The sequence below is a fragment of the Camellia sinensis genome, chromosome 5 (genome assembly GCF_055761805.1).
Source record: "Camellia sinensis isolate YWXY chromosome 5, ASM5576180v1, whole genome shotgun sequence".
Taxonomy (NCBI): domain Eukaryota; kingdom Viridiplantae; phylum Streptophyta; class Magnoliopsida; order Ericales; family Theaceae; genus Camellia; species Camellia sinensis.
Window position 1 is genome coordinate 101,742,826 of NC_138965.1, and position 72,089 is coordinate 101,814,914.

The following is a 72,089-nucleotide window of genomic DNA, read 5'->3' on the forward strand; positions in this document are numbered from 1 at the left end:
GTTGTAATGTCATGGCTTGCAAGGCAAGGGATTTAGAATTTCTTCTTTTGACATTCCTAATGGTTCAGTACTTTGAAGTCATTGGATTTTTTTTCTAGAAAACATGATTATCTGTGGAATTCCATTTGACGCAATTATGTATACAGACGGCAAGAGAAAACGGTTACGAAGCTTGTTGTTGATTCTGAGACAGATAAAGTTATTGGAGCATCCATGTGTGGGCCAGATGCACCTGAGATTATGCAGGTATCATTGTCTTTATATTGGGTTTCATAAAGTTCTTAACCTTCAGCTACGTATAGGTTTGAATTCTTCATTCACTTGGAACTAGATAATTCATATTTTGTTATGATCCTGAATGGATCATTGTATTGGCACTTGAGCACTACAAAATGAAATCCATTAAAGTTCTACCATGATACCTTTGTGTAGAATCTGTGACAACATCACACTACAGCCTCCATTGCCAAAAATAAAAATAACAAAGGGAAAGTGGATTCCTTTGCTTCAGTCCTCTTGAAGTGAATAACATCCGTTAACAAGCATTAAAAAGTTTGCTTTTTAATTGCCACCTGTTCTGTTCACTGGTAATATCTAGAACCAGATGAAATTGGCTTCTTTGATATTTTATGTGCTACAATGGGGATTGCCTGAGCCTGAGTGCTGCTTAATTATATATGTTGATTGATGTCTATATATGCAGAGCTTCTGATATTGTCTGAATTATCCTTTACAGGGCATTGCAGTTGTACTCAAGTGTGGAGCAACCAAGGCACAATTTGATAGCACGGTAAGTTGGTCTTCACTCTTCAAGACTTACACTACTAACTGAAATCTGACGACATGACTCATTCTGACCAACGTTCCCGCGCTACCCTCGTGTTTTTTAATCTGGCATCTGAATTTATGTTTGTTGAACTGTTAGAGATTCTTGTAAGAATGTTTTGCTGGGATCATTTACTGTTAACCCTATGTGGATTGTTGCTTCATTAACCTTCTGATTATTTCAACTTTCATTGATAACTGTTATTAAAGGTGATTTTCTTTTTTTTTGGGTGACAGTTAGGAATACACCCTTCTGCTGCAGAGGAATTTTTCACTATGCGCACAGCAACGAGGCGTATTGCTAAACCGAAAAATCTTTAAATATGAATTGCTTATAGAAAAATTCAACTATAAGTTGTAAAAGGCATTCTTAGACAGGTAATTTGTTTCATATTAAACTGAAAATAGGAAATTGGAGACAAGAATTTGAGATGGGTCTCTGCAATAAAAGATTTGATACTTTCATGAAAAACATCAGTGTGAACTATTGATATTATTGATTAGAAAATGGTTAGCTATTCCCTAGACCCTCCTGCCATTATTGACATGGAAAATGAACTATTGTGATTTGTATCAGGAACGCTTTCCAGATCCAAAATCTTTAGTGAAAGATCTACATCTCACTAGATTCAAAGCAATCTGGATGCTTGACCCAGGGATCAAACATGAAGAAGGATACTTTGTTTACGATAGTGGTTCTGAAAAAGATGTATGGATTGAAACAGCTGATGGAAAGCCTTTTGTTGGTAGATCACTTTATGTCTTTACATTCATGCTTGACCTAGGGATCAAACATGAAGAAGGATACTCATTTTCAAGTTTTAACTTTGTTTTTTAGGGGAGGTTTGGCCTGGGCCTTGTGTTTTCCCTGACTTCACACTGTCTCATTAATGGTGGGCTAGTTTAGTGAAAGATTTCATTTCTAATGGTGTTGATGGGATTTGGAATGATATGAATGAACCAGCTATTTTTAAGGTGATGCTTAGAACTTTTCCTCCCTTGCTTGCATATTTTTTAATTTGTTCATGGTCTTAGCATGTTTCTTCACAGACTGTAACAAAGACGATGCCTGAGACTAACGTGGATCGTGGAGATATTGAACTTGGAGGTTGTCAAAATCACTCGCATTATCACAATGTATTATCCACAGCTCTATTCTTATGCTTTACATTTTACACTTTTATAAAGATCTTCACCCCTATCTTATGGTTGTGTACTAAAGTGAAATTAAACACCTGCAGGAATGAGACCTATATTTATCTAATTGTGTCTAGTACTTGTGTTTGGGAGGTTAATAAAATCTCTTATTGTTAATCTTCCTTTGCTTATCACTTGATTCGTTTGGTCTTCCATTAGTGTCTTTATTTTTTTTTAATTCAAGGAAGTTTTAAAACAAGACATTGAACCCCACAAGTGTCAAGAGATTTCTTTGTTGAGAAAGAATAATGCTCCACATACCCAGATTGCTTAAAGTTGTATGGGAGAGAATTAGGTTTCTATTTTAAGTTAAACATGCTATCATGTTGAGCTTTTTGAATATGAGACATTGCGCCAATGAAAATTAATTTTCATTCAGGGGCTCAGTGATCAGCCGCTTTCAGGACCAGATATTGGTGGGTTTGAAGGGAATGCAACACCTAAGCTGTTTGGAAGGTGGATGGGATTGGGTGCAATGTTTCCTTTTTGTCGTGGACATTCAGACGCTGGCACCATTGACCACAAGCCTTGGGTCTTTTGGGGAAGAGGTTTGTCCATACTTCACAGTGACAATTAACAATTTTACTGCTTTTGAACTTTGTGATTTGGGTTCAAATGTTTATTCAACTGATGTTTGTAATCAGTTCTACAGAAACACTAATAGCGATTGTGGATAACATAAGCTTTGGTAGGAGGCTAGGAGCTTCACTTGAATGAACTAAGATGCTAAAATATGCATGTTTATGGTTAAAAAGTTCATAGTGCTTCCTTCTCTTTCTATATAGGATTTACAAAGTATTTCAAAGAAATTGTTCACTTTCTGGTATTACGTGAATTTACTGTGAATAGCTTGGCGCATTTGAAATTGCCAAGGAAGGGTCTTTAGTATCCTTCTTGAGCCATTTGAAAGGGTCTTTCACAAAATGACCAAAATATCCCTTGGATAGGCCAAATTTTGTGCTAAAAGAAGAGTAGGTGATTTTGAAAGTTAGGACAGGTGGTATTCTTTTAAGAGCTTTAAAAGAAGTACAAATAAAACTATGTGCATGCAATGTATACATGAAAACAAAAACAAAAGGTGAACTATACAAAATTGTCATTTTCCTAGAAGGTTCTCCTAGGAAAACTTCTAATGGATAATTTCCATGCCTCTCACCACATTCACTCCTGGACAATTTTTCGTTTTTCTAGAAGGTTCTCCTAGGTTAATTTGGTTTTCTGTTATGCTACTCGATGTTGACAAGGGAATCAAACTGCAGATTTTTGGCTACAATGACTTGTGACATTAGAAGTGCAATTCGTACGACATCCCTCATGTTCTAAATGAAATTACTAGTTTGTATGACGTCCTTAAGTTTTGTTCCTTCCGACTGGAAAATGTAAGTTTGTTTGATGTTTCTAGATATCTATGTGCCTTTTGTACTTCTGTTTATTTATTTGACCGCCACCACAATTAACTGCAGCAAGAACAATCCTACTATTAAATGTATATTACCTTTTGAAAGCTAAAATCTTGTTAAAACAGGTGTGTAATTGTGTTTTTTGCTTATATGTTGTTGCATGTTGACATTGCTAATATTGGTGCCAAATTTAGTACAAGTCTTGGCAGATTGTTAGATTTTGGAATTGCTATCAACGGTTAGATGCATTTTCTATTGTTTATGATTACTGATATCAACTTCTCTCTCTCTCTCTCTCTCTCTCTCTCTCTCTCTCCCCACAATTGTATACATGTTTTTAAGTTCATGGAACAACAGAGATAAATGGAAAAAGTGCATTGGAGACAAAGATAGAGAGGTTGAATTACAAGTTAACAAAACTCAGATTCCTAATATAATTGCAGAGACGCATGACACTGCATAGAGAGGGGCATCCTATTTTGGTGAACTAGGTTGATATGGTAGGAAAAGGATTTGAATGTGAGAAAGTGGTTATTGTGAATGAGAATATGAATATCAAGTTTGGCTCAAACGTCCAGATTCATATTTTGGTGAACTCAGATTCCTATTTTGGCTCAAATAGAGGGGCATCCAATTTTGGTGACTCCTTAATGTAATTCAAATGATTTGTGTGTGAATGTTTTTTTTTTTTTTTGCACAATGATTGTGGACTATCATTTGATAAGATTTTACTATGTGAATGGGAGTTATTATTTCATATTAGTGTTATTTTTTAGTTTTATTATAGGGTTTTTTTTGGTTTAATAACCTAAAATTAGCACAATTAAAAAAGAAAAAAAAAAGAGGGCTATCACGGCATTTTTAAAAATGTCGTTAAATAGCATCAGAGATACGATGGCGTTTTAAAAACGTCGCTAAATAGCATGGTGACGTCATGTTACCGTTAGTAGAACTTTTAGCGGCGTTTGTCATATAACGACGTTTCTAAAGCGTCACAGAGTTATAGCGACGGCCACATCTTCGGCGTTTGGTGCTAAACATCACAAAAAGATTTAACGGTGTTTTTAAGACCTATTGTGGCGTTTTTTAAACGCCTCTAAAACCTGAATTTCCAGCAGTGTTATGTTTGTATATTTTAATTGTTTGTGCTAATTATATTGTGGACATACCTTTTAGGATGCTGCTACTCGGTTCTTTTGAAGAATAGCCATCCATGTGTTGAAGGAGCAATGCATAATGACGGCCCTGTTTGCTTTGAGGCATTTGACATTATCCATATTTGCTTTGGTTCTTCCTATACTATAATGATTTCAGTGTTTTATGTTTTAGTACATGTCCAGAAGCACATGCTAATCAAAAGCGGTTTCTGCAGTATCTATTTGAGTCGAGAAATGATGTAACCGTCACGCCCTGTGGGCATAATATTCACCAGAGCTGCTTAAAGGAGATGCATGAACATTATCGGTGAGTGTCTAAAGAATTAATTCTCGGGTAAATGGTTTTGAGGAATATATATATATATTTTTATATATATATTAATTTACTTGGTTATTGATTAGATATGCATGTTCTATCTGCTCCAAGTCAGTCTGTGATATGTCGAAGGTGTGGGAGAAATTTGACATGGAGATTGCGGCTACCCCCATGCCCAAACCTTACCAAAACAAGATGTCAATCTCTCTCTCTCTCTCTCTCTCTCTCTCTCTCTCTCTCTCAAAATTCATTGGATATTTTGTAGGAGGAGATTTACTAATGTGAATTTGGTGTTACAGGTCCGGATCCTCTGTAATGACTGTGGAACCTAATCAGAAGTGCAGTTTCACATAGAGCTAAAGTATTGTCTTTGGTCTATTTCTTTGGTCTCTCATGTGTCTGTCACCTACCCATATAATGGGGCTGCATGTGTGGAAAGTTTTAGAGGCTTGCCCTATTGGGCTTTCTGACTCACCTGTGTTCGATTCATATACCGGTATCACCATAATATTAAAAACACAACACGAGATATAACTAAAAAATTTATGAATCATAACTAAAATAATGTCATAATTAAAGAAGAAAATAACATAACTAAAAATATATATGATATATCATTTTAAAGGGGTGTATCTTAGAATTTCCCTAAATTTGTACTCCAATTTACGGTCAATTAATGATTTTAAATTGAATGCCTCCAAAATTTTAACATGCTATTTGTTATTTGCTTCCCTTTTATTTCTCATCTTTTAGTGTTATGTGCATTTTAAATGCACTCTGTTTTGTTTCTTGCATGTCATCGCAACTTTGCCCTAAATTGGTGGCTCTTTGTGCTTAATTAAGTGCAAGCTGCACTTTGCTCTGTATAATGTACATGCACTCTATGCCCTTGTTCATCCAACCATGACCATAAACTAGCTCCTCCTGACGGGACATTCTGTTTTAGGGTCCCCAAAAGTTTGTTAATTGTTTATTAATATAGTGTTCTCCTTCTTAACAACTCTATGTTTTTGAATTAAAAGGTGGACGAGAGAAAAATCTTGTATCAGATTGGCGGTAGCTCATGATGGGTAAATCAAAGAGAGCGAAAAAATTGCATAATATGTCCATTCAGGATCTTCATTGGAGGTAGTTCAACTAAATTATGTGTATGTTTGTATATATGAATTCATCAAAGTTCATTAAATATATGTTTGTATATATGTCTTTAGGTTAAAAAATTGATGAATATACTGATGAAGATCCTGAATGTTTATTTCAACCAATTCTCAAAATACCACTGTTTATTTCCACATGCTACTTTAAACGAAACATGACATTCACTGTGTTTTTTTAACATTGTGCTACTATGGTTAATCTTAATCAAGTAAATATGTAAAATAGAATTTCACTGGTAAGAAAACTCAATACCAAACTCTAGTAACTACACAAGAAACCAATTGCAGAAATAACATTTGGTAGTTCAGGAGATTTGATTTTTTTCTAAAAACTCAAAAATAAGCTTTAAACTTCTAGCTAGTAGAGAGTTTAATGAAAATTTGAACTTGGTTAGTAGAGTGTTCAATGAATTGTCAAGGCAACTTAAATGTCTCATAATTGTCAATTAACAGTGCTCTTCTTTACAACTTCTCATTTGAAGAATTCTTTTTGCTTGGTAACAGTTCAATGAATGAGGGTCTTGGGTGGTAATGATACAGTGTAACTCAAAGCCTTAAATTTGTATGAAAACGAACACCATATAAGATATATCTATTCTGACTTTTACGACGGTTGTCACGGTCGATAGTATGAAAACGGACACCATTACAAATATATCCTGAATATGTGTTCACTAAGCCACTAGGACCATTGGCTAATGACCACATCTCATTAGTTGCTTCGGGAGAAACTTGGCTCCGCAATTCATTCATCTACATGAAGAACATGTGTCATGTTACAAGCATGCACAATATTAACGTAATGTATGATTGATTGTAGGATATGAGAATACTAACTTACATGATCTTTGAACCATTTTGGGAATTCTTTCCGTTGTCTATTTTCGATGTCAAATGCACCGGATCTTTGTTGTAACAAGTTCTTGTGCTCCCTAGTTACAAGAAATGCAATTCAAAAATACTTACTAAGATAAAGACTAATCAATTTACAAAAAAAAGATTCTAAATACGTTTGAAGGATTCATACTCTACGTGTTTGTCCGCTTCAGTGCTATTGTGTAGGACAAACCAATGAGCCATCTCGCGTTCAACTATGGACACATCGGACGCCCTTGTCATTAGACCAAAGGGACGGACATTTTGAGTGAATACCGCCAATCCTGGGCCACGGTCACCCATGTCATAATTCCTTTCTGGGTGGTTAAACAATGTTTCAACTCCATCCAAATACATAGAACAAAATGTTGTACATTCTTTGGAAATGTAAGCCTCGGCAATAGAACCTTCGGGATGAGCTTTGTTGGCCACAAATCCTTTTAGACGACCAAGCAACCTAACGATCAAGCCGATGACAATGTTATACTGCAATCTTTATATCAGCAACAAAGCGTTAATTAAAATTTGACACTAACACGAGGGTTGAGTTAATACGTCTCAATTGGGTACATCCATCGATATTGCACCACGCCTCCAAGCATAGCCTCTCAAGGCAAGTGAATTGCCAAGTGGACCATGACATCAAAAAAAGCCGACAGGAAAATCATCTCAAGCTTACAAAGTATGAGTACGATTTGTTCATCCAATTTCTCCAAATCTAAACGCCTCAATGTCTTTGAACACAACTGTTGGAAGAAATTTCCCAACTCAAAAAGTGTCATCCCAATTTCCTTATTAAGGTAGCCACGCATCCCAATTGGAAGAAGTCGTTGTATAAGGACATAATTGTCATGACTTTTGAGGCTAGATAATTTTCCAGCTTGAGCGGTCACGCAATTGGAGATATTTGCTGCAGAGAACTAATAAATGTCAACTTCCTCCTTTACACCATCTCTCTCCTCCTGCGAATGAAAGGTTGAAGTCATTGCACCTCCAAAAGGGGCATCTTCTATCTTGTGGATTTCCAACCACATCATGTTTTCATCACAGTTCCTGGCAAAAATGAAAAACTGGGCTCATAAGCAAGTAAGAGAAGAAATAGGATAGAGTGAGAAGAACCTGGCTGCAAACCCACAAATCCAATACTACACATTCAACAATCTAGAAAGCAAGAAACACTTCAAAATGGGCGTGGTGTTCGTGTCCGACATGAATGAGACACCAACAGGCCATGGACACAGATGTCTACATGTCAGACATGTCACGTCACGTCAAGTTAAATTTTTTTTAAACCATTATTTTTTTAGGAACACTTCACGGATACGCGTATCCTATGTTTGAACAGACCTAGAACACTTTTGTAGAGACAAACTAATTCCGATATGAAGACACAACCTGCAGTTTTTTTGCAACTAAACAGTACGATAACTTTAATAATTTGTTGTTAACAAAAGTGATACCCAGAGTCTTAATATAGAAACCTCATTTTAACAAATAAAATGGTTAATTACACTTTTCCCCCTAGTTTGATAAAAAAAATTCACTTTAGTTCCTATAGTTTCAATTTGAACAATTTGTTCCATTCACTTTTAGTTTGGTTTCAATTTGATCCTTCCATCTAAATTTTTGTTAATTTTGTCTCTGTGTACAATTTAGAAAATTGACAAATGTCCCAAAATTCACTACTAAAAAAAATACTTTTTGCGACCGCTATAAACCGTCGCAAATAATAAAAAACAGTCGCAAAAGACTTTTTGCGACGGCCCATGCGACGGCAAATGGGGGTCGCGAATATGGGGGTGGCAAATACTTTTTGCAACGGCAAAGCAACGGTCGCAAATTATTTGCGACCACCTAAACTACTTATAGCGACCCCTATTTTGCCGTCGCAAAAAATAAAGAAAAATACTAACATGATCTTTGGCGACCATCTTGTTACCGTCGCAAAAAATTAAAAATAAAAATAAATAAATAAATAAACAAATTGTGAAACATTAAAGCCCTTTTACCTATCCAGCTGTTTATCAAACAAATTAGACAAATCAAACCCACAGCTAACCTCTCGATATTCTTCCTATTTTCTTCAAATATTAAAGCTTGAACAAAATAAAAACAAAAAATGTCACAATTAAACAATTACTTTTAATATGTGAAACTTTTTTTCATCATATTCCAGTTGGGGTAATATCTGTCAGAACACTTCCAGTATACAATACTACTAATAGAACTTATAAAAGGCGTGTCAATGAAGCACTAGCATTTCAAAGCCCAAATGATGAACTAAAGGTTTAAGATCTAACACGAGGCCTTTAAAGGACTGGGAACATCATTGTGAGAAGACATAAAAATGCAATCAAGTAAAGACAACCAAACATGCAGAACTAAGCTTCTTATGGAGCTCATCCAATTCCGATTGATAGCATGAGAAACCACATGTTTTAACAGCATTAAAATCCACAAGCAAAAATAAAGGTGAATAACCAGTAGCAACAATAATTCTTTGTTCTCACATGATAAAAAAATCTTATTCCAATCTCTAATCAGAGTAAGAGGGGAAGGGGAATGGAGGCAGGATAAGACAAATCATTGCTTACTTCTAATATCCATACTACCCTTGTTTTTTACCGGTCATACCTGCAACCACCTGCAAAGATGCAATCCGAATAATCAAATTAGTTAAAATTACCCGTGCACAAAATTCTTCCATTAGGTACATATATATTTGAAGTAGTACATAAAATGCCCGTAACGTAAAAAATCACTTTCGAAATGTTGAAATGCATAAAAAAAAACCTTAGGGGTAAAGTACATGGTTTTTATAGGGGAAGAATCCTAGTAATTTTTCTAGGCAAGACATCAAAAAGGAGCCCAAAACTCCAGTTATTAAGGTCTAGAGAAAGCAGCTGGGAAGCACTAGGGTCTACAAAAGGCAGCTATTGGAAGATGCCTAGTGATTTCAATAACATCCTAATCTCATCATACCAGCACCAAATATAATATAAGGCCCACCATTTGATAAGTCATACAGTTAATTAAATTACTAAGAAACATCAGATGGAAGGACTGGAATACTGGCATTGCAAAGTCAGTAATGCACTGGACATTCCTATATAGATTAGCTGTACTATGTCCTGACATGATGTAGGGTGAGTAGAAGACATAAGAAACATCAGATGGAAGGACTGGAATACTGGCATTGCAAAGTCAGTAGAAGACATAAGAAACTAATTGATGCACCTTCACTTTCTCATCTCGAATATGCTCAGGTGTAAGAGAAATAGGCTTCTCCATAGCAATGAGGCAAAGAATCTGCAGTTGGCAAGAATATATGTCTGTTACATCTTAAAAAAAAATGATAAACAAATTGGAGGGACTGTTGTGAATAAATTTATATATCTATCATTTTAATATTATCTACTCTAACTTGATTTCAAGTATTCATCCATAAATACATGCGAATTTTTACAAAAACTAGCTCCAAATCATACTGCATAACTCACTAGGACAGTCTAGCACTTCAATTGTTGCCATTCCAAAGTATATAGGCTTTTTCACACCACCATTTCCATGTTTAAAAGAAGAGATGACCACTTTTAAGTAGACAGAAGGGATAGACTAACATTTTGGCCCTAAATGGGTTATTTTTATATTTTTGTTTTTTCAAAAACAGTTTTTTGGAAGAAGTTCCCCAAACAAAGAGATGATGGTGTGGGCTACAAAGGGTACTTGCATAGCTTTCTCCTGTGATGAACAGATCCCTATGCATGTATTGGGGGAACTTGAGGAACCATCTTTGCAAGAACACAAGGTTATCCCTGGCTTCACAATTATTAAAATATGAACTTAGCTTTAGAAGAGAGAAAACTTAATTAATAACAACTCAGACAACAATAGAACTCAATTTTCTCTATCCACAAACATGTGTACTTTATAAATTAGCATGAATTCAAGTAATGTAACAGTTAACATTTTAGTGAAAGCTAAACTTGGATAGAATGTAGAAAACCCTTACTTATAAAGGAAAATGATTTGACTTATAAAACTAAGCATATAGTCTTTTTGCTGTTACTTCTAAACAAACACCTATGCTTATATCAGTAAATTGTGTCCTCTATATTAGATTAACAATGAAAATTTAAAGAATGGTGGCTTTGGCTATCTTGCTAAGAAAGAGGTTTTGGGTTCCATTCCCACTGTTTTTGAGACCACCCTAGGATTTATGTCGGGTAATTATTTAGCATGTGTGAGGTGAGGTTTACGAGCGTGTTTGGTGCAAATTTCAACAAGCTGAAACCTCTCCTCTTACTCCCAATAATAAGCTTGGCACATACTTCAAAAAAAATATAATATATATTATATAACCAACTCCATAAACTGCACCAAACAGCTCTTAAAATAAAATAAAATAAAATTAAAATTGAAAAAGAAAAAAAAAAAAAAGAAAACATACCATGATAAAACTCCGAACACGCCATGATAAAATAAAATTAAAAAAGAAAAAAGAAGAAGAAGTGAATTACAAGGATGAAACATACCAGTTTGTTGATCAGACACTGCCTCATAGGAGGAGGCATCAGTTGAATAAGAAAAACCCACTCCCACTGGGGTTTCCAAATACAACATGTTTGCTTCTGAAGAATCGCATATTAGAATAAAAACATCAATTTTTTATTTTTTTTTTCTACTTTTCCAAGCAGGATTACATAATTTTGATGTGAATCACACATACCTCTGTTCCAGCTATACTCATTTTTAACCAGAACCTGCCTATTTGGCCTAAAAGGTCCATTTTCAGAGAATGCCCCCACTCCCAATGAAGAACACCCAGGCCCTACAATAATACATATTTCAAAATTAAACACATTTAAAATTTAATTTTCTATGTTTATTATTTTATTTTTTAACCTGGTTGAGCTTTAAAATTCAAAGAAATATACAGAGAAATTGCAAACCTCCATTTAACCAGAGAACAAGAGGCTTTGAAAATGGATCAAATTCAGCCTCAACAAAATAGTAGAAGAGAGATTTTTGTTTCTTGTCATCCACAGTGACATAGCCTGAGAACTGTTGAAACCCCACAAAGGGTTGTCCAAGCAACCAAGCAATCTTGTCAGCCTCAGAGAATGGAAAGGACTCAACAACAACAACAACAACAACAAGACCACCCATCATTAAGAAACAAAGCTCAAGCACTAATAACACAGGCACTGCCATGGCTTTCCAAGTTACTGAATTCAAGACTTGGAGAGGAATGAAGAAGTGGCTTGTACAGAGAGCACTTTGAGTGAACAAAACTGTGGTGGAATGGAAGGGCTAATATTGCTGCTGCTAATATTGTACAGAGAGCACTTTGAGTGAACAAAACTGTGTTAGTTTATTCTTAGCCCTAAAAAAACTAAGGAAGGACAAACACCATATTGCACAAAAATTTTTAAGTTGAAGCACTCAGTTTGCTTTAAAAAATGAGCATCTTCTGCTCTGCCTTGCCCCCTTTGCCTTTCTGGTTAGCTAGGAATTCCAATATAGGAGGCTGTTTAAGAAGGATAGAGGTATATGTTGCTGGTTTCTTCTGAACATGGATGTGATCATACCTTTCTTTAGGATGATATTCTTTTATGACCTTATTCCTTTCTGGAGATTGAGTTCTAGATTTCTATCCAGGTTGAAATTCTAAATCTTCCTGTTGAACTTCTGAATCTTCCTACTTTGCCTTACCCTCTCCTTTGGCCATCCTTACTACTTGTCTTTTTTAGTATGCAAACTTAAATATTTATAGTTTTTCTACTTCATGAAGGCTATACAAATTGACCATAAGAAAAACACGGGAAGAAAAAAAAGAGTGCATCGAAAGAAAAAATTCATCCAGAATCATCCTCTATATAAGAAAACTCCTTTGACTAAGGAAGTATACAACCATATGACCCCCAAAATCTAGCAAAATAAAAGGCCTAACAATGCTTGCTCACAAAACTAATTTAATCACAATCAATCAATCCAATCATGCTAAAACTAATTTAAAATCCTACAACTCAGTTATAGATAGTGAGAAAACACGCATCGATTAGTTTGAAATGAAGGCATTGAGGTCGTTGTCTAACCTCAAATCAATGAAATAACTGTCAACATTAAGTCTCTCAGAAGTCCTTATACGCTAGCTGAGTTAGGTTTGGGCTTGACCTGTAATGACAGAAACGAGAGTTAAAAAAATATTAGATCTAGAATTTTTTCTTTCCTAAATAGAACATGTATGATTGATATTCAAAGCACATGTAGCAGCCATGAAATGAACAGCATATTCAACAATTTTGCAGAGAGAAGTAATTTGAACAATTCAAGCGATGAAGTGTTTCCAGTAAGGAGCTTCCAAATTACTCTCAACAAGTCCGGCAGAAGACCGTTAACTGAGTCAAAGAAAGGATGTGAAGACCTTTTTCCATCACAAATTTTCCACCAACTTTCTTACCCAAAAGTAAAAACCCCAATAACAGAGTGATCATTTTCAATAATTAAAGTAAAAAATCCCTAGTACAATACAATACAATACAAACAACAATAACACAACTCAAAATTCGAAATTCAACGAACGAATATTCCACCAAAATTCAGAGGCGGTCACCGAATAACCGCGGTCTCATACATGCATCAATGTCCCCTGTAAACACACCTCCTCAAGATCAACCAACACAAATCTCAAAAGAAACCCCTCAATTTCAAAATCTGCATAGTTTGATCACAAAAAAACAAAAAAATTACCACTAAAACTCACCTCTGTATGTCTAGGCTTCACCGGAAACCCCTGCTCCTGAATCTCTGCAGAAATGAGAGAGAAGGAAGAAATGAAGTCAGAAGGAAACGCAAACTTCTATGGGCGGAAACGAAAGAAAAGCTTACACAGCGATATAGCTAATGAAAGATTCAGCAGTGTTAGTTAACTCTCATCAAAGACCTCGTGCAAAACGAGTGAGAAAGAAAAATCCACGAAACATCAGTCAACAATCCCTCAGCTATTATTCCATCTTCTATTGATCTATAACACACTCAAAAATCCCCAAATTTGTCAAATTAAAATCAACAGTGACTCAATGCTTAACACAAAAATACACACGCACATACATATATATATATACACATTTCGAGAGTAGAGATTTGAAGCAAAATTGTAAACCAAAGAAATATGAGATTGTCGGAGTCGAAGAGTTCAAGATCTTGAGGAAGTTGAGGATGTCTACTTCGATTCTTGCTCGGACCTCAACAGAATAAATTCAATTTCAAACATTGATATTCACAACATATACATAATATATATAGAGGTACATATACATGTATAGTAGAGGTGCTAATTTGAGAAGATCAAAGGAGAGAGAGCACGAGATTGAGAGAAAGAGAGAAAGCGAGATTGAGGAAGAGAGAGAGAGAGAGGAGAGAGAGAGAGAGAGGAGAGAGATTTATACCAGTCGTATTACTGTGAGACCGATAGAGAGCGAGAGAAAGAGAACAATCGGTGTTTATGGAGGAGCTAGGGCAAGTATAAAGAAAAAGGGAAAATAAATAGAAGAAAATAAGGGGGTAAATTGATTATTTGCGACGGCTAATCAGATGGTCGCAAATTATATAGTAGCAAAAAGTCAGTTTTCTAGTAGTGATTGTTAATTTTTAATCTTCAATTTAGACAGAATGACCAAATTGAAACTAGACTTGAAGTGTATGGACCAAATTGTTCAAATTAAAATTATCGGGACTAATTAACCCCAAATAAAAACAGTATACTAATAACATAGAATAAAAATTTTAAAACCTAATTTTTTGCAGCTGCTTTGTACTTAAATAACTTAAAGGAGGGGAGATTAAATCACAAATGAAATGGACTGACTTGATCACTGAACTCTCTGGAGCAGTTTCTCCACCATAATCTTTTGCTAAACCCCACTCAACGACTCTGAATTCATAATTGCATTTGATATAAGGATGACTGTAGATGGAGCCTCAGCGTTCACCTACATTGATACAAAAATGCCGAGAAAATAAGAAAGCATCAGTACTAGAAAGTGATTTATTTTAAAAATAAGAATCCAAACTATATTTACAAATATTAAAATAGCAAGAATAAATTCTTCTCAAAGAGCTTTTGGCTCAGCCCGCATAGATGACATAAAGCCTAGAGAAAGTAAAGATCACAATACACAAAGGAAACGGGAGAAGAGAACATAATAATGATGATGATGATGATGATAGTCATTAAGGGATTGTTTTACTCATAAAATTTATGCAGTAACGTGGCACTCTCTCACTCGCTTTTTAAACTTGAAGTCAATCCAACTTTAAGCTTGACCAAACTAGATTGCAACAACCCTTTATCAACCATCCACTAAACCACCCATCATCAATCCTACCATGTACTTGACGACATAGGATCCGACCTTCTGCAACAGTCATTGGCCATATCAATAGTTGAAAAAATCAAGGGTTTCTCCCAATTAGATGGAGGGGTTCGTGAAGGGAAGGTGGTAGTGCGGAGCTGGTGAAGTAGAGGACTAGGGAGGGTGAGGGAGGCACTAGGGATGGCTCAGGCAGCTGGTGGTGGCAGGGTCGGCTGAGGGGTGGCTGGTAGTGAGGGAGTTTAATTTATTGATAGGGTTAAACCTGGGGTTATTTTTTAATTTCCACAAAAATAAAATAAAATAGTTTTGAAACAAGGAACCTCTTCAACCCAACTGCAATAAGGAAGCAACGCAAGTTTCATACCCAAACACGGCCATTTAAACCAACTGCTATCTCAAAGGAGAGCTTCTTCCCAAGACCTTCAAGAACCGGGCATGTTGGGGAGCTGAGCAGCCTAGAAGACAAAAAAACAGACATGTCAGCACAACTGAAAGAAAATCTCAATGCGTAGAATTCAAACAGAGTGGTTCTGTGTTAGAAATACTGAAATATCCATGTATTAAAGGAGAGGGAAAATCTCACATTCGGGCAAGGCCAGTTGATGATTCAAATGTGAAGCCATCTTTAAGGGGACCATACTCCGCTACTTTCCCAGTGGCTACAAAGCATGAATAGTTTTTCAGAAACTATAGGTCAATTGAGAATCTTAAATCGACCGAGAATTTTACAAGTAAAAAGAAGGCAACACATGGAAGCCATATATAGAATGGAGTTGGAAGTCCAGAATGAAAACCAGCCATCAGTGCATGACAACTCGGGATTCATGCCCGTGTTTGCCTTCACAACCCGAACATAGATCAAAGTACCTACCTGCAAGATAGAGGTTAAGCCAACTGAGATGCAATAATATTAAAAGAAAAAAATTACCGTTAAGTTCCAATTTTTAGGACAATTTTGCTGAACTACAATGGGTGCATATATTCAGCAGTTCCAAACCACATCCAATGGGAATCCCAGCCTGCCTTTGATTTACTCTTTTTCAGTTTTCACATTCTCAGTGTTGGTCTTAGCACTAAACAAACAATCTGTTGGTCAAATTCACTTTTCCTTAAGCAGGTTTTGCAATCCAATCATGGAACATGAACACAAGATTGAGATGGTCATAGTCATCGTAAGCATCTTCAGGTCATATAACCCAAGTTAACGAGAAAACAGCGGGGCATCAATCAATAATAAATAGAATAGCATAGTGCATTAGTCAAAACATTCTAAATGGTGAAACTTGCACCTCAAACTTGGGTATGTTTCTCCTTGTTCCTCCTTCAAATGAAAGTACATGAAGAAATGCCAATGCAGGCCCTTTTATATCCACAAGGAAGTTCTGAAATGAATAGAGCAAAGAATTGAGTCAAGAGTTCGCGTAGATTTTAAAGATACTAAAGTGAAAAATAAATTGGATACTAGTGATTTTTGTTTTTTAAAACAAACATGATAAGTGAAATATATTGCATCATCAAATATTCCTCTTCAAGGAGGTACATACAACCCAAAACAGGCAAATAGAGATACAAACATTACCAATATTTTAGAGCAATCATACATAAACTCAATAAGAGCACTAAGGATGTCAAAAAATAAACATGTGGTGCAAGAAACATGATGTCTAAACTCTATCATGTTTGGCAAGAACAGTGGCATGCATAACTCTGACACAAATACAAAAAGACCCTTTTTTACAAGTCCTTAAGAAAGGTCTTAAAAACGTAGCCATCCAAACACTATCCCCTCAAAAATCAAGTTTAACATTTTTGTTTTCAACAGAAAAGAAAATATGAAATTGATGCCAGAAGCAACTTCTACAGAGAGAAAAGAAGTTTCTAGCCATAAAAAATAGGAAAATATAACAGCAAGCATCAAGACTTATAGTATTCAGGTAAAATTTGAGGTTATATAGTGATTGAAGCTACACATGAGAACAAAATTAACTTTGATTTGACAAGAAAAAAAACCTTGTTCAATTAACTATATGACAAGGTTAATGCATTCTAACCAGAGATGTAGAAAGAATCCCCGATACTACCCCACTGTGAAGCACCCCACTGTGAAGCACGGACATGGACACCGACACGGGACACGACAATTTCCAAAAAATGGGGACACAGACTCAGCGGGAGACATGGCGACTTTATTTTTTTTAATATATTTTTATGTGTTATGTAGATTCATGTTACATTCATCCTAAATCAAAATTAACAAACACTAACATAGTAACATTAATTCAATAAATATAACCACTACATTTAAACAAATTAATAGATCATTCATTCACAAAAAAGTCATAATAAACGATAACAAGAACTGAGACGAAAAGGGAAAACATTCAACATCCAACAATATTCTTCACAAAAACACCAAATAAGAGAGGCAAAAAAAGAAGAAAAAAAAAAAGTCAACCCTGCTGCATCTCATGCCGTGTCCCGATATGGACACGCATATCCCCACCGTGTCCCCTACAAAGAAAATCATTAAATTAAAGGGACACGCCATCTGGCGTGTCCCGTACGTGTCCCCGGCGTGTCCTCGTGTCGAACACCCCCACGGCACCGATTTTGGAGTGTCCATGCTTCATAGCTACCCCATTAGATAAACTCTCAGACTTTGTGATCTACATAATTATTTGGATCACTCCCCACGACTACAATAGTTCTCATCAACAGTTTGCATGTTTTCAAGGATCCTCAACAAGTAAGATCTGTTCAAATGATCTCAAGTGATTTCTCAGTTTTTCTCCCTCTTGTAACAGAAAACACAAAATAATTGTTGCAGGGCTCGCAGGATAAGCCTCTTTCCGCTTCCATGGCAGCAGAGGTATAAACAGCCTATGTTTACTGACACCAGGTCTATTTGTTCATCTGATTAACTGAGAAAAGAACCCCTTGAGATGCTCAAGCTTTTAACAGTCACCCTAAAATGGGAATGACAAGTGAATAGAAAGGTAATCTAAATGCATCCTGCACCGAGTTATTAATAGTGAGAATATCCACACGCACATACACCCAAAAAAAAATGAGCTTTGTTGGCACACCAGACTTCCAAATAAATTCCCCTAGAAAAGAAGCCATATCCTCACCGATGATCAAAGAGTGCTCAGATTTAATCTTTTCCATTTCTTATACGTTCCCTTGCTCTCAATTTTCTATCCATCCCATTCAACTCGGTCAAAGAGGCCGAGGTCAGAGTCGGCCACAACCTCGGGGTCCATGAAATCAGATGCCCCCTGGGCCCCTCCCATCACTATAGAGGACAAGCCAGTCAGAGTTGGTGATAGCGCGACTGATCTTGAGGTCGGCGTTGCCCTCTCTACGGCTTTGCTCCTTCCAAATGATCTCAATCGTAACGCCGAGATAAGCGAGTATGAAAACTTCGCTTTGATGCTGCAGCATTCCGTTCAAGTAAGTTCCTTACACTTGGTATTTTTCTTTCTCTATTTTACTATACTTAAAGGACTTTTACTAACTTTTGTCCTGTCCATTTTCTTTCAGGCAATCTAGCACGCCCACTCCTTCTCAATGCAAGCTTTTGAAATGAGGAAGGAGTTGGCCGACAAGATCAGAGAGGTTGCTGGTTTGTAGAAAACCATCAAAAAGGCCGAGGCAAAAATGAAGACCTTGTCAGATTAGGCCGCCGCGGCCAAGAAGGATCAGGACAAGGCCGACGCTGTAGAGGCTATTGCCAAGGTCCTTACGGCCAAAAAGAAAGAGGCCGAGGCCAAGATGGTTGAGGCCCAAAAGGAGCTTCAACATGCCCTGGCCACAAAGGAGGCCGAGATCAAGGCCATTGATGAGAAGGCATATGCTGAGAGGGCGGTCGACGTCAAGGAGGACTACAAAAAGCAAATGAATCAGGCATGCAACAAGGGTTTTACCCTGGATTAGATGTCTACCCTCAAAAAGCTTGATGTCTCCAAGGACTCCCCCCTCAAGAATGCTAATGACCCTGCCATTCCCCCCTACTCCAAGCCAATCCGAAGACGATTTTGAGTCTGAGGAGGAAGCTTTGGTGAAAAAGAAAAAGGAAGCTGTTGGGGCCCAGTCCCCTACTCTAAATGAGCAAGTCGTGGACTTGTCTCAGGATGAGGAGGGTGGGGTCTCCAAAGATGCTACTCCTGATAAGGCAATATCGGACGCGCCTATTACCGACAAGAGCCTCGACCAAACTCTTCAAGAAATCAATACCGAGCTCGCGGCTGAGAAGGCCACCGAGATATCTTCTCAACTGTCTTCTGAACTCCAGACCCAACCAGCCAGAGACGCCGAAGAGCCTTAGCTTGATTTTTTTCTCCTTTTTTCTGCACCTTGTACTTTTTTCTTTCTTTTTAAAACAGTGTAAGCTTTAATTTGGCCGATATGCCACCTTTGCAATCTGAACAATTACTTTTTAATGTCAGGCCGAAGTGCCTTTTTGTATTTGAACTTCCTTATTTGAATGCAAGTATCAACATACACCTTAACTGTGCAATCTCCTCGAGGTATAACACCTCGGTTGCACCCACTAACGTTTCATCTCGGCTTTGGCCTAACGCTTTAAACCAACTTCTTTTAACATAACCTCGGTTTAACTTCAACTTGTAAATTTTTCGTAAAATTTCAACAAGTGTTAAACCAATCTTCCTTTAACTTCAACTTGTAAATTTTTCTTAAAATTTCAACAAGTGTTAAACCAATCTCCCTCTATCATAACCTCGGCTTAACTTCAACTTGTAAATTTTTTTTAAAATTTCAACAAGTGTTAAACCAATTTTTCAAGCATTATTTTCCAGCCCTCTGCCCCCTAATGTGAACCTAAGTTCCACTTAGGTTCTTATTAAGCCTAGGGCTTTGACCTTGTTGCAAAGGTCAGATTCAAACAAAGACCGAACGAGGTCAGCAACCTCAGCCTCTTTGTTAATCTGATTAACATGTACTTAGTTCCAATCTGAGTCTGATTCTGCCAATATGACAAGTCCAAGTTATCCCAACTTAGTTCAACTTTATTATATGCAAGTATAATTCTACTCTGCTATATAATAAGTCTAAGTCATTCGTCATGTTTCGCTTAGAAACATCGCCAATTTAGTTCAAGTCTATTATATGCAAGTAAAAGTTCTACTCTGCCATATAATAAGTCTAAGTTATTCATCATGTTTCGCTTAGAAACATCGTCCAGTATATGGTTAATCACATTACACAAGTTTAAAGATCAAGCTAAAACTTTATTACTTCTGCTTATAACAAAAGAAAAAGAAAACTTAGAAAACAAGAAAATCTAGTGATAGAAAAATTTCAGATTGCAAGTATTCCAGAGTCTTGGCAATTCTTTGCCTTCACAGTCCTCAAGCCAATATGCCCTATTGCCAAAGACCGAGATGATTCTATAGGGTCCCTCCCAATTCGGGCCAAGCTTGCCCTCTTTGGGATCCTTCTTGTTGTCGACGACCTTTCTCAGGACGAGGTCACCAACTTGGAACTCTCGCGAGTTCACCTTCTTATTATAAGCCCTGGCAAGTTGCTGCTGGTATGCCCCTAGTTGAATTGCTGCTTTCTCCCTTCTTTCTTCTAGCAGATCCAGATCTCGAGCCATAAATATATCATTTGTTCCATTCTCCACTCCCTGGGTTATGATCCCTGGGATGCCGACCTCCAGAGGAATGACTGCTTCTGTGCCATAAGCCATGGCAAATAGGGATTTCCTAGTCGATCTTCTCGGCGTAGTCCAATATGCCCAGAGTACACTGAGCAATTCATCCACCCACTTTCCCTTTGCTGCTTGTAGCCTCTTCTTAATCCCATCCAAGATAACTTTGTTGGATGCTTCTGCTTGTCCATTACTTTGAGGAAAACTTGGGGTGAAAAAATAATTCTTGATTTTGAACTTTGTACAGAAGCTCTTAAATAGCTTACTATCAAACTGTGTGCCATTATCAGCTATTATTACTCTTGGGATTCCAAATCTGGTGATAATGTTCTTCCATATGAAGTTCTTTACATCAACGTCCCGAATCTTGGCAAGAGGTTCAGCTTCTACCCACTTGGTGAAGTAACCTGTTGCTACCAGCAGGCACTTCATTTGTCTAGTTGTTTTAGGTAGTTTTTCAATAAGATCCATACCCCATTGGGCAAATGGCCAAGGGCTGGACACCGGGTTCAAGTTTGCTGCTGGTTGATGTATTAACGGTGCAAACCTCTGGCACTTCTCACACTTCTTGACATAGGCTTCGGCATCTTTCTGCATGTAGGGCCACCAGTACCCTTGAGTAATGGCCTTGTGAGCAAGTGACTTGTCCTCAGCGTGGCTTCCACATACTCCTTCATGTATTTCGTATAGAAAGTCTTCAACCTGTGCAAGATGCACACACTTTAGAAGGGGTCCAGTAAAAGATCTTCTGTAGTGATGTCCTTCTGCGGTCAAACTGAATCTTGCCGACTTCAATCTGATCTTGTGCGCTTCTTTCTGGTCATCTGGCAGCTTCTCATCTCTAAGGAATACTATTATTGCATCCATCCAACTTGGTCCCATCTCCACACACATTGCTTCACGCTCTGTGTTCAGTGGTTATACGCTTAGACCTGACAAGTAGTCAACCATTATCGTTCTTGCCTCTCCGGACTTCATTGCACTAGCCAGGTTGGCCAGAGCATTGACATGGCTGTTGTCATCTTGGCTTACCTGCTGTAGTCGGTAATTTTGAAATAAGGCTACCAGTCTGCCCACTTCCTTTACATAAACCAACATCCTTTCATCTCGGGCTGCATATTCGCCTGTTGTCTGGTTGACTATAAGTTGGGAGTCACAGAAGATTATTACCTTGTCGGTTTCCATGGCTGCTGCCAGCTTTAACCCTGTGATTAGTGCTTCATATTCTGCTTCATTGTTTGAGGCCTTAAACCCCAAACGAATAGATTGTTCCAGTATCTACCCATCTGGCGATACTAGTACTACTCCTGCCCCTGCTCCTTGTCGGTTTGAACTCCCATCAACATATAACCGGAAGGAGTCGTTGATGTAAATGCTGCAAGGCCTGAGTTTCTCTTTGTTCCTTTGTTCTGTTGTCCCCTGCTTGGTTTTTTCTTGCTCATTTGGACTTTGTATACCTCGGCTTAACGGAGCCTGATGTATGACGGCGTCTGGTGTGAGCTCGACTATGAAGTCGGCTAAGACTTGGCCTTTGATTGCTGTCCTGGGTCTGAATTCCAGGTCATATTGGCCCAAGGCCACTGCCCATCTGGCTATTCTGCCTGTCATATCTCCTTGCTGCAACAGGGACCTTAAAGGATGTTCAGTTAACACTACAATTTTGTGGGCTTGAAAGTAATGATTCAGTTTCTTGGAAGCCATTATTAAGGCCAGTGTTAACTTCTCCAATGGTAAGTATCTGGTCTCTGCGTCTGCCAGGGTTTTACTCACGTAATAAACTGCCCTTTGCTCTCATTTTTCTTCTCTGACTACTACTGCACTTACTGCGTGCTCTGAAACTGCCAAGTATAAGAACAGCTCCTCTCCAGGTACTGGATTTGAGAGAACTGGAGCTGTGGTTAAATACTTCTTTAAGTCGGCCAAGACGGCTTCACATTCTTCGGTCCATAAGAAGTCTGTGGCTTTCTTTACTAAGCTGAAGAAAGGCTTACACTTATCAAAACTTCTGCTTATGAATCTGTTCAAGGCTGCAGCCCGTCCAATCAACATCTGTACTTGTTTTGCCGATGTTGGGCTCTTCAGTTCTAAGATAGCCTTGATCTGATCTGGGTTTGCCTCAATGCCTCTTCTGGTTACCAAATATCCTAAGAACTTACCAGACCCAACTCCAAATGCACACTTCGTTGCATTGAGTCGGGGCCGATATGTTTTAAGGATGTCAAAGACTGCCTTTAAGTCTTCCAGATGATCATTAGGCTCCTTGGTCTTCACGACCATGTCATCTATGTATACCTCTACTGTTCTGCCAATTAGATGTCTGAACATCTTGGTTACCAATCTCTGGTAAGTTGCTCCTGCATTTTTCAATCCAAAAGGCATTACCCTATAGCAGTATAGCCCTTTTGGGGTGATGAATGCAGTCTTTTTCTCATCTGGAGGGTACATAGCTATCTGATGGTACCCCCTATAGGCATCTAGGAAGCTCATCCTTCTATGCCCTGAAATGACATCCACCAATTGATCAATCTTGGGTAATGGGAAACTGTCTTTGGGACAAGCTTTGTTTAGGCTGGTGAAATCCACGCAGACCCTCCACTTACCATTCTTTTTCTTTACAACCACTGTGTTTGATAGCCATGTCAGGTAATTTATCTCTCGAATGGCTCTAGCCTCTAGAAGTCTATCCACCTCCTCTTCTACTGTCTCCACATGCATTAGTGTTGGCCTCCTTGCTCGCTGGATGTAACATGCCCGGGGGGTACCCGCGCGCGTTAAACAGTTCGGAATCCCGAGATCTCTTTGATTTTGTCTCACGAGTGCAATGTAAATCGTAGATGAGAGTCCAGATTTGACAAATTTTATTGAAAATCCATTTTATTGCAATTTTGTCCAAAAATAGACTGCGTCATCAGATCTTAGAGTTGCCACCTAATATTTTGGAAAATTAGGAAACCCATGACTCGGTGCCAAGGCCACTGTTCGTCTTAACCAAGGATGCTTGGCTCGGAACCTTAGGTATGAGAGGGGAAGGTCAATAATGAGCACCCCTACTCACCTGATCAAAAGATCGGCCTCTACTAAACCATGATATGACTTTTTTATTTTCTTTATATGTTCATGTTCTGATTATTGAATAAATCCTAAAATTTACTATGTGAAGCATATAAGTATAAACTAGTTTGCTTAAATTGGAACACTTCAATTTCATGTTTGTTTTTCGAAAAGGGTTTGAATTTGCCACTTGACAAAGCGGATTTAAAATTTGTGAATTTGCCACTGCAAAGTGGGCTTAAAACATACATTTATTGAATCATTCCAATTCAAGTAACAAGCCTTCATCCACAGACATTCATACAGTTTATCATTTAAGCAATTAGTCTCATGATAGGATGCTAAACATAATAAGAAAATCACACACAAATGGGATGCTAAAGCATAAAAACTCACAGATTTACCGACGTCCCTCGAACAGTTACAAAACAAAGTTAGTAAAATATGCATGATCTTATATACAGAATCCTAATGCAAGTCACTCATGAGATGCAACTAAAGATTTGACTTCTAAGATATGGCATATGAATTATCTCAAGAACATGAGGTAGAGCATAGAATCACAGAAGAATTGATTAAATCCACACACGTAAATTTAGCTGAATCTTAATGCATGAGACATGAATGTAAAGCATAAATATGCATGGCATGCCAAATATATACATATGTACAGGTACGGAAAACGAGTAAAGAATTGGAGAGAAAGAAACGGGATGAAGAGTTATTACAACACCTTAAATATTACAGATCCAAAAAAAATGAATAAAATAAAATTCTCACAAACCCTCAAAATAAAAATAAAATAAAAGCTTCATATACTTCGGCGACTACGACCATGAACTCTGTCGCCTTTACTGTTGCATGAGTATAGACCATTCTTTGGAACTGAAAGTTGCATCCAAGACCACAAGCTCGGTTCTGCCATAGGCATTGACGTCGAGACCAGTTGTGAGAAGATCAGCAATGTCTTTCCTCAGAAACTTCTCCATTGCGTTTCTCTTCCTGTTTATCATACCGATTCGAGTCTTCGTGAGCTTGATTGCAGACTTGCATTTTGAGTAGAAGTTGCTCTTCAATAACTCATCAAACATGTTGATCTTTTGCACTCAATCTCTCTAAAAATCTTCTTGGTCACCTTTTCTCTTTCCTTCTCCTCTCACTCTCTCTAAAATAATTCACTCATCCCCCATGACATGAACCACACCTTCCTCACCACCTTTTCCCTCTCTAGACACCCACCCCTCATATCATAACTTCCTCCCCGTTTTATCTGTGTGTGTATGTGTCATGCATGTGTGTGACTCTTCTCTACCCGAGAGACAGAGAGAGAGTGGACTCGAAGTGTGTCTTTGTTGTTTTAGAGAGAGAGACCGTGGGTTTGGTCTCACCAAAAATCAGAAATATAGAGAGAGAGAGAAGAGGCAAAGAGATAGAGAAGTTCATGTATGGCTCCAAAGAAGAATTTCGGGGTGAGAGAGAGTGGAGGCCGAGAGAGTGAGAGAGATAGAGCGAGCCCCCCCTGTTTTATTTTCTCTTTTCTTCTTTATTCTCCTCAAGAGAGAGAGAGATTGTGAGGTCCCCCTCTCTCCCGTCTGTACTGTCTTCTCCCCCTGTATCAACCGTGTGTCTGTGTATGTGCTAGCCGTGGGGGTCATCAGTGCATGTGGATGTAAAGGTGTGTATCTTCATCTCCCTTGAGTGGTGTTGGGTCTCCTCTTTTAGAGAGAGAGAGTGTGATTCTGGAGGGTGCGTTCGAGAGAAGGGTGGGTGATGTGTGTGAGCGATTAGAGGAGGAGTGAAGGTCGAGAGAGAGACGTTGGCTGGTGGGTTTGATGAGCCGTTGGTGTCCCGGTGGTGGTCAGTGGACGCGGAGATTAGCCTCTATGGTATATGCATGTGCATGCCGAGGCTGGAGAGTGAGAGAGAAGATGCATGTGTCTCTCTGTGTGTGTTCATCCGTATGTGTATCTCATGCATGTGTGTGCTCCTCCCCTAAAACAATGCTGTCATCTCCCTCTCCTCTCACCCGAGGGAGCGAGAGAGCCCGTGCCTGTGTGTCTTGGGTCTCTCTATCAGTCTTGAAGCTCTAGTGTGTGTATGGAAGGAGAGAGAGATCACCGTGTGTGTGATCGGGTGGTCTGTGTATCTGCATCCCCTTCCCCCTCTCCTGTCTGTGCTCCGTTCTCTTCTCTCTGTTGAGTGTCTCCCTCGTGTATGTGTCTGTCGTGCCCCCCTCCCCGTTGGTTTTGGTGTGTCTTTACATTTTTTGAGAGAGAGAGAGAGAGAGAGGAATGGGTGCCTCTAGAGAGAGAAAAGTTGGTGGTGTCTGTCTTCTGGTGTGTTGGGTCTGTGTCGTGAAAGAGAGGAATGTTAGAGAGAGAAGAGAGAGATCCCCCCTGGGTGTTGTGTGTCAATCTCTTTTTTTAGTGAGTGAAACATGGGTGTGTCATGCCGTGTGGATGATGTCTGTGTGCATGCGTAGTGTGTGGGTGATGAACAAGGATCCTCTAGAGTGATTTTTCTCTAAAGTTTTCTAAAGTGTTACATTGTGTGGTTAAGATTTACTAGCAAGTCACATCAATTTTTTTGATGTGACTTGTCAATAAATCTCAACCACACAATGTAGTACTCTAGAAAACTTTAGGAAAATTTCACTCTAGAGGATCCTTGGTGGTGGGTGATGAGTGTGTTACCTACCTCTCCGCTCACTCCACCTTTCTGTTTTAAAAATGAGAAAAATAAAGGATCATGAAAAACTTTTATAAAAATATTATGATTTTTAAATTACTTTAATTAGTATGTGATATTTTATTTTAAATATAATTTAAAAATTATAAATTTTTTATAATTATTTTCATAAATTTTTTTTTATAATACCTAACCTTGCTCTCTAAAAATACTCCACCAAAACAACACATAATTATCTTGGCCATACACCATGTTCACCACGACCTTTCCTTTCGTTTTTTCATTTTTTTTATATTATCATCATCTCACCCACAACATTCTGACCATATTTTCTTTTCTTTTCTTTTCTTTTTTGTTTTTTTATTTTTATTATTTTTTTATTTATCAAATATCACATGCCAATTTTTATAAACACACCTAAAAAGTTTGTACAAACACACAAAATTATATAAAATTATAAAAGATTACAAATTCATAAAATAATAATAAAAATATTTTAATTTGGCCAAAATAGGTGAGGTTTGGAATTAAAATTTCAATTTGATTTTTCTGGTGAGGGTGGTCAAAATAAAGTGCCCAAGTCTTAGGGCCAGTCAAAATGGGGTGTCTACAGTTACCCCTCTTTGACAGAGCTCGAAGTCATTTCATGACGTGAGTGAATGTCAAAGCCCGAAGATGACCCTTTTTGACAAGGCCGTAAGACTTGGGCAATCAAACAAGATGCAATGCATGTAGTTGAACCCAAAGATTGCCTACGTATCCTTTTGCAAGGAATCAAACCAATGTAGTTCAGGGGCAAAATGTAAATAATATGAAGGAAGATTTTGAAAATTGGACTTACACGCTACGCGAAGCCGATTTGTAATTGGACTTATACGCTTATGCGAAGCCGGTTTGAAAATTGGACTTGTACGCTATGCGAAGCCGGTTTGAAATTACACTTATAAGCTATGCAAAGCCGGTTTGAAAATTAGACTCGCTATGCGAAGCCGGTTTGTAATTGAACTTATACGCTATGTTATGCCGGTTTGAAAATTGAACTTATACGCTATGCGAAACCGGTTTGAAATTGGACTTATTTTCAAAATTATTTTTGAGTATCTTATGATATATCATGCCTTTAGTTGAGTATTTGCATCTCTTTTACAGAGAGAGTCGGTATTTTGACTAGAAATCATTGTTGGACAATTTTTATTGTATTTAAAAAAATAAATTCTGTTTTATACTTAACAACAAACGGAATATAGAAGAAATAAAGGAAATGAGAGAGATTGTTTGATTACAAAAATCAAACCAGACTATAAAATAAATAAATAAATAAAACAGATTTTATTTTGTTACAAAAATAAAATCAAAATATGATATAAATAAATAATAAAATAAAAAATAAATTAATTACTAACCTTATGTATTTATTGAGCAAAATTTTGATCAAGTCCAGTGTTTAACACCGTATCCTTAAGACAGATTCGTCCTCTCCACGGTCTTTTCAGATTATGGACGTCTATCTCCTAGGATAAAATGATTAACAACAAATAATTGCAGCACTACAAATTATTCGCACAACGAACACATACACTCTTTCTCACAGAAAATTAATGCAGCAAAATACAGAGATGAATGGCAGCAAAGAAGAATGAAAATTAGAGTAAAAATCCAAATGAGAGACTGTCTTTATATAAAAAAATCCGTAGCTGTATGGTTGGAATTAAACAGGTGCAAAACCTGTTTGAACATGTATTCTAGCTATTCGGTTTGAATGAACATGTATGGAACTTATTGGGTTTAAATTTCCAACAGATATGAATCTGTTTTGTTTAAATTCAAACAGATATACATCTGTTCGAGTGGCGAAAAATTGGAGCCAATTTTGAAATTAATTTTCAAAATTCAAATTCCAAAAAATTAGATTTTAATTTTAGAAAAATAAAATTCAAATATTTTTTGCCTAAAAAATAAGTAGTATTGGGCCGAACAAGCCCAGTCCAACCCAACCTCACACCACGTACTCACGAGGAGTTTAATTTACCTTTCCCTTCTACAAACTTGGGGTGCCATTTGGGGCCCTCCCCAAGTTGCAATCCCAAGCTTTATAAACCCATAAAATTTTTCCCACCAAACCACTGTGGGACAAACATTTATTCAAACCTTAAGGAATTTTCACCAAAAACTCCATTTCCATAGAGCTCACTTTGGCTTTAATTCTCTATTCACCTGATAATAGTTTTGAGCAACTAAATATATTATGTGAATCACAACGCGACATAGAACGCGTTACCACTTAGACCCGTCAAATTTGACACATGAGTCCCACTTAAAAATTAGATCATAGTTGAGGAAAATTTTTCTAAAACTTCCCAAACCCATTTCTAACAATCATGACATCTTAATTTCTATTATTGTGTTTCTTATGCACTAATTATGCTCATTTGTAGTCAGAGAGGTTCTTAGAAATCATGATACCTGTACGGGAAAGAAATAAACCTTCTCGTATAATCCTGTTGACCAAGTTCGTGCTCCTCCGTACGACGTCGCTTTACTCCCTGAAAACACAAACGTGAGCTAGCCGGCGGGTGTGTGCCGGATACCTCTCCGATGCCTAAGTCAGCAAAATAGACAAATAGACAAAAGCTCTGTGTATTCGAGAATCAAAGTTGTGTTACCTCTCCGAAGGTGATGTTGTGAGCTTTTATAGGTTCTGCGTGGTACAATCCTAGTAGGACTTTTACTCCTCCATGTAGAGTCCTCCTTAGATTCACACTCCTGAAAGATAATGCTTATCCTTCAACATCCCCCTCACTGCTTAAACCAAGTGAAATGGTTTTTCTATGGTCGGACTCCAATATGACCGAGCTAAGCATAAGCTATGCTAAGCCGCAGATCAGACCGGGATAACTCTACCTCGGTTCCTCCTGTACAAACCATAGCATAATTGGACCGAGCTAACAATTAGCATGGTTCCGACCGATCTAATACCACAGCGCCATGACCGGTATAACTTCTAGTATGGTGACCGAGCTAACCGTAGCTTTTTGGGACCAGAGTAACTTCAAGTCTCTCGCGGACCGGAGTAACTTTACACCTCTCTTGGGCCGGAGTAACTTTATACCTTCCTTGGCCCGGAGTAACTTCAGGGCCTTTTCACTCAGCTCTTTGTACTGTGGAACAAAACGGCCCATTACCCAACTCGGCCCAATTTTCATATAAATTGCCCTCTCAATTGCCCCTTAATTCCATCTGCATAGCATGATAGGGATTACCTGTTCATCAACCGGGCTAACAATTTTAGCTTGTCGACCGAGCTAAATTCACATCGGGCTCTAGCTGTCCGGTCAAAACGTCTCTTCAATCACAGCAACTGAATCGCTTCTCATTCCAATGGACACGTGGCAGACTCTTATTGGCCCAGCACAGCTGTCACGCCGTTCTTCGTACCTCACAACTTTTGAACAGTCCCGCCAAAAAAAGTAGCAACCCCTTTTTTCCCGAATCTCTTCCTACCCTACTCATCTTTTCTTCCTCTTGTTCTCTCTTTGCCTGCGTCTCCATCGTTTTGTATCCGTGAAGCTTGCGTTTGTGGCTGTTTTCTACTTCCCTTTCTTTTCTCTTACCTTGGTGAGTAACACAAATCTGTTCTATTTTTTAGGTTTTCGCACTTTTTTAGTCCATAACACTTGTTTTATGTGTTCTTGCAACACATTTTGTACTTCCATTTTCTGCCTTGTCTTGCATATTCTGCAAAAACTTAGTAATAGAACTCCTCTAATTCAAGAAATAACATGAAAAACACTAGTTTTGATCCAAAATCACAATATAACCGAACTAGGAAGTTGTTTGTAGTGGATGTCAGTCTAGCCGGACCAACCAACCAAACTAACTCTTTTATGTTACACCATTAGTCTCAATAAGCCAAAGTACCCTACCCTTCCTAACCGAGCTAATGAACCGGACTAGGGCTGCGCAATAGTAGACTTTAAGGTTTTAATCTCGACTGAGCTATATTCTGGGGCTAAACCAGCCTTCCTAGTTCAGTTCGAACTAAGAACGCTGCCCCTAGAGGCTTCACCAGGCTAACAAAACCTTTGCACAAAACCAAGATCACAAATCCCTGGCACAAACCGAGATACCAAATCACTTGCTCATTCCGTGATAACAAATCCCTAGTGCAAACTGAGATAACGAAACCCTTGCTCAAACCGAGCTACAATACGTAGTATTTCACATAGCCGAGCTAAGACTTGATATATCTTGCCTTTATTTTCTTTTAGCACGGTCCCCCGGTCTGTGCTTAACACCTTGTTTTTTCACTTTGCAGACTTAGGTTGCCTAGGCACCCCTTTGAGTGCTCAACCGAGCTACACAGCACAAATCCTCAACCGAGCTAGCACTCGATTGTAATTTATTCATAACTTCATAGAGAATGGGTAAATATAGGTTCTTAGTAGACACACCTGGTGGATTGGCCGAATTCCGAAAGGAGTATAACATCCCTGACGACGTTCATCTTACCTTAGCCAAACAAAATATCACACCCTGGGGAAACCAAGGTTTCGTACCTTTTACCCTCCTCTCCATCATAGAGACCGGACTAAGATTCCCTGTACAGCCTTTGCTTTGCGAATTCCTCAGGCAGACTAGGATATGCCTAACCCAGCTTTTGACCAACTCATACCGTATAATAAATGGTATAGCCGAGCTAAACCGCCGGGCTGGCATTAACCTCGGTTTAGCCGAACTGTTCCACCAATACTCCATAGGATCAAAAGAAGATGGCTGGGTCTATTATCTAAGAATACGCCGCTGCCGAGAGAAAATAATAAAAGATACACCGGACAAAGACCAGAATGATAATGATTTTTCTGGGTATCTGGGAATTTTGAAGACCACCAAGCCCAGATCCCAGGTGACCGAATAAACTGGAAAAAAGGAACCCCTGGTATAACTCCCTCGGCTCTTTTGCATGCTTCTCTTTATTCTGGTTTCCTACTTCTCAACCAAACTAACAGCTGCCTTCTTTATACAGATTCAGCCCATCTTAAGTCGCTGTACAGCTACCCCAATCTAGGCACACTTCGCGCCGCACTACGGTACCCAGAGAGAAGTTGGGCCAAACTACTGAATTTTGAGCCGACCTACCGATATAGCAGCCGACGCAAAGCCAAAGTAACTGACTTTTTGTTAGAGGCTTCTCCAGAATCGGACCCAACCTTGCCACAAATCAACTTGGTCCGAACTACAGAAGAAGAAGAGTTGGCAAAAAGGAACAGAGTAAGGGCCCTCCTAACCGAAACCAACCGAGCCGAAGTGCCACCATCCAACCAGACTCAAGAGACCGTGGTGGCTCTTCCATCTCAACAACCCTCCTCATCTCGCCCCAACAAGCGTGCCCGGACTACCCAAACCGAGCAATGCCTTGCTGATGAAGATAAAACTACTCTTCCAGTGAGCCCTCAGCCGGAGCGCTCTAACCGGGCTAACTCCTCCAAGTGGGCTCCAAAAATGTCTTTCCAAAACCGCGCTATTCGTGATACTGACTCAGTGGTGGCTGACAAAGACCATATGCTAGCCTTCAATCTGGCTAAGAGTGTATGTCTGCCCCCTGATATGGAGCATCACAACCATTTGACCGAGCTCAAGGCGATCCGATCTGCAACGAAATCAATGATCCTGGTAAGCAGCCCATCTGGTCTTTCTAATTTTTCCAACTTTTTGCTCGGTTTTGTCATTAGTTTCTTTTCATTCTTTTTCAGGCCATGCAAAAGAGTCAAATTGCCCACCAGCATGTGTTGGAGCTCCGAAAAACAGCAAGGCAAGCCCTGGCCAAAGTTGAAGCAAAAGCAACCGAGCTAAAAGACTCCCAACAGAAGACAGCCGAGCTAGAGGCCGAGGTAACCCATCTAACCGGGCTAGTTACCTCGGCTAATGCTAACAAACAGAAGGCCCTGACCGTGATGAAGGACAAGTACCTGCGTGAGCTGGCCAAGCTCGAAGGAAAGAAAAATGCAGAGATCGCCGAGCTAAAAAAGAAGGCGGCTGATGCGAATGCTGCAGGTTTCAAGGAGGGGGAGGCCCTTTACATGCAACAATGTGAGGCAGCTAAGGATTTGTTCTTCAAATGCGGCTGGAGGGGGACCGTGGTGCAGCTCGGTCATGGACCTGAAGCTGAGGTATTCAATCCTCCTTCATACTTCATACCGAGCTCACTAGCGGAGTACGCTGCTACCATTCAGCAAAAATTCCTTGAGGGTTCAGATGATGATGAGACCGAGCCTAACGACACCCCGGTCGTCACTGATTCTGCCGATCAGTTAGCTCGGGCGGAGCCCACTGTGGAAGACTTGACTATTGAGCAACCAGCTAAAACCATGCTTCCAACAAAGACCATACTTCCGACCGAAATCGAGCTCCCGTCTGAAACCGGTCTTCGGGTTGATGTTGACGCTGATCTTGACGCCGAAATAGATGATCTGTTTAACTGATTTTGTATTTTTTTTTCTTTTCTGCTTTTGGACAATTGTAACTGGGCTGAGGCCCCACCCTTTGTACTTGTGAACTTTGAATGAATGCTTTTTTTTTGTTCAAACTCTTATTTCGGTTGATCTTTATGCTTATACATTTTCTTTCTAACTGATGTCTTGAATGAGGTATATCATTCTCTTGCCGAGATACCTTATCTCGGTCTTAACATTGCAACTATAAGTATACCTGCCAATCATTCTTTACTTGAGATCCCTGCCTCGGCTGAAGAATACTAAAGGTTGGTTTAATCCAGCCAACCACTCTTTAGCCGATGTCCTTACTTCGGCTAAAGAGTACCAAGAGTTGGTTTAGTCCAGCCAACCACTCTTTAGTCGATATCATTACTTCGGCTAAAGAGTACCAAGAGTTGGTTTAGTCCAACCAACCACTCTTTAGCCGATGTCCTTACTTCGGCTAAAGAGTACCAAGAGTTGGTTTAATCCAACCAACCACTCTTTAGCCGATATCCTTACTTCGGCTAAAGAGTACTAAGAGTTAGTTTAATCCAGCCAACCACTCTTTAGCCGATATCCTTACTTCGGTTAAAGAGTACTAAAAGTTGGTTTAATCTAGCCAACAACTCTTTAGCCGATATCTTTACTTCGGCTAAAGTGTACTAAGAGTTGGTTTAATCCAGCCAACCACTCTTTAGCCGATATCCTTACTTCAGCTAAAGAGTATTAAGAGTTGGTTTAATCCAGCCAACCACTCTTTAGCCGATATCCTTACTTCGGCTAAAGAGTACTAAGAGTTGGTTTAATCCAGCCAACCTCTAAATTGGTTATTCCAGCCAATTTAGAATAAAATGTTTGGTTATTCCGATCAAACGTCCTGCAGCCTGGATCCTTATCCTTGGTTTAGGAGGGGTGTTGGTTTTTCCAGCCAACTTTTAAATTGGTTATTCCAGCCAATTTAGAATAAAATGTTTGGTTATTCCGACCAAATGTCCTGCAACCTGGATCCTTATCCTAGGCTTAGGAGCGGTGTTGGTTTAATCCAGCCAACCTCTAAGTTGGTTTGTCCTGCCAACTTAGAATAATGTTTACAAAGTCCCTAACTCACTGAAACTATCTTTTACAGAAAACAACTATGTTGAAAAGAATCGACTTTGTTTTATTGAGAAAAAGAAAAATTACATATACTTGAAAAAAGCTAAAAATAAAATAGTTTGAGATTGGCAGTGTTCCATGGCCTGGGAATGGCTTTGCAGTCCTCATCTTCCAGGTGGTATGCCCCTTTTCCAGCTAATCCAACCACTTTGTAAGGTCCTTCCCAATTGGGCCCTAACTTGCCGTCTCCCGGTACCAAAGTGCTTCCCATCACTTTACGCAGTACCCAATCGCCGATCTTGAATTGCCTTGGATGTATCGTTTTGTTGTATTTCCTGGACAACTCTTGTTGGTATAAGGCAATGTGAACCAATACTCTTTCTCTTCTTTCTTCTGCAAGGTCGAGCTCCAATGCTATGGCTTCTCCATTCAAGTCTGGATTAAAATTTTCGCTTCTAATTGTGGGGAGGCCGACTTCTAGTGGGATTACTGCTTCCATACCATAGGCTAAGGAGAATGGAGTTTCCCCTGTTGACCGCCGAGGTGTGGTGCGGTAAGCCCATAAAACATGAGAGAGTTCCTCCGCCCACTTGCCTTTTGTCTTTTCTAACCTCTTCTTCAACCCATCCAAGAAAACCTTGTTTGATGCTTCTGCTTGGCCATTTGCTTAGGGATATGCTAGTGTAGAAGTGTAGAACTCTATCTTGTATTCTTCACAAAAGCCTCTAAAGATTCTGCTGTCGAACTGAGTGTCGTTGTCTGATATTTAGGGCTTTTGGTATGCCAAACCAAGTGATGATATTCCGCCAGACGAACTTCTTCACATCTTTTTCCTTGATTGATGCCAATGCTTCTGCTTCCACCTACTTTGTGAAGTAGTCTGTTGCTGCGAGAAAGAACTTCCTGTTACCGGGTGCCGTTGGAAGTGGTCCTACTATGTCCAAGCCCCACATTGCGAAAGGCCACTTCTGGCCTTTCTCGCACTTCTTCACATATTTCTCTGAGTCTGCTTGCATGTATGGCCACCAGTATCCTTGCGAAATGGCTCTGTAAGCTAATGATCTTCCACCTTGGTGGCTTCCGCACACTACTTCGTGTATTTCGAACAAGAAGGCTTCCACTTTGCTGGGGTGGACACACTTTAAATAAGGTCCAGAGAATGACTTTTTGTACAATGCCATAGATGGAGAGAGCCAAAATCGCTGCGACTTTGCTCTAATTTTGTTGGCTTCTTTCTTTTCTTCCGGCAAGACGCCATCTTTTAAGAACAGTATGATGGGATCCATCCATGAAAGGCCTAGTTCGGCGCAACATACCTCTTCTACTTCGGGGTCTTCAATGCTTGGTCTTGGTAAGTAGTCGATGAGCAATGGATGAAGGATGGATGTATCTGCCATTGAAGCGAAGCCTGCTAGTTCGTCTGCTCTGCTGTTTTTTTCCCTGCCAATCTGTTCTATCCTTACCACTTCAAATTTCTTGATCTCTGTTCTGACCAATTCTTGGTACTTGGCCATCTTGTCATCCTTTGCTTCGTAGTCGCCAGAAAATTGGTTTACCACTAGTTGTGAGTCGCTGTAGACCATTAGTTCAATGGCCTTTATGTAGAATGCTGATTTGAGACCTGCAAGAAGCGCTTCGTACTCCGCTTCGTTGTTTGATGCTGGGAAACCAAGGTTGACTGCTTGCTCCACAACCAGGCCGTCTGGTGAGATGAGGACTATGCCAAGTCCTGCGCCATGCCGGTTGGATGCTTCGTCCACAAAGAGCTTCCACATCTCTCCGACGAACAATTTCCAACAAGTGGAAGGATCAGATAATGCCGTGGGGTCAAGAATGTTGCCTGTGTTTTCTTCAAGGTCCATGCTTGCTGTCTGCCCCTCGCTATCTGACTGAACCAAGTCTTTTTTTGTTGGTGAGTTTTGGCTTGATGCAGCATGGTTTGTTTCTGCCTTATTCTCTTTACTCTGGTCTGCCTTGGGGTCTGACTGAGTATTCTGCACCAGGGGTTACGCTATTCCGGCGTCAACTTCCATCCCTGGTTTGGTTGCGTCAGTCAGGTCGACTGGGCAGATATGATGACTTCTTGGGGTAAATTCTGCGACAAAGTCTGCTAAAGCTTGGGCCTTTATCGCGGTTCTGGGTTGGAACTTGATGTCGAATTGTCCCAACTCTACGGCCCACTTCAAGATTCGCCCAGAAAAGTTCGCCCTCTCGAACAAAGCTTTTAATGGGAAAGCTGTGAGGACGACTATGGTGTGGATGTGAAAGTAGTGCGATAACTTCCTTGAGGCCATCATTAAGGCCAAGGCCAGTTTTTCCAGTGGCAAGTACCTTGTTTCGGCGCCTAGCAATGTCTTGCTGACATAAAAGATGGGCAGATTTTGGATTCCTTCCGAACGGACCAACACTGCGCTAATTGCGTGCTGAGAGACTGCCAGGTACAGGAAGAGTTCCTCTCCAGGTATTGGGGTGACAAGCAGTGGTGGAGAAGACATGTATTCTTTCAAGCTCTCCAGAGCGCGGTCGCATTCTTCGTCCCACTCGAACTTGGCTTTTAATGCTTGAAAAAATGGTCGCAGTCTGTCTGACGACCGGCTAATGAATCGGTTGAGTGCAGCTGCCATGCCGGTGAGATGTTGCACTTCTTTTACTGAGTTGGGCCTCTCCAGATCCTGAATTGCTTTGATCTGGGAGGGGTCTGCCTCAATACCCCGGTTGGTCACTAGGAAGCCCAGGAATTTGCCAAATCCTACACTGAACGCGCACTTGGATGCGTTAAGGCGCAACTTGTGCCTCTTCAGAATCTGGAACATCTCACCTAGGTCCCTTAGATGGTCATTTTCATCCTTGCTCTTGACCATCATGTCGTCGATGTATGCCTCCATTGTTCTGCCTAAGAACGGCTCAAACATCATGGTGACCATTCTCTGGAATGTCGCCCCTGCGTTCTTTAAGCCAAAGGGCATGACCTTGTAGCAATACAGTCCTCTTGGAGTTGTAAAGGACGTGACCTCCTGGTCTGGCTCATACATGGCGATCTGATGGTGGCCTCTGTACGCATCAAGAAAGCTAAGTTGTTGTGCCCTGCCGTTAGGTCTACCAGTTGATCTATCCATGGTAGGGGGAAGCTATCCTTTGGGCATGCTTTGTTGACTGTCTTATAGTCGACGCAGACACGCCATTTGTCATTCTTTTTTGGTACCACGATTGTGTTGGAAATCCATCTAGGGTAGTGCACCTCTCTGATAGCTCCAGCCTCTAGCAGATTTTTTACTTCTTCCGCCACTATCTTGGCGTGGTGGAGTGTCGATCTGCAAGTGCGCTGAATGATTGGTCTGGCTGTTGGGTGGACATTGAGTTGGTGACAGATGAAGTTGGGATCAATGTCTGGCATGTCGTATGGAGTCCAGGCGAACACTTCGATGTTAGAGGTCAAAAATTCCAAGACCTCTAATCTCTCAGTGCTGGACAACGACGAACCGAGCAAAAAGAACTTATCCGGGTTCTTTTCATCTATTCCTACCTTTACCAAGTCTTCCACCGCTTTTTGATCAGCTGCTTTGCCGACATCTGCGAACAGTTCATTGCTCTCTGGTTCTTCCACCGAATGGACATATCCCTTGGCAGCGCGGCTGCCATTTACTGTGACAAAGCATTGCTTGGACATGATCTGGTCTCCATAGACTTCTTCAATTGCCCCGGCTTCGTTGGGGAATCGCATTACTTGATGGTAGGATGAAGTTACAGCCCGCATGGCATGCAGTCATGTTCTGCCCAAGATGATGTTGTAAGTAGAGGGGACTTTCCACACCCAGAATCCACTTGTTTTGTCACACTTCCTGCCCTAACTGGAAGGATAATCTTGCCGACTGGCCACTCTGGCATTGAGTTGAATCCAATCAGGGGGGATACAGCAGGTGCCAAGTCCTTGTCTTCTAGCTTTAGTTGTTTGAAGGTGTCGTAGTACATGATCTCACACGAGCTTCCATGGTCAATCAAAATCCGCTTGATGTCGTAATCTTTGATGCGGAGAGTGACGACTAGCGCATCATTGTGAGGGCAGTATATTCTGGCCAAGTCTCTGTCTGAAAAGGAGATGACATTTGTAGGCTCTGTTCTCCCCTTTTTGATGGTAGGTTGAGCGCTTAGTACCTCCCTTAAGTGCTCAACCTTCTTGATCGACCCTCTGAGCTCGCATACACACTCGGGTTCGAATACTCCATGAATCACATTGATTACGCCTTGAGGCAGGGCGTCAATTGGCATCCCGTTAGGGTTATTGTGGTCCTGGGGGGCTGGTTGCATCCCTCCTTCAATGTATTTATCCAAGTGACCGGCTGCCACCAATTCCTCCAAATGCTGTCTCAATGGCATGCAATTTTCAGTGCGGTGCCCTTTTTCTTTGTGGAAGGTGCATCGCGATCTTTCGTCGTAGTCTTTCTGTGCTTCTCCTAGCTTAGCGGGCCATCGTACGAAAGGCTCATCGTGTATTTCTCTCAAAATCCGATAGATCGATTTTCTTGAATACCGTGGTTATGGCAGTGCGGACTCTCAACCATCTTTTATCCTGGTCTTCTCCGTTGTCTCGCCTGCCTCGTCCGTTTTTATTCGGACGGTCTACCGTGTTGACCTTTGCTGAGGCCTTTTTCTCTGGTATTGCAGTCATGCCAGATTTTGTTTTGGAACAAGCGCCATCCTCTTCCACCCTGATGTGCTGATGCACTTTTTCCATCAAGGCCTCCATGGTGAGGGGCGGTGTCATGGTGATTGAGTCCCTTAGTCTGTTCCCGACTGGAAGACCTCTTTTGTATTGTGTAATGGCAAGATTGGTGGGGTAGTCCCCAATCTGGTTGAATGTCTCCCAGTAGCGACTATTGTAGGATCTTAGTGACTCTTTTTCGCCCATGTCGATGGAGAGCAGTTGATCAATCTCTACCGGAGTCTTGGTGTTCGTTCTGAACCTTGTTATGAACGCCTCCGCCAATTGCGCCCAGGAGGCTATGCTACCTTCTGGAAGTTTTTCGAACCAAGTCAAGCCTAGGTCGCCAAGGCTTGATGGGAAGAGGATGCACATCAGAGCCTCGTTTCGCTGATATACCGCCATAACCTGGTGAAAGTGGCTTAGGTGTATGTAGGGGTCCGTTTTCCCCTCGTACGTAGTGAATTTGGGCTGAAGGAAGCCTGAAGGTAGGGGCGCGTTTTCAATTGCCAGAACAAACGGCGAGGTCTGCAGCCTCGTTAATGCTTTGTCCGTTAGTTCGTAGGCAAGGCGTGGTAATGGCATTCTGACCTCGACGCTTTCATGCGTCCGAGGAGCCAATCGTTGAAGGGCAGAAACTCTGCGGGGGTCGCGCGCCCCGGTGTCCTCCTTCCATCATGCCCTCTCTTCTAGCATATTTCGCAAGTCGGAAGATCTAAGCATCTCTGACTGCCTGGATGATGTCTGGTGTGTGCTCGAGGGCCGATAGGTGCTTCCCTCGGTATATGACCTCTCAGTCCTCGTTCTCTCGGATCTGGAACGACGAGTCCTGGAGGTTCTGGATTGAGTATCGCCTGTCCTGAGGCTTCTATTCTCTGCTTGTGATGGTGTGGAATTCCTGCCATGGTCTTCTGAGTGGCGAGGGGGCGTCTTGCTTTTGCGCCCCTCTCCTGTCGCCACCCCTTTTCCCTTCATCTGGCCCTTCATAATCTCCATGTCCGCCGCCATCCGTCGTATTAATTCGTCCTTCTCCTTCACGCGGTATTCCAGAACTTGAGGATCAATCCTCCGTCTTTGTTTGTCAGGACTTTGTGATCGAGAGTGACGGGGGCTATTATACCACCTCCCCCTAGCATCCCTCCTGGGGTTATGTCGTTGGGGCTCCAAGTCCGCCATGGGAGAGACAGGAGGCAAACCTTCGCGCCTCCCACCTTCTTCTGGTGTTTGTCCATCAATGGCGGACTGCGGCAAATCTTCGTTGTACGCCATTGATTCTAAAGAGGAAAGGCTTGATCAAGAGGTTTCGTTCGTTCTGTTAATTCCCACAGACGGCGCCAATTGTACGGGAAAGAAATAAACCTTCTCGTATAATCCCGTTGACCAAGTTTGTGCTCCTCCATACGACGTCGCTTTACTCTTTGAAAACACAAACGTGAGCTAGCCGGCGGGTGTATGCCGGATACCTCTCCGATGCCTAAGTCAACAAAATAGACAAATAGACAAAAGCTCTGTGTATTCGAGAATCAAAGTTGTGTTACCTCTCCGAAGGTGATGTTGTGAGCTTTTATAGGTTCCGCGTGGTACAATCCTAGTAGGACTCTTACTCCTCCATGTAGAGTCCTCCTTGGATTCACACTCCTGAAAGATAATGCTTATCCTTCAACACCCCCCTCACTGCTTAAACCAAGTGAGATGGTTTTTCTATGGTCGGACTCCAATATGACCGAGCTAAGCATAGCTATGCTAAGCTGCAGATCAGACCGGGATAACTCTACCTCGGTTCCTCCTGTACAAACCATAGCATAATTGGACCGAGCTAACAATTAGCATGGTTCCGACCGATCTAATACCATAGCGTCATGACCGGTATAACTTCTAGTATGGTGATCGAGCTAACCGTAGCTTTTTGGGACCAGAGTAACTTCAAGTCTCTCGCGGACCGGAGTAACTTTACACCTCTCTTGGGCTAGAGTAACTTTATACCTTCCTTGGCCCGGAGTAACTTCATGGCCTTTTTACTCAGCTCTTTGTACTGTGGAACATAACGGCCCATTACCCAACTCGGCCCAATTTTCATATAAATTACCCTCTCAATACCTTAATTTTTACTATTATGCTTCTTATGCACCAAGAATTATGCTCATCGTATGATGGATTCTTATCTTCATTTTCGATACACATGATTTTATTTTATTTTTTAGTTCCTAGCTTCATGTTCAAAATCGCAGTACGCTCATGTAGTCTTATGACTCTAGCACCACGTATCAGGATGTGCTATTTTGTGCAACAAGTATATTATCGTATTATATTTTTCTCTCACGTACATGTGATGTTTATAGTTGTGAAACTTATATCTATGCAAAAGAAAAATACACTAATGTGATCTACTCATTATATTAAGATTGTATTTAAATCATGAATTTGGATAAAGATTAAAAAAATTTGATAAAAATGTGAATAAATTTAAGTTTCAATTTTTTTTTTTTCTTTTTCATTTTACTTGCCTTTTCTATCTAAAAATAATTTAGCTTGACTGACAGTGACTCAAAGTGAAAGGAGGATGAGGAGAAGTGACTTTTTAGTGGTGTTTTAGGAAGTGTTTTTTTTTTTAATTCACTACAATAAAAACACATTTTAGTGACACCATGCTAGTGGCATGTTCTTAAAAAATGTCACAAAAAGAATATTTGGTGACATTTTTTTAGAAAAATGTCATAGAGCCACAAACATACAAAGCTCTAGTGGCATTTCAATTAAAAAAAGTGTCACTTCACTACAACAAAAATGTCATTACACAATTTTACACATACAAAGCTCTAGTGGCATTTTTCTCAATACACAATTTTTTTTGTTCATAATCAACTTCCGAACAAAACTATTTGATTCAAAAATCAACTTCCGAACATAACTATTTGATTTCGACTATCTATGATTTGAAAATCAACTTACCAACAAAAAATTCAAAAGGTCTAAATTTCCTCCCAAGTTGGTCAAAAGAACTGTGCATTGTGACAATGTCAGTCACTACATTTGTATCATCTCCTACGCGATAAACATGATTGATTCCCTGTTTGAAAATTATTATTAAGAAAATACTAAAACCAACTAAGGGGTCTTTTGGGAAGCAAAAAAAAAAAGCCAATTTTTAACTTTTTACTCATTTTGAGTTACATCACCTCCTACATTTTTTATTCACAAAAAAACAAAATAGACTAAAAAAGCTTAAAAAACCAATGCAAAACAAATCATATTTTCAAATGTTTAGAAACCACATGAAATATATTAACTAGTTCTCCTAAATGCTTCCAATAAGTTTACATACACCGAATTAAACAAATAATGATCAGTGTATTTGTCGGTGATCAAATTTTAGACAAACTACACACGTCACTTCTTTATCATTTATGACAAACCGTACTAGTCATCAAAAGTAAACGTTCCCTCTCTCAAGTTTCAGAAATGGTGACTACCATCAAATTGTTTCAAAGCTTTCCTTGTGAATACTATTAAATTTTCCCAACTTCTTCAGGGTACAGAGTGCTAAACAAGCATGTCAGTCTCACTAACGTTGTTGGGAACTAATAAATGTCAACTTCCTCCTTTACACCATCTCTCTCCTCCTGCGAATGAAAGGTTGAAGTCATTGCACCTCCAAAAGGGGCATCTTCTATCTTGTGGATTTCCAACCACGTCATGTTTTCATCACAGTTCCTGGCAAAAACAAAAAACTGGGCTCATAAGCAAGTCAGAGAAGAAAGAGGATAGAGTGAGAAGAACCTGGCTGCAAACCCACAAATCCAATACTACACATTCAACAATCTAGAAAGCAAGAAACACTTCAAAATGGGCGTGGTGCTCGTGTCCGACATGAATGAGACACCAACAGGCCATGGACACAGATGTCTACATGTCAGACATGTCACGTCACGTCACGTTAAATTTTTTTTAAATCATTATTTTCTTAGGAACACTTCACGGATACGCGTATCCTATGTTTGAACAGACCTAGAACACTTTTGTAGAGACAAACTAATTCCGATATGAAGAGACAACCTGCAGTTTTTTTGCAACTAAACAATACGATAACTTTAATAATTTGTTGTTAACAAAAGTGATACCCATAGTCTTAATATAGAAACCACATTTTAACAAATAAAATGGTTAATTACACTTTTCCCCCTAGTTTGATAAAAAAAATTCACTTTAGTTCCTATAGTTTCAATTTGAACAATTTGTTCCATTCACTTTTAGTTTGGTTTCAATTTGATCCTTCCATCTAAATTTTTGTTAATTTTGTCTCTATGTACAATTTAGAAAATTGACATACGTCCCAAAATTGTTAATTTTAATCTTCAATTTAGACAGAATGACCAAATTGAATCTAGACTTGAAGTGTATGGACCAAATTGTTCAAATTAAAATTATCGGGACTAATTAACCCCAAATAAAAACAGTATACTAATAACATAGAATAAAAATTTTAAAACCTAATTTTTTGCAGCTGCTTTGTACTTAAATAACTTAAAGGAGTGGAGATTAAATCACAAATGAAATGGACTGACTTGATCACTGAACTCTCTGGAGCAGTTTCTCCACCATAATCTTTTGCTGAACCCCACTCGACGACTCTAAATTCATAATTGCATCTGATACAAGGATGACTGTAGATGGAGCCTCAGCGTTCACCTACATTGATACAAAAATACTGAGAAAATAAGAATGCATCAGTACTAGAAAGTGATTTATTTTAAAAATAAGAATCCAAACTATATTTACAAATATTAAAATAGCAAGAATAAATTCTTCTCAAAAGAGCTTTTGGCTCAGCCCGCATAGATGGCATAAAGCCTAGAGAAAGTAAAGATCATAATACACAAAGGAAATGGAAGAAGAGAACACAATGATGATGATGATGATAGTCATCAAGGAATTGTTTTTCTTATAAAATTTATGCAGTAACGTGGCACTCTCACACTCGCTTTTTAAACTTGAAGTCAATCCAACTTTAAGCTTGACCAAACTAGATTGCAACAACCCTTTATCAACCATCCACTAAACCACCCATCATCAATCCTACTACGTACTTGACGACATAGGATCCGACCTTCTGCAACAGTTCATTGGCCATATCAATAGTTGAAAAAATCAAGGGTTTCTCCCAATTAGATGGAGGGGTTCATGAAGGGAAGGTGGTAGTGCGGAGCTGGCGAAGTGGAGGTCTAGGGAGGGTGAGGAAGGCACTAGGGATGGCTCATGCAACTGGTGGTGGCAGGGTCGGGTGAGGGGTGGCTGGTAGTGGGGGAGTTTAATTTATTAATAGGGTTAAACCTGGGGTTATTTTTTAATTTCCACAAAAATAAAATAAAATAGTTTTGAACCAAGGAACCTCTTCAACCCAACTACAATAAGGAAGCAACGCAAGTTTCATACCCAAACATGGCCATTTAAACCAACTGCTATCTCAAAGAAGAGCTTCTTCCCAAGACCTTCAAGAACCGGACATGTTGCGGAGCTGAGCAGCCTAGAAGACGAAAAAACCAACATGCCAGCACAACTGAAAGAAAATCTCAATACGCAGATTTCAAACAGAGTGGTTCTGTGTTGGAAATACTGAAATATCCATGTATTAAAGGAGAAGGAAAATCTCACATTCGGGCAAGGCCAGTTGATGACTCAAATGTGAAGCCATCTTTAAGGGGACCATACTCCGCTGCTTTCCCAGTGGCTACAAAGCATGAATAGTTTTTCAGAAACTATAGGTCAATTGAGAATCTTAAATCGACCGAGAATTTTACAAGTAAAAAGAAGGCAACACATGGAAGCCATATATAGAATGGAGTTGGAAGTCCAGAATGAAAACCAGCCATCAGTGCAAGACAACTCGGGATTCATGCCCGTGTTTGCCTTCACAACCCGAACATAGATCAAAGTACCTACCTGCAAGATAAAGGTTAAGCCAACTGAGATGCATTAATATTAAAAGAAAAAATTACCAATAAGTTCCAATTTTTAGGACAGTTTTGCTGAACTACTATGGGTGCATATATTCAGCAGTTCCAAACCACATCCAATGGGAATCCCAGCCTGCCTTTGATTTACTCTTTTTCAGTTTTCCCATTCTCAGTGTTGGTCTTAGCACTAAACAAAAAATCTGTTGGTCAAATTCACTTTTCCTTAAGCAGGTTTTGCAATCCAATCATGGAACATGAACACAAGATTGAGATGGTCATAGTCATCATAACCATCTTCAGGTCATATAACCCAAGTTAACGAGAAAACAGCGGGGCATCAATCAACAATAAATAGAATAGCATAGTGCATTAGTCAAAACATTCTAAATGGTGAAACTTGCACCTCAAACTTGGGTATGTTTCTCCTTGTTCCCAAGGTTCTAAATCGCGGTATCGGGTAACGTAACGGTATCGATCGCGGAGTATCGGTATCGGTAGTATCGATCGGTACGTATCGGGAATCGGGTGTCGCGGTGGTGAAATTTTAAAAATCATTTCAAAGGTTTTTCAACTTTTTCTTTCCCGTACCGGTCCGAACCGGTGAGTATCGGCCCGTCGCGGCTTGTGTAACGGCTTGTGTAACGCTTACAGGCCGATACGTACTGGGACTCGGCCGATACTCCTGCGATTTTTAATCTCAGTGGTATATCGGCCTGTATCCGTCGCGGCACCCCATTTTTCCGATACGTATCGGCCGATACGTAGCGTATCGGCCGATATTTAGAACTATGCTTGTTCCTCATTCAAATGAAAGTACATGAAAAAATGCCAATGTAGGCCCTTTTATATCCACAAGGAAGTTTTGAAATGAATAGAGCAAAGAATTGAGTCAAGAGTTCGCGTAGATTTTAAAGATACTAAAGTGAAAAATAAATTGGATACTAGTGATTTTTGTTTTTTAAAACAAACATGATAAGTGAAATATATTACATCATCAAATATTCCTCTTCAAGGAGGTACATACAACCCAAAACAGGCAAATAGAGATACAAACATTACCAATATTTTAGAGCAATCATACATAAACTCAATAAGAGCACTAAGGATGTCAAAAAATATACATGTGGTGCAAGAAACATGATGTCTAAACTCTATCCTGTTTGGCAAGAACAGTGGCATGCATAACTCTGACACAAATACAAAAAGACCCTTTTTTACGAGTCCTTAAGAAAGGTCTTAAAAACGTAGCCATCCAAACACTATCCCCTCAAAAATCAAGTTTAACATTTTTGTTTTCAACAGAAAAGAAAATATGAAATTGATGCCAGAAGCAACTTCTACAAAGAGAAAAGAAGTTTCTAGCCATAAAAAACAGGAAAATATAACAGCAAGCATCAAGACTTATAGTATTCAGGTAAAATTTGAGATTATATAGTGATTAAAGCTACACATGAGAACAAAATTAACTTTGATTTGACAAGAAAAAAAACCTTGTTCAATTAACTATATGACAAGGTTGATGCATTCTAACCAGAGATGTAGAAAGAATCCCCGATACTACCCCACTGTGAAGCACCCCACTGTGAAGCACAGACACGGACACCGACACGGGACACGACAATTTTCAAAAAATAGGAAAACAGACACAGCGGGAGACACGACCACTTTATTTTTTTTAATATATTTTTATGTGTTATGTAGATTCATGTTACATTCATCCGAAATCAAAATTAACAAACACTAACATAGTAACATTAATTCAATAAATATAACCACTACATTTAAACAAATTAATAGATCATTCATTCACAAAAAAGTCATAATAAACAATAACAAGAACGGAGACGAGAAGGGAAAACATTCAACATCCAACAATATTCTTCACAAAAACACCAAATAAGAGTGGCAAAAGAAGAAGAAAAAAAAAAAAAGTCAACCCCGCTGCGTCTCATGCCGTGTCCCGATATGGACACGCATATCCCCACCGTGTCCCCTACAAAAAAATCATTAAATTAAAGGGACACGCCATCTGGCGTGTCCTGTACGTGTCCCCGGCGTGTCCTCGTGTCGAACACCACCACGGCACCGATTTTGGAGTGTCCATGCTTCATAGCTACCCCATTAGATAAACTCTCAGACTTTGTGATCTACATATTTATTTGGATCACTCCCCACGACTACAATAGTTCTCATCAACAGTTTGCATGTTTTCAAGGATCCTCAACAAGTAAGATCTGTTCAAATGATCTCAAGTGATTTCTCAGTTTTTCTCCCTCTTGTAACAGAACACACAAAATAATTGTTGCAGGGCTCGCAGGATAAGCCTCTTTCCGCTTCCATGGCAGCAGAGGTATAAACAGCCTATGTTTACTGACACCAGGTCTATTTGTTCATCTGATTAACTGAGAAAAGAACCCCTTGAGATGCTCAAGCTTTTAACAGTCACCCTAAAATGGGAATGACAAGTGAATAGAAAGGTAATCTAAATGCATCCTGCACCGAGTTATCTATAGTGAGAATGTCCACACGCACATACACCCAAAAAAAAATGAGCTTTGTTGGCACACCAGACTTCCAAATAAATTCCCCTAGAAAAGAAGCCATATCCTCACCGATGATCAAAGAGTGCTCGGATTTAATCTTTTCCATTTCTTTTACATTCCCTTGCTCTCAATTTTCTATCCATCCTACCAGATGGAGTATTAGGTTCTGAATTATTCAAATTTGTGATCATAGTCATTTGCCCCTTTCTTCTTCTTCTTCTTCTTCTTTTTTTTTTTTTTTTTTTTTTGGATAAATAAACAATAGTCATTTGCCCCTTCTTAATGTAGAAGTTTCTTAATGATTCAAACTTTTGTAATCATTCGTGTCGAGTGGTGTCAAAATGAACATCCACATTAATGCCACAAAAGGAGAAGGTGATAAAAAGAGAGATTTATACAATGCTTGTGTTACATAGGCTATCAAGCTACACAACACAGAAATCTGATAGAAAGAAAATTTTTAATATATTTATAACAAATAATGGAGAACCAAAACACATCCTTTAATTGCAGTAATAAGCTAATCAGAAAAATAGAAGGTTTAACTATAATTGAAATTAATAAACCAATAACATTAAATGATGTAAATGATTAGAGTGCTTATATCAGCTTTGGAATCTACCACAATTCCAAGAACATTATCCCCCACACAAGGCACGTACTGTAGAGAACAAAATTCGAACACAAATTAGAATGTTCTATGCAGGAAATAAGACAGAGAAACATTAGAATTATTATATGCAAGAAACAAACTCAAACTGATAACTGATAGTACAATACATAAAAATTTAAAGAACAATGAAATCCTAGTGTAATAGATAGAAAGAAAGAAAAAATGAAATACATTCAATTTTGAGTGCAAAGATTTGTAAAATCATAGAAAAATCACTAATATTATAATGTAGAGCTAAAGTGAATATTGATGAGCTTCATGTATAAGATCAAACCAATCCAAACCAAACTAAGCTGTGTCCCAATCAAGTGGGGTCAACTATATGAATTTTGTGTGGCCATTTTGCTTTGTCAAGGGCTATATACTCAATTAAATTAAATAAATCCATTTGTTTTACAATCATATCCCATGTCAATTTAAGTCTTCACCCATCCCTTAGATTTTCATATCACTTTTCCTTACCATTGCATCTACAAGTCTTCATTGTACATAATCAAAGCATCTTAGCATTGACTCTCTAAAGTTATCTTTAATTGGTCCTCTATTTCACGAAGATATTCATTTCTAATTCCATATTTCATACTCTTACCACAAATCCATTTAAGCATTCTCATCTAAGCTACATTCATTTCATGAACATACTTCTTAGTTGTTCTTAAGCCATACAATTATGTCCTTTTAGTATTTTAATTTTATAGATAGATAAATAGATGTTTTATAAAGCTTTCCTTTCAATTTTGTCAGTATTATATAAGATCAAAAAGATTAAAAACATAAATAAAAAAAGAGAAGAATACATTTTAAATAAAACAAAGTAAATAAACCATGACAACATAAAAAAAATAAAAATAAAATAAAAAAATTGGATAAATAACTAAACTTTATTACAAAAGCATCAAAATGATGCAAAGAAATACAAAACTGAAAGCCACCGAGGCTCACGGAATCAACAAATCAAATCCTCCACAAAATCTACAAAAGCCAAAACATCAGGATTAACCGAACGTGTCACCCAACTATACAAAACCATAAGCAGGCGTCTTTCTAACCAAGGAACCTAATGAGCTACCCCCTAGAAAACATGCCTATTACGCTCCAACCAAACCATCCATAGAAGACAATGAGAGGCAAGCATCTACACCTTCCGACGTCGCCCCCCAACACGACTTCAATCCAACGCTGTAGAACAGCCTTGACTAAATTTGGCTGCACCCAAACCAAGCCAAAGGTCGCAACAACAGGCATCCAAAGACAAAAAACGACCGGACAATGAACCAACAAATGATCCACAGACTCCGCATCACCACAGCACAAGCAACACCAATTGACCAAAATATGGCCACGACGAATCAAATTATCCAAAGTCAAAATACATCCCAACATTGTCGTCCACACGAAAAAGGACACCTTGGACGATGTACCTGACACCCAAACACATTGCCAAGGGAAAACAACAGCCTCCTCGTGAACAAGCACATATAAAATGAGGAAAGAGAAAACTTTCCTTTAGCCCCAGGGCAATCCCATTCCAAAGCATCCAGTCCCAACCCGCCAACACGCAACTCATATAAAAAACCCAACTCCAGCAGCTAGTCTTGCTCCCAATCCTGTACATTACGACACAAGTGCACATTCCAAAACGTTGAATCCCCTTACCCAGACCGCACAGCATCCACCATCACCTCCGTATTAACGGCAATTCCAAAAATCAAAGGGAACCACACTTCCAAGGAAAGGTAACCACACCACCTATCCCGCCAAAACCGAACTCTATCCTCCACTCCTACCTTCAATTTAACCCTCCTCCAGAACTCCTCCCACCCCAACCAAATCCCTTTCCATAGACCATGGCCATGTGATTAGACCACCCGCCCAGAACTCCACCATCCCCTTCCCTCCCCTCACCTCACCAATTTTGCCACCACCACCACCCTCCTCCAAAGACGGTCTCTCTTCGCCACAAAACGCCACAACCATTTTCCCAACAAAGCCACATTAAACATAACCAACCTCTGAATCCCCAGACCCCCATTGACCCCGGGACGACAAATCCGATCCCAAGGCACCAGCTGATGAGAACCCTCCTCCCCATTGCCCCATAGGAAATCCCTCTACAACTTCTCAATCCGCTTTGCCATTGACACCGGAATGACATGAACAGACATAAAGTAAGTTGGAATGCTAGATAAGACACTCTTAATCAACGTGAGTCTGCCAACTTTTGATAAATACTGCCAATTCCACCCAGCCAACTACCGCTGCACACGCTCCACCGCCCCATCCCAAACCCTCTTCGCCTTGAAGGACGCCCCGAGAGGTAACCCCAAATATGAGACTGCCAGAGATGTCATCTTACACCCCAGAATAGTTGTCAACACCGATGTCCTCTCCACCTCGCCCACTGGAATCAGTTCTGATTTTGCTAGATTCACTCGAATGTCTGAAACTGCCTCAAAACACAACAACACACACCTCAAGTGGCCAATCTAAACAACATCTGCACCACAAAAAATAAGTGCATCGTCCGCATAAGACAAATGGGAAATCGTCAGAGGTACTGTATTTACTCCCACAACCTGCAACAGGCCCTCTTGCATTGCTCGAGACAACAAACACCCCAACGCCTCCATCACCAAAATGAACAACAAAGGAGATAATGGATCCCCTTGTTGTAACCCTCTATAAGTAAGAAAGAAACCCGCTAGAGACCCATTAACAAGGATTGTCATCTGCACCATAGATATACAAAAATGAATCCACCTCCTCCATCAATCCCCAAAACCTAATATGTGCAACATATACAATAAAAACTTCCAATTGACCTTATCATAAGCCTTCTCTATATCAAGTTTTTAGATAAGCCCCTCCTGCCCTTACCGAAGTCTAGAGTCCACACATTCATTCGCCACTAGAATCGCATCCAGAATTTGCCGACCACCCACAAAAGCATTCTGAGACTCGAAAACCACCCCTTCCAACACACCTCGTAACTAATTTGCAAACACTTTTGCCAAAAGCTTATACACACTACCCAATAGACTAATAGGCCGAAAGTCCCCAATATCCGCAGCCCCACCCTTCTTTGGGATCAAAGCAATAAACGTGGCATTGCGGCTGAGCTCAAACTCCCCTGACTGATGAAACTGCTCAAACATAGCCATCATATCTGCCTTCACTACCCCCCAACATTGCTAAAAAAAGGCTATCGAAAAGCCATCTAGACCCGGCGCCTTATCCCCAGGCATACTCCGTAAAGCCTCAAACACCTCATCTTCGGCAAAAGGTCGTTCCAACAAGCAACTATTCGCCTCTAAAATAGTATAAAAAATAACACCATTCGGGCCTGGTTTCTGCACCTCCCCTTTATCCAGAAATAAATGCTTGTAGAACTCACAATACCTGTCGTAATCTCCTCGGACAATGACAGCTCCACACCATTCACTCGCAATCTGCCTATCTGGTTCACCCGTCGATCAGCATTTGCCAAATGGTGGAAAAACTGTGTTTCGATCCCCATCCTTGAGCCACAAGTATCTAGATTTCTACCGAAAACTAATCTCCTCCATACGGACAATGTGACCGAATTCCGCGCGGGCCCCATCTCGACGAGCAAGATCTGCCTCAGACAATCCCTCCGCAGCCTCTATCACATCGAACTCCTGCAACACAGCAAGCTCATTGACCTTCTGGACCTCCAAACGCCCAAACACTTCCCTATTCCACGTCTTCAAATCGAACTTGAGAAGTTTTAGTTTCTGTGCCAGGCGACAACTCGGCAAGCCTGAAACAAAATAACTGTCCCACCAACCCTTCACCCACTCCTTAAAACCCTTAGATTGCAACCACATATTCTCAAACCGAAACGGCGCCGGTCACCTCCTGATTCCCCCACTATCCAATAAAACTGGTCAATGATCTGTTACTGGACGGGACAACCAAATTTGAGTCACTTGAGAGAAATGCTCCTTCCACTCCCCTGTTACCAAGAATCTATCAAGCCGAGACATTGCTCCTCCCCCCAGACCACATATAGGCACCACCCTACAATGGCAAATCGACCAATGCCATATCATCAATAAACGAAGAGAACGCCCACATAGAAACCACCACCGAAGTTGCCCCCAACTTCTCCTCTAGACTCCTTACCACATTAAAGTCACCACCTACACACCATGGAACCCTCACCGATAAGCAATGCATTACAGCTCCTCCCAAAAACTTAGCTACTCCTCTCCATGAACCGGCCCATATACCCCCGTAAAAACCCATCGGAAATCGTCCTCAACACACTGAAATAAGCAAGAAATTGAAAAAGCCCCCACATCTTCCTCCTCTTTGACCACCACCCTCCTATCCCAACAAAGAACTCCCCCTGCCACCCCTAGAGCCAGCAAATACGTCAAATCCACAAACCGACCACCCCACAACTCCCTAAGAATCTCCCCCCTAAACACTCCATCTTAGTCTCCTGAAGACACACCACATCTGTCCGCGCACTATGGGACACAAACTTTACCAACCCTCTCTTGCCCCTATCATTTAATCCATGAAAATTTTTAACTGCATTGCAACAACAACTAATTTCCAAGACCCTTTCTAGTGCCCTGCCCATTCCCTCCCTTTTTTCGATCATAATTTATGGAACACTCTAGTTTCTGTAATTCCCGGACACTCTTTCCATCGTGTTTCATAGGCTCCACCACATCCCCAGTAGGAGCCCCACCCCTCCATGAGTGCTCTATTGTAGAAAAAATTTCAGTGCCTCTTCCTTATGCCCTTCGAAAGAAACCCCCAAAAATTGGCTCACCTCATTGATACGAGAAAAGACCCAATACAAAACCTCCATTGGGCTCGGACATCCCTCCCCCTAAAACTCTATTTCTGTCATCGATACATCATCCTCCTCCCTAACATCCACCCCAACTTCCTCGTTATAGGGTACCTCTGGTCGAACCACCAAGGCCAACTCGTCAGCCCAGCGACCTTCCGTCTGCGTGTCCACTGCTTCACGCCTGTCCTTGCAACCCCCTTCATCATGACTCTGCCCCTCCGTTATGGCACCAACTCGATGCAACTGAGCATGATACGACTGCGAACCAGCGACGGCAGAACCCAACGACGGCGACATGCCTACTGGCCGACCACCGACAACCCTCTCGTGAAGTGGAGTATCCTCCACCGACACCCCCAAAGCATTGACAATCGGACAGCACCCAACCCTGTCACGCAGCAACGCAAAGACCCGACTGAGATCCAGGTTGGTGTTATAAGGCTTGCCTGAAGCACTACTGTCTGGGTTAGGCTGGGCGAACTCCTGCCCCATAAGGCCCACCTCACTTTCCACATAGCCCAGACCCCTGGCAGCATCTGTTAGGCCCCGCCTGTGCTTGCCCACTAGATTAACAATGTTTTGGGCGTTGTCAGGGCCCAGATGTGTGACCTTAAAACCCCCTTTAAAGCCCACGCCCTTCCCTACATGGAAGCGAGGCTGATACCAAGAAACCCTAGATACATTCTTCCTCCCAAATCTTTGCAAATATTCCTTCACCCCCAAGATCTTCAGGGATCCTTGATTTGGTTGGCGTGAATCACGCCCTACCCTTCCCAATCAAAGATCCGCCTCCACCGCAAAAGGCAGTGCAACAAGCTCCACCGTTGGCCCGTCCTCCACCCACACTGGCACCGAATAATTCCACGACCCCCATTCAATGGAAACTCGCGATGGTGTGTAAATTAACAATGATAAATTTTGTTTTAAAAATTAAAGGTGGGTGTCTTAATAGATTACAAAAATGAGGCAAATGTTTTCATTGAAGCTTTAACCATTATTCCAAGCAGTAAGGTAATCTAATGTAACATTTTTCAATAGTACAAAAAGAGACCTCAATCAGTCCTCAGAAAAACACATACAGCTGAGTAGAGATAAAAAGGTGATCAAATCACATTAATGCTTCATCTTGCAATAATTTCTCACCAAAAATACCCATAAATTTCCCTTATCCAAAAGTAGAAAAGGGAAAATCAACACTTAGCTTCCAAACTTTGAATATTCTGCTGGTTTTAAATAGCCAAACACTGTTTAAGGGGATAAATGAAACACAGGCAAGTTTGAAAAAGACAATTTAGGAGACAATGATTAAAATCAAAACAATGTGCTTGTTTTATATCTCTAGGATAAATATGAGAATGTTTTATTTGGCCACCTCAAGTTTGGAAAAACCCTTGTGAAATATAGGTTACATAACTAACTTCAAGCAGTCCCATCATAACCATTATGAAATGGCATAATAAACAATCTTAACATATCTAGACGAATACACAATAAGGAACAGTGCACAAACACTATAGCCCATGATCATTCAAGGTAAAAATATTGGAAAACAGAAGAAAATCTAAATGCTTACATGGAATGAGGCAAATAAAATTTACAATTTTTTTTTTTTTTCCTGATAGGGCTAAAACTTATAGGTTGTATAGTTATTAAAACATCACAGAAAATTAAGGCACTTTTTTCACATTTTATCATATGACATATGATTTTAACACCACACTCACTCTCCTTTGGGAGCTCTCAACCCAATATTTGTTTGGCTTCACAAATCTCAGCTTCCAAGCCTTCATGACAGAAATCTCAGCTTCCAAGCCTTCATGACAAAAATTAATTTGATAAAAGAAATAAAAAAAATTCTAAATGCTTATCATTTTTTATAATTTTATATTTTGAGAAATCAGAAATAATTTTTAAAAATTTATAAATATTTTTTTGATATTTTTATCAAATTAGTTTTCAATTTTTCAAAAACATTTGTGATTTTTTTTTTTTTTTTTGAGAAACAAACCAAACATTTTTATTTTGTTTAGTTTAATTTGATATAAAAAATTTATTGTTAAGATTTCAAAATTATTCCAATATTGCACATATTAATACAATATTGTCGTAATATTTAAGTTCAGAGAACTCTCAAGGTTCGTTTTTTTTCAAAGGTAACATGGAAGGGATTGAGAGTGGGGGGATTAATAATGAGTGGATTGTTAGTGAAGGGTTGATAATGAGGAGATTAGTAAAATTATATTTGTTTTGATAAGAGTTGTTAGTAGGGCTACAAACGAGTCGAGTTTTAATATGTTTGGGATTATTTATTAAGATTTTAACGAACACGAGCTCGAGCTTGAGCTCAATAAAAATTTAACGAACCGAACTCAAACCGAGTTGGCTTAGGTTTTACTTGAGTTCGAGTCTGTTCACGAGCCTTAACAAGTTAAAAAATTTATAAATTCATACTTACGTATGAGACTAAAGTTATAATTAAAATTTTAATTATATATATAATATATATAAATATACTTAAAAAAAGTCAATATTTTATCAAAATAATAATATCTGCTACCACCATTATATAAATGTACTATCTATATATTTTTAAATATATAAATATCATATTTATCTTATTTTTTATACAAATTTTTACATTATTTAATATATAAATAATAAATATTAAACGAGCCGAGCTTATGAGCCTAGTTGTAGAATATTTAGGCTTGTTTATTAAAAGTTTAACAAGCTCGAGTTCGAGCTTGAACGTAAAAAAAATTTAACGAACTAAGTTCGAACAAGCTTTTACCGAGCCGAACTCAAGTTTGTTCATGAGCGGCTCTATTCATTTACAGCACCATTTTTTAGTGTAGAAATTGTTAAATTAAATAAATATAAAATAATAAAACAAATAAATTATGATTTTTACTTAACAAAAAAATATATATATTAAACATTAATGTTGAAGAAAAAAAAAATTACAGTTGGCCAGTTGACCAGCCGGACGTCCGGCCGAAAGTCCGAGCAGATAACTGGTAACACCCTAAGCCGAACAAACTATTTTCTAATACAATCTTCTAGCCCAAACTACTAATACCCTCGCCAGGGCCTTTCATAGTCCGAAGGGACTATTAATTCGGAGTCCTAACAAAACATACACAATAAAAAGGAGAATTTTTATTAAATTTTATTCTGAAGTAATTAAGGAATCAATCTATACTCATGTCCTAACCAATTGTTTGTAGAATCTGTTCGGATAAATGAGAAGAAAAAAATTGACTTAATAATTCAAACAAAAATTCATTATTTAACAAAATCTCAATAATTTTAACATTTGGATGGAGCTAACAAGCAATAAAAAGGTCATAATTTGTTTGAGCAACAAGAAATATATATATATATATATATATGTACATATAATATAATATGATATATATATATATATTGGACAAATTATATTAGTGATTCATATATAAGTTATTTTTTTGTGTCATTTTGATTCTTATAATTTCAATTATATAAAGTTTGCCATGGAATTGTTAAAATTGTCTCAATTTAATCCATTTAATAACTTTCATTAAGATATTATACAGAAATCAAAGACAAATAAAACGTTTCAAATAAAAAATCAATTCATCAATCACTTTGTGAAAAGTGAATAGATTATTTTATCTCTTATTTCCAATCAGATCTTTAAATAGGGGTCATCAACTAGACTAAACATAATATGAAAATTTTAAGAATAGAAATGAAAACATATTTGTCAAAATTTTAATATGAAGAGTAATTTTTGATAAATTGATGGAGACATGTGTCCCTCCAAAGCCTAGCTTGGGCCATTGTAGTAAAAGTGAAGTGTGTGAATGTATGACAGTGTACTGTGTGGTTGATAGTAGGGGTGTGCATAATACCGCCGAAACCGCCGAAACCGTCAAAACCGCACCGAACCGCACCGCCAAGGCAAATTCGTTATTATTTGTCAATCGAACCGCCGGTTTTTGATAAAAAAAAATGGCAAATTCTAGTGACACTTTTATCAATCCGCCGGTTTCTATTTTTCTTCTAAACCGCACCGACCCGCACCACTATTAAATCATGTTTTATAAGATTCTAAAAATTCTTTTTTACTTAAGTTTGCTTGTTGTTCTATACCTTAGAATATAGTATTACATTACTGCTCGAGGGGAATTTTATGTATTGTATTTGATCATTGTAACTTCCATAGATGCTTGTAATGAACTGATGGCATAGTCGTTGATATTATCATGTTGTTGCTACACTTGCTGCATCAGAAGAAAGTTTCGCAAGATGCTTAACATCACGGTATCTCTCTTTTTTTTTTACTCTTTGATTTAAGTTTTGTAATTTGAATTATATTTTTTACAAACCGCCAATCCGCCCGAACCGCCAAGGCAAATCCGTCATTATTTGCCAACCGAACCGCCGGTTTTAGATAAGGAAAATGGCAAATTCTAGTGACACTTTTATCAATCCGCCACCCGCCATACGATTTCTATTTTTCTCTCAAACCGCACCGACCCGCACCGCGCACACCCCTAGTTGATAGGATTTCATCAGCTATCACTTGTATCTGTATTGTTTTATTATTAGACGGGGCCTACTACAGTACACAAACTTTGACAATGTGTTTTCGCATTTTTCATTATAAATAACTAGATAAACTTCATTTTTCATTATAAAAAATTGGACAAATCCCACTTTACTTGCGTGATTTGAAATTTGTACAGTTTACATTCATAATATTTGAAAATAATTATATAACATCTTTATAATTTGTGGATTAAAATATATCGTTAATATTTTTATCTAAAATAACAGAATGTGAAAGTCAAACACTTTTATTAAGAGTAAGTCAATTTTTATAACAAAAATACTTTTTTTATCTCTTTAAATTTATTTTTCTATTTTTATTTTTTTCTTTCCAACCATTAGCAATTCCACTCTTCCTTCCTTATTTTTCTTCGCCTCCTCTCTCTCTTCTTTTATTCATTTTCTAACTCCTCCCATGACAAAGCGGTATATAAAAGTTTTGCTAAAGCAACAAGCAAGAATGTTGGTATCAGCAATCGGAGAAGGAATCACGAAGAAATTAACAGAAAAAGAATAGCAAATTCAGAGAATGGAAAAACTCAAATGGGTTCTTCAAGAGAGAGTGAATAATCTCTATATAGAGAACCTATGAATTACGGGTGCGAGTACGTATATGGATACGGATACAGGTACGTTACGGGTATACCGATATGACAAATTCTTAAAAAAGTAGAGGACAAGTAAGGCTAGAGTACGTCAATTTTTTTAAATTGTTTTTTATAAAATTTATAGCTAAACATCCAATATACGAATTAAAGTTTCAATATCAAAATTAAAAAGAGAACAGCTTATCTAAAAAATTATATAATTCTTTTTTTTTTTTTTTTTTGATTGCCTGAAACAGGATGTAATAAGAGCAAAACCATGACTCATGGATAAAGGGTGTTGGAAATAAATTACTTGATATTTTCAAAATTGAATGAATAATAATTAAATTGCAAAAAATTCTAGCAGCTGAAGGAAAAAAAAAAAAAAAACTGAACTTGCCGTACCCACACATATCCAAATGTATTTGTTGTACCCGGTACGCATACCGCCGTATCAGTACGAATTCCCGCACCCGGTAAGTACTCGATACTCGTACGCCACTACTTTTGAAGTATCCATACTTCATAGAGAACCAATTAGGGAAAGGCTTAGCACAGTCCAATGAAGCCACCGCCAACTCTCTCCGCACCAATCTCCACCAAGGCATGGCCCATGTTAGTGATGGCGGTCGAGCCGTAGTGGCGGAGACCGACGACGCTGAGTCCTGCTGCAGTAGTAGGGAGGAGGAGGGAGGTGGTGATGATGGGATGTATAGAAAGTGTGGGGAGAGAGAATCCAGGGTGGTGGTGTTGCCATGCAGACATCTCTATCTATGCAGTTGTGGTCCACTTTGATGCATACTTCACATGATAGATCTATTTCTCTTTTTTCCTTCTCTTTTTGTTTTTCCTAAGGCCTATTTTAATAAGTAAATTAAAAATTAAAATTTTTTAGCTTTTTTTTTTTAATATTGTAGACACCCCATTTTTGACCGTCCTCAAGACTTGGACGTCACCGTTTGAACACACGGTGATCTTCCATGTTTGTGTTCGTTTGGAGTTCCCGGAGGTCTCGGCTCGCGCGCCTTGCCTCAGGATCCCCGAACTCAACCGTTTAGTGTCTGGTTTTGCACCAAACACTTGCATCTTGCCCTTGAGAGGCAAGGTGGGGCTTGTAGACCATCCCCACCCACCACCGGCAGTGGCTAGAGGCCACCGGCTGGTGTTTTGCTACCACCGGCAATTTTTATTGCCGGTCAGCACTATTTTGTGCCGGTCGGCACTCTTTTTGGCCAAGATGGCATTTTTGGCCGGCCGATTGCTGTTCATCTGCTTTTGCAGATATTTTTAGACAGCTGTCTTACTTTTGCATCCCTCCATACACGTGTATGGAGGGATCTCCCTCTTGTAAAGCTTGTCTTGTAAGCTTTACAAGACATATAGAGAGGGGCTCTCTCTTGGAACAAGAGGAGAGGACTTGGGTTAGAGAGAAAAGATATTTTGAGAGCAAAAAACAGTCATTGTTGAGCTCTTGTTCTAGGGTTTGAGTTAGATACATTTTCTATCTCTCTTTCCCTCTCATTTGTGCACTAGGTGTTTTGTGTCTTACTATTGCACACAAACACCTAGTGTTTCACCTTCCTTTGGCTCTTGAGGTTCTAAAGTACTATTTTTGAAGTTTTGGTGTAGGATCCAAGCTAAAGGAGGCCATTGGAGCACCATTTGTGAAGAGGTCTACAAGGGTGAGAACCTAGTCTCATTTTTCCCCATTTTTGCATTGATTTTCTACTTGTCTTAGAGCTGTTTTTGTGCTTATTGTATAACATAAAAAAGTTCTGTTTTTAAGCCCTCTTTATTGTTTATTAAAAGTGTTTTGTTGTTTGAGGGTAGTTGACCACCCTTAGGCCTTAAAAGGCCTCATTTTAGGCCATTTTGTGCTAGCTCCGGGATTTTGGTGTTGGGGTCTCTTCACCACTGAAATCTTGAGGGATTTCAGTGGTGAAGATGATGCCTTGAAGTCCCAAGAAGGAGAGGGCCACCCCCTCTCCTTGTTGTCCTTGAAAAGGGCATATTTTGGCCTCTTGAGAGAGCATTATGCTTGAGTGTGTGTTGAACATGTTTAGGCTGTTTTTCATGCTTATATATCCATAATATAACATGACTTTAAGTTGGTTTTGGTACTCCATGCATGCTTAGCATAGTTGCCTTGTAATGCCATGTTTATGCCTTAATGTGCCTTAGGTTGTTAGCCTTTGTGGGAGCATGTTTTAGGCTTAGTCTTGCAAAGATTATGTGCTTATTTTGCCATGTTTTAGGTCTGTCCATAAGTGTTTGGGTCGATTTTGGCATGCTTGATATAGCTCCTTTGTATTTGGGCTTGTTAGCCTTGAGTATGTGCATGTGTAGCATGACATCTTTGCATCGAATTGGTGATTTGGGGTCCCTCTACATGTTATTTTAGTCCCATTTCCATGCTTGTTTGATTGCCTTGCATGCCTCTTTAATGCTTTGGAAGCTTGTGTAGCAATGCTCCATGTTTTGGTGTCTATGTATGCCTTTGTATTTGAGCCACTTAGATGCCATCTAAGGAGTCCTTTGGCCTTGTTTTGACATGCTAAAAATCTGTTTTAGTAGTTTAATGCATGCCATGTTTGTTGTGATAAACATGCTTTAAAGCTTCATGACTTGCTTCAAGTACTTGGACCATGCTTGCATGCACTTGCTTGTCTTGTTTAATATGATTTGGCATCATTTTATAACATGATTTTAGAGCTCGCGTTGCATGCCAATTGTTCATGATTGCCTCTTTCAAGTGTGCTTGAATGTTGCTTGCTTTGTGCCTAAGTGTTGGGCCTTAACATGTGTATGTGTGCATGCATGTTTAGCCTTCGTTTTTGGGCATTATGGCCACTGTTTTAGGCCTTATTAGAGCTTCCTAATTCATGTATAAGACCACCTTAGCATTAGTTTGCATTGCCATATGTATGCTTGTATGCTTGCATAAGCTTGTTACCATGCCATGTTGCATCCTTAGTTTGTATGCTTAGGTTGCATTGCATCTTGCATGCATGCCTTGTTCCTTGACTTGATGATAGGAATTGGGCCTTGTTTGGTTTGATTTGGTTTGCATGCATTTGAAATCAAATTTGCATACTTGGTTCTTTGGGCCATCATGCATGGAAATGCGTAATTGGTGGTCCGAGAATCGAGGCACATGCCCCTTTGAGTCATTATCATGATAAGGGACATGGTTGGTGCATACATGCCTTGAATTGTGCTGCCATGCTTTGTTTTGCCCTCTGTTGCTGTGAGTTGCAGGTTCTGCAGGCTTTCTTTGCCGACCGGCAGTGTAAGGTGCCAGCCGGCAATCTTTCCTCTGCCGACAACTCCATTTTGTGCCGATGGCCACACACCAGTGCCGGTGGTAATTCCACTCAGCCGGTGGCACTCCCCAGTGTCCAGGGATGCAGTCCTAAGGTCTTGACAGCCTCCAGAGGAGCAGAGGAAAGAAAACAGAGGCAGCTTGCGCATGGCGGCGCGTTTCCCGAGGCAATTTTCCTGTTTTAATTAATTTATTTAAATTGTTAATTAAATTAATTAATTTGTAATATTAATTAGCTTGCGTAGTTAATTAATTTGTAATATTTATTTGGTCCCTCCGAGCGAGGGCAAATCTGTAATAAGTGTGCGTGGGTGGTGTGTATGTCTTCCAATCCCCACTTCTTTCTTCCCTTTTACTTACCTGCTTTGATGGTTATAGTATTAGGGCACGTTTAATTTAGCATACCTTATGCTATGCATGCGTGCATCCATGCATTTGTATTGCATGCATTAGGCTCGGTACATCACGCTAACTGCATTTGTACTTCAAATTCTAAACTGAATATGTGATAGTTGTGCATTCCCACATGCCATGTTTAGGATAGCCGAGCCTATTCTAGCAACACTTTGTATGCGATAAATTAGGCACTTAACATGGACTTGGATCATGCTTATTTTGCTAACGAGTTCTCTGTTTTGGCACGGAGTACGATGTAAGTATTTCCGCTTTAGCATATCGCATGAGTGTGAATATTGCCATGACAGCATGCTTAACATGTGGCTAGATGCTTATGTGTTATAAACTGTTTGGATGCCTGTGGGTGGAGGTTGGATTGTTTGAGTTGGAAAAACTCATTGAAATCCGTGTTTTAGCCTACTTGCGAGTAGCAAATTCCAAAGCATATTCAAAACAAACGGATATGCAATGTTTCTTTCCAAATTAGGCAATCTAGTCTATACTTGTTTTGCTGCGCGCATAACATAGTAATTCTAGGCTAATAAATGGAATAAGAATACATAACGTTTTCAAAAATGGATATCACGGTTAGTAGAGGCCGGTCTTCGGACCGGGCGAAAGGGGGTGCTCATAGCTGACCTTCCCTGATCGTACCCAAGCTCCCGAGCCGAGACAACTCCGGTGATGACGGACATGTGGCCTTCGGCACCGAGTCAGGGTTTCCTAAATTCTCCCATAAAAAATATTTAGGTGGCGACTCTGTATCTGGCAAAGCAGTCCATGTTTGGCACTACTTTTTCAAAAATCTGTTTCTCAAAACGATTTGCCAGATTTGGACTCTTTGGTTCAGATTAAGAACCGTGACACAAGTCGAGTCCGAACTGTAGTAACCCCAAATGAACAGAACAGGACTCACCCTCCCGGGGCGTTCGGGGACGTCTACAGTTTCTGGCGACTCCGCTGGGGATTTTAGAGAGCTTGACTCGAACTCGTGATATCCTATTTTGATCTTATTTATGTGTTTCTTTGCATTGCATGTGCATTGGTGCGCCTAGGAACACAGTGTTTGCCATCTGCCATTCCTGAACGGTTTGCCGGAGGCTTGTCTTGTCAAGGCATGTCCATAAGGCTGACCGGCAATGGGCTCTGACAGTATGGGAGCACAAACCCCGGTTTACCGGGGCACCCTTTTTGACCATTCGACCTAGTACATGTTCGGATCCGTAGTGACCATTCCAAATTAGGACAGGTTGCTCACCCGATGTTAGGTTGTTTGAAAACCGCTGTGTGCGTAGTGAAACCCTAACTCCTGACAAAATAGGACAGGGAAACCCTACCCCAACATAGGGGTGTTTTGGCTCTCACTTACTTGCTATGTGCTTTTAGAGTGTATCTCTACAGGAACGCATATACCAGTTTGTGAGTTTGAGTATCGGGCCCAAGGGCACCAGAATCAGTATTGTTGAGAATCAGTTATCAGGAATCAGTTATTTGCGGGTATCGGGTTCAGTTCGTGGGAACAGAAATCTAGGAACAGTGATCAGCAGTAGGGTACAGTTGTTTGGCTACACCCGTGTTTGATCAGTTTGGACTGAAATGCTGCCTGTTTCTCCTTTCAGTTCAGAGAATGGCAGAGTTGATACAGAATAGCCAGTGTCTCCCCTTGCTGAAGCAGGATTTATGGCGGCACAAAATACAGAAGAAGTTGTGGTTATGACGGCTGCATTGGAGCAGGGGACCGCTCCGCAGAGTGAGGCCAGCATCAGTGTGTCACACCCACCCAGGTCGCCCGTTGTGCACCCGGTCTGGGCTCCCCAGTTATATCAGGCTCGTGAGCCCACCCCCTTTGAGTTGATGGGAATGATAGGGGACCTCCAGAGGTCCGTGGCCGATCTGGCCTATGGAATGTCGGCTTCACCGCCAGCGGCGCCGTATGCCGGGAATTTCGTACCACAAGAGCCCCCGCTACTGGGACGGATTGTGATAGAGCTCAACCAGCCAGAGGTGGCTTCCAGCTACAGCCGCGACATACCAGCACCGACCCAGACCCTTGATCAGGCTGAGGCCAGAGGAAAAGACAAGGCAAAGGTAGACGCCGACCCTATTGAACAACTGTTGTGGGCAGTCGAGGCTCTGAAAGTCAGAGGGATGAACAAGCAACAAACATCTGCAATCGTGATCAAAGCTGTGGATGATGCTTTCCCCACTCCAATCAAAGGCAGTTCAAGCCAGGTAAAAAATCGGGATGGACCCCGTCATGCCCAGACAATTCCTGTCATTCCCAACCCTGCATCGGGAAAGGTTCAAAAAGCCAAGGCAATGCCAGCCGACCCTTTCGCCAGCGCATCTGGCAAGAATCCTCAAACTGCAAAGTACCTGCCCCGAGGGCGCAGGGTCTTTCACGACCTCCACATGCCTTTGTCTAGGGCATTGCTAATATTGGCGAAGAATGGGCATCTTAAGCCTTTGGAGCCTCGGCCACTCCCGAAGAATCTCCCCGCCACTCATGATGCTACCTTGTACTGCGCGTACCATCAACAGTCCGGTCACAGTACCGATGGATGTTCCCGCCTTCGTCATGAAGTGCAGGATTTAATTGATAACAAGGTTATCCTACCACCCACCTCAGGCAAGCCCGTCACCACTCAGTTGTTGGATTTCGAGGGCTCAGATACTGCGAGTATGTGAAGTGGATCGCCTGCGGGCAACATTTGGTGTGTTTTTGAAGCGTCTGGCACACATTTTTGAGCATCGGTGAGACCGAGTTTTGTAAATCCTGGCTTGGATGTCGAGTCAGTCTTTTGTTTTGAGTCTGTCTCTTTGTCTTGAGTCAGTCTTTTTTTTGCTTAAGGGTCTGTCTGGTCGTATCGAGTCAGTCCCCGTTGTATATAATACCAGGTGATTCTGGGGTTGTTGTCCCGAACACCATTTTGTTTTGTAATTATTATCTGTTTTTGTTTTGAGTCTGTTTCTGCCGAGGGGCCAGTTACACCAACAGAGCCGATTGAAACAGCTGTTGCTATCTCAAACTTCATGCTTACTTTCAGCATAAGTGCCAGAGAATTTGATTGGGCTGACAGTACATCTCGTCTGCTCTCCCGCGCGCCAAACTCATTGCATTAACCTAAGTTTTTCACAAAAAAAAACTTTTGAACACTGCGGTGATAAAAACGAAGAGGAAGGAATTCCTCGGCTTTTGCAAAATTTTGATCGTTTTGAGAGAAAGAAAGGCGTGCTAAGCCTTTTATGAATGAAATCATGCTTGTCGGCGTGAGTATTGGGAAGGATCCTGGCCTGATCCAGATTGGTTCCACACTATCTTCGGCACGAGCGATTTGTCGCTTTCTTAAAAACTTTCAAAAGCAAATGTTTTACGCGGCCCTGTGAAGACTTGTGTGGAATCCCTCTTGAGGTCGCGCAGCCTAGGATCGCTCTCAGCCTCAAGATTCAACCCGTTTGTTTTCCAATTTTGAACCTGTTCAGAACGTTCAGAAAGTTCAACGGACAAACGTCGTGAAAGGTCTGTATGGCCAGTTTCGAAGCAGCCCTCGAGTAAGAGGCACCGAGGCCGAATCAGAAGGAGTAGATCTCACCGGAAGAAGCTTGTGGAGTAACCGGGATGGATTCTCCGCAAATCAGTGCAGCAGCCGTTCTCTTAGATACAGAGGGGCTTCAATTCAAAAAACCATTTGACATGGACTTGCTACACTTTTTACCCTTTGAGAGGCTCGCTGGGTCGAAAACCCAGAAGGGCGACCCAGGCAAAAGTTAGAGCAAGAGAAAAATACAGAAAATCAAAAAATAGCAAAAAAGCAAAAATACAAAAAATAAGAAAAGAAAAGAAAAGACAAAAGATACAAAAAAGAAAAGAAAAAGAAAAATGCAAGAAAAAAGAAATAGAAGATGAAAAGAAGCTCGCAAGGTCGAAAACCCGCATTGGGCGCCTTGGCAAAAGTGAGAGCCAAACAAAGTGAAGGTTAAAATACCCGAGTGTACCTTAGCCGGAACTACGTAAGGCTTGATTCCCATGTTTGGGATACGTAGGCAACTTCATCATGAAGTCCAGCCCCCAACGCTTTCATAGCGTCTCAGTCCATGCAATGGTTTCAATTTCATCCCCAAAGTCCAGTGGCCAACACCCTTCAAGGTGATTGTGTCCATATATGTGTTGTGACCGTCTTCGTCATCGCAGTGTCCAAGAGCTCGACCACCGCCAATGAAGACTGTCTGCGGATTGCTGCGGCACCATCCCAAACAAGGGGCAACTTTCCGTTGCCACAAGCCGTCGTGAGACGCCATTCAAACTAGGGGCAACTTTCCGTTGCCTCCCACCCCCTTTAAACCAGGGGCAATTTTCCATTGCCTCCGATCCGAGGTTGCGCGTCTCAAAGAGTAAGCTCCATGCTCGTCGAGCATCAGCTGTTTGAAAAATAGTTTTTGAAAATTTTTACTGAGGTTGACTATTTTCTCGAAAACTATTCCATTTTCCAAAACTGGACCGTTGTCTTGGACCCAAAAAAAGAAAACTTTCAGTGCTTGCTGCCTGACTTGCATGCTTTTCAAATAAAAAATCGAACAAGTACGTTAATCCGACTCTCATTTTGATCAAAACTGTTTTAGTAGAAAGCAAAAACAAAGAATGGTTAAAATGATGAACTAGGGGCACAGTCGAGCTAGGCGTTCTGTCTTTCCCCCGTCATCGACGTAATTGCCAGAAGAGCGCTCTACCCGTCAGAAGAAATAGCTGTGAGCTAACGGTGTTGAGCATGAACCCACACCTTTCTATTTATCCATCAATCACCCCGGGGAGGGATGAAAAATGAGAGAATGAAGAATAGAGAGGTGTAAGTTGAGAGAAAAGTGAGGAAAAGGGTTTCGAGAGAAAATCCAAGCTTGAGAGTTGAGTGATGTGAGAATCACAAATCAGAAAGGGTGGGAAACAATACCCAGTTTGAACTGGCTCCTCGTGGTCCGAGGTCCCCCATCTTCGTTTACGCGTCTGTGTGTCGTGTTTCTTTGATTTGACGCTCTCGTCTTTTGTTTTTAGTCTTTTCCGAGCGTGTCTCGTTGTGTTTAGGTCGTGTACCTATATTTGAGTCCTCCCCGCTGTGTTCAGTTGTAGGCTCGACATCCCGGTTTGGAAAACCCTCATTCGATTTCAAAAATCACTTATGCTCGGAATGCTGTGCCATTCTCTACATTCGAGCATATTTCAACCTTAGCTGGTTCCATCTTTGAGGTCCATCCTGTTAGATTGGGCCGTTTGTTCAGAATTTGCCGTGTGCAGAATGAACCGAATGCTGTGTTATGGACTGTATGCAGATTAATCCCTAACAGAGTAAGGGCTGTGTGTCTAAGAATCAGGCAGTGGGTTGCTTGGGTTATTTTGGCTGTTGGCTGTTTAAGTTATCTGATTATTACAGTGCAAGTGTTTAATTTTCAGACAACCAATCAGTTCCATTTACATTGAGGTGTAACATGATGAGATGCGATACAATGCATGAAATGTGTAAATGTAAACACTTTTTCAGATAAAAAGTCCGTTTCATTTCATTATCTTTTCAAATGTACAAGTTTTGGACTGGAGCTCGCGAGCTACTCCCGACATGAGTACGCCCTCCCCTGGTACGGGGAAATACCCGGCCCTCCTCATCTCTCCCTCGGGCAGGGACAGAAGGTCCCGCTGGAGCACCTCCTGCCATGGGAATCTGGAAAGGAGGCTGAAAAAGTACATAAAAGGGAAATGCATCAGTATACTGTGAACAGTTCAAAGGTGCAGAATGCAGCGTGTGAGTATAGTGTATGAATGCCATGAGCAGTTTAACAGTGCAGAATGCAATGCAGAGTACAGTGTAGGAATGCCGTGAGCAGTCTATCAGTGCAGAATGCAGCGTGTGAGTACAGTGTATGAATGTCGTGGGCAGTTTAACAGTGCAGAATGCAGTGCATGCAGTGTGTCAGATGCTGTGAGATCAGTGTATCGGGTGTTGTGCCGTGCATCAGATTATGTAAAGCAGTGTATGAATGGTTTGAGGTCAGTGTCAGAAGGACATACCGGTATGCTGTAGAGGGCTAGGAGATCAAATGTCCGCTGGAGCATCCCCATCATCGAGGCATTCATCGCCAACGACTGACGGGTGTACCCAGAAGAAGCCTGCAAAAGTATCAGATGCATCAATATTCTGTGAAATATCAAGTAAACTGAGATGAATAACTGTACAAAAATGCAGTAATACGTACCGGAGGTAAGTCGGGGACATCAATGAACTCGTGACCAGCCGGTGGAGGGGCGAAGGGGATCTGATAGGTCGACCCACTCTACCCCTGGAAAGTCAGTACAGCAGGCAGGGCAGGCCAGCCAGCTCCCCGTCCTCCCTACACTCCACCCCCACCACGGACCCGGGCCCTCCTCGAAGATCTAGCCCCTGCTCCCACTCCGGCCCCAGCCGCCGATGCCACAGGCCTGGCCCCCTCTGCTCGACGGCCGCTCAGGGGGCGCATCAGGTACGTCCGCACGTACCCCTGATAGTCTCCAGTGCCTCGGAAGCCGGCCTCCTCCCAACCGATGGAATAATCATCCAGCTGCTCAATGGTGAGCCCCTCGGTCTCCCTCATGACTGCAGGAGAGGGAACCAAGACTATCTGCTCAGGTAACCCTAGGGTCTGGCGTAGAAAACGCTCCCCCAGGTACCAAGCCCGACAGACCGGGCCCTCAAGCAAGATCCGGAAACGTGAGGTCTCCTCCGCACCAGGGAACCGACCCCGCATCGCCGCCGGCATAGGAGCCCACAGCCGCCATGTGATCTGAAAATGACAGACAGTTTGTTATCTACTGTTATTGAAATATATAGTTGGAAAGCGAAGCTTAAATGAACTGAAAGTAAAGCATACCTCCGCGGGGGTAATGGTATCGAAGTATTGGCGGAAGAAGCCGAATGTCTCCCGTGGTCGCCGGGTGCATCTCCCGTCGAAGCGACTCGAAAACGGGATGGCCAAAGGAGTCTCTGCAACTGGCACGGGGGCAAGCCTAGGAAAGTAGGCGTAAACCCACAACTGCAAAACAGATGTCAGCATGACCGTTAGATAAAGCAAAAATGGCAGAGCCGTGTGTTGTGCAGTGTATTGTGTGCAGTGTACAGTCTGAGCAGTGTACAGTCAGTGTAAAGCAGAATGTATGTGTGTGCCGTGTGTACAGTATACAGCAAGTGTAAAGTGGACTACAGTGTGTGCAGTGTAAAGAGTACAGAAAGTACGAGACAGGAATGAAAAAGCGGAGAAGAAGTGTACCTCCCAAGCCCGCCAGTAACCTCCAAGTAGCTGGCCGCTGCCGCGTGAAGCCGAGCTCATGTACCCGTAAAGGGTGGCCAGAGCAGCGCCGCCCCAATCATAGTGCAGAATGTCCCGGACGTCCACCAGTGCGCTGAGAAGACAGAGAGGCACGGTGTTCGCCCGATCGACGAAGATGGTAGTCCCAAACAGGAACATGAGGAAGCCACGAGCATACCTCTCCACGTCCTCCGGGGTCATCTGCGCCTCCTCCTCCAACACGGGCTGGACTCGAAACTGGACCTCGAACCAGGAGTATCGGACGAAACCTGGGCGAGCTAGGGGTGGGGCCTCACCTAGCAGATGGACCTGAGCGGCGGTCCACTCATCCATGTCTATGTCAAAAGGGATCGGATCCCCCCTACCCCGATGCCAGTGAGCATCGAGAAATCATGAGGGGTTATCGTCATATCCCCTGCAGCAGAGAAATGAAAAGAATCGGTGGTGTCCCACCACCTCTCCGCCAGAGCGGCGAGGAGAGGTCTGCATGTGGACAATCTGGAGAGCCCTCGGCAAAAGGTGCCGAAGCCCGCCCGGTCCACGATGCGTCGGACTGCGTCGGGGAGCTCATCATACCACTCCCGTGCACCAGTATTCCCATACCCGCGAATGGTATGGGAACCCTCCTGTAAGCAAAAAAGAACAATTGCAAGACAACATTCAAAATGCAGTTTTGAAAGAACAGATATAACATTGTGTGCAAATCTAACAGATTCAGACAAATACTGGGTGCCAGTGTGTATGCAGTGGAATACAGTGAGTGCAGTGTGTTTGAGTAATTCAGGGCTAGTGCAGTGTGTGTGCATGTGTCAATCTCAAGCAGATGTCAGTTGTATGTATGTTTACAGTCAACTACAGTCTACAGCATATCAGTTTTCAGCAGTTAAAGAATACAACTAGCTATGACAGTTTTTGTATCCTGCATTGCGAAAAGTAAAGCAGAAGAAAGAGAGTTACCTCGGAAGTGCCGAATGAAAGGTGGGAGGTAGGCTCGTGCAGTAGTAGCTCAGGTGCCACGTGCCTCTCGAAGCTCCGGAACTGACGCAGGCCGTCGGGGGGCAAAACATGGATCGCCGGTCGGTAGGTCGCCGGGTCGAACGGGCGCTCGCTCAATGGAAGGAGCTCGACCCCGGGATCCATCTCGTGGTCCGGGGGAGTCCCGCCACGTGGAATGTCGTCTGCCATGTCAGGAATGATGTGAAAATGGCCGGAGGAAGGAAAACCGGGCTGGAATACGAAGAGTCAACCGGAAAGTCAACTCCCGAGAAGGTCAAAAATGGCCGGGAAGGCCGGAATGTGAAAAGGCACAGGAATGAAGAGGAAAGTGGAGGGAACAAACCCCGAAAAGGCGAGAACGCCAAACGAGGCACCGAAACAAGAATGTGATCGGTTGAAAATGTCCGAAACGCGAAGGAAATCGCGAATCTGACGACGAAATGGGCGTAGAACGCGAAGAAACGGGCGAAAAGGGAGAGAGAGAGAGCAAGAGATTTCGGCGGAGGAGGAATGAGAAAATAGGGTTTAAAACCCTATTTTAAAACACCCAGGGTGAAAAGTCAAAACTGCCCCGCATCAGCAACTGTTTGCCGGTCGGCAATGTTTTGTGCCGGCCGGCACTTTTTTGTGCCGATGGACTTATTTTGATTCCGGCGGCCAGCCGGTGGCCTCCCCTTCCGGCCGGTGGTGTTCCCACAGCCTTGTTTAGGCCATGTGAGGAGTTTTTGGTCTTCATAGCTCAAGAAAGTGCAAGAAAGTGCATCCCCGACGCTCAACCGGCCTCCGTTTTGACCTCGGGTCATCTCTGTCATGCGTAGCACTCCAACCCATGCAGGGTGTATCCTTTTCGTATCCTTTTGACTTTTACAAGGTCCAAAAGTTGCCCCATGTGTATCGCATATCAATCGCACTGTTTTGTGCATTTCAAATTGTTCGCGCTGTGTTGCGCGTCGCACTGTTTTGTGCATTTCAAAATTGTTCGCGCTGTTCTGCGCATCGCACTGTTTTGTGCATTTCAAACTGTCGCACTGTTTTGTGCATTTCAAATCGTCGCACTGTTTTGTGCATCGCATATCAATCGCACTGTTTTGTGCATCGCAAATTGTTCGCGCTGTTCTGCGCATCGCACTGTTTTGTGCATTTCAAACTATCGCACTGTTTTGTGCATTTCAAATCGTCGCACTGTTTTGTGCATTTCAAATTGTTCACGCTGTTCTGCGCGTCGCACTGTTTTGTGCATTGCAAATTATTCGCGCTATCTTGCGCATCTCACTTGTACTTGTTAGTACATTGCATTGTTTTGAATATAAACCGGCTTCGCGTAGCGTGTAAGTCCAACTTTCAAAACCGGCTTCGCGTAGCGTGTAAGTCCAACTTTCAAAACCGGCTTCGCGTAGCGTATAAGTCCAACTTTCAAAACCGGCTTCGCGTAGCGTATAAGTCCAACTTTCAAAACCGGCTTCGCGTAGCGTGTAAGTCCACTTGTATCATTTTTGCACCTTATGAGACACACGTGTCTCATTTGTTTCATTTCGCATTCCGTGTGGCATGTATGTCACACTTACATTTTGCGCGTGGTCTGGCGAGACCTTAAACACGTACGGTCTAGGAGACCTTAAATCTTTGGAAGGTGTAAGACCTTTAGTGTTCGCATGGTCTGGCGAGACCTTAAACACGTACGGTCTAGAAGACCTTAAATCCTTGGAAGGTGTAAGACCTTTAGTGTGCGCATGGTCTGGCGAGACCTTAAACACGTACGGTCTAGGAGACCTTAAATCCTTGGAAGGTGTAAGACCTTTAGTGTTCGCATTGTCGTGCACTTCGAAAGCCGCGTGTTGTCGCGCATTTCATGCAACATGTATTTCATACATCATTTGCATCTCAA

General features: G+C 40.7%; 1 protein-coding gene, 1 long non-coding RNA gene and 1 pseudogene across 3 annotated transcripts in view; 1 reads left to right on the forward strand and 2 right to left on the reverse strand.

Annotated features, from left to right (window-relative positions):
• Nucleotides 1–1,146, forward strand: part of LOC114268940 (glutathione reductase, cytosolic-like) — a 2,615-nt gene extending 1,469 nt beyond the window's left edge. The window contains exons 6-8 of the mRNA XM_082871933.1: nt 147–246; nt 737–790; nt 1,063–1,146. Of these exons, the coding sequence (XP_082728059.1) occupies nt 147–246; nt 737–790; nt 1,063–1,146 (238 nt within the window). The remainder of the gene's footprint in view (nt 1–146; nt 247–736; nt 791–1,062) is intronic.
• Nucleotides 1,147–14,752: 13,606 nt separating this feature from the next.
• On the reverse strand, nt 14,753–54,789 carry LOC114268980 (uncharacterized; annotated as a pseudogene). Its single transcript, XR_014329915.1, has 7 exons — nt 54,709–54,789; nt 48,084–48,141; nt 16,596–16,687; nt 16,105–16,177; nt 15,890–15,965; nt 15,671–15,761; nt 14,753–14,922 (listed from the first exon to the last, which is right to left on the reverse strand). The product of XR_014329915.1 is annotated as an uncharacterized LOC114268980 (transcript).
• Nucleotides 42,684–45,116, reverse strand: LOC114268981 (uncharacterized). The gene is made up of 5 exons (XR_003631470.2): nt 44,980–45,116; nt 44,636–44,711; nt 44,417–44,540; nt 43,549–43,672; nt 42,684–42,697 (listed from the first exon to the last, which is right to left on the reverse strand). It is a non-coding gene; the product is annotated as an uncharacterized LOC114268981 (long non-coding RNA).
• Nucleotides 54,790–72,089: the final 17,300 nt, after the last annotated feature.